The sequence below is a fragment of the Dama dama genome, chromosome 20, assembly GCF_033118175.1.
Source record: "Dama dama isolate Ldn47 chromosome 20, ASM3311817v1, whole genome shotgun sequence".
Classification (NCBI taxonomy): Eukaryota; Metazoa; Chordata; class Mammalia; order Artiodactyla; family Cervidae; genus Dama; species Dama dama.
Genome location: NC_083700.1, coordinates 61,980,523 through 62,052,611, shown reverse-complemented (window position 1 = coordinate 62,052,611; position 72,089 = coordinate 61,980,523).

The following is a 72,089-nucleotide window of genomic DNA, read 5'->3' as shown; positions in this document are numbered from 1 at the left end:
TTGTGGCTTTGCTCAGATTACACTTTTGGTCTTCAGCACCTCCAAAATTTGTACTTAAAATGGATGGAGATTATTCTGTTTTTTCCTACCTATTTCTTAGTATCATTGGTGCAATTCTAACCCAATAACCACCAGTATATATTATTTGTAAGTCTTGTGTTTTGTTGAGAGGTCAAGCTTCAGGAGGCAGATCGTAGCAAAAAAAAGGGGGTCACAGAGGGAAAAGAAGGAGGGAAAAAATTGAAAAAAAGGTCAGGGTTGAAAGTTAGGGAAACTTGGAACCCTCTATCCTGTCTAATTTAATCCTTTTACACATCTTTCCCCAAATTCTGAATTGCTTTGCCATTAAGTAAATGATCACTTGGGGTCTAAGAAAACTTGTCAGAAGTCAGAGAAAGGCTATGCAATTTATAAATTCTGTGAATCTCCATGATTGAATTTTACTTGTACCTTTCAATTGTACTATGTAACCTAGACATCTGTAATGTCTTTTATCACAATAATCATTTGCATAACTAAAGTTTTGATGCTCAGACACTAATACAGAAAATGCCCATTTATATAATACAGAAAAGGCCCAGTTCTGGATCTTTGTGGAGAGAAGTTACTATATGATAAAGCTAGGAGCTCAATTACTGAAAAACATGTCATCACCAAAAGCATTATAGAAACAATCTTTCCTTTTCCACTTCTGGAAAATTTCAGTAGTTTGAGTAGATTAGAATTCACATATGGTTTCAATAAATCTAAATGATAGAACATTATGAACTGGATTCATTAATGACTTTGGAATGAACTACTTACAGACTAAAAGTTAGCAAGCAACTTGGTGGTGTTCAACCTTAATCTCCAGGGCTCAAAGGACAATTTTATCTGTATCATAACACAAATATTCTTCTACCACTATCTCTATTTTGGTCCAGCTGTCTTTGAAATAGGGCTTCCCAGGTGGCGCTAATGGTGAAGAACACGCCTGCCAATGTAGGAGACAAAAGAGACACAGGTTCAATCGCTGGATCAGGAAGAACCCCTGGAGGAGAGTATAGCAACCCACTCCAGTATTCTTGCCTGGAGAATCCCATGGAGATAGGAGCCTGACAGGCTACAGTCCATAGCGCTGCACAGAGTTAGACACGACTTAGCACACACACTCTTTGAAGTAATGAAGAGTCCTTGGCATTAATCCCTATTTTTCTGCTATATGGACTTACATACTGACCCTATTCCATCCAGAATAAGTTTTCTCTTGTTTTCTCTCAAAATGTTACTTTTGAATTCAGTATTGACACCTCAATTTTTAGAACCAAATATGCCAAAAACATTTGGAAACTTTATTAGTGTTTACCCAATTAAATATGTCTTAACTTGATCTCCTTATTATAAAATGTAATGTTTTTCTGAATATTACATTAATTGTGCTGAAGCGTGTTAACTGGTTAACTGTAAAATGATCTCAACTCTGTTCTTGCTTAGAATAACTAGACTTTGAACCAGAACCTCTCTGGAATTCTTGCTGTTTCGGAAAATATATGAAAAAGATAGTAATTTAGCACCATGTGCCTTATAATTAGCTTAATCGTTGTCAGCATGTAGCTATAAACCAAATACCAATTAGTTCTATTTGTATATCCATAGGCTTTTCTGATTGTCTTTGAGTTAAAGTTTCTTATTTGTGCAACTTACAGCCCCCCCAGTGTGTAAGGGAAAATGTTTTTTATACGTTTTTAAATGTGCAAATTAACTGCATATTTAGTTTCACTATGCAAATGAGCTGAGCTGATAAGTTATTAGCAAAAGACAGGTTTTGTAATGCTTAAAATTCAACAAATGTAGGAAAGCAATCTGTGATATGCTTCAACAGTCCACGAATGGTGGTTAGGTCTTATTAGAGATTCAGTTACTGTTTAACAATCATTTAATCCCTACAGCTTTCTGTATTTAACAAAGCCTATTTTTCAAACTGAAGGAAGCATGTATATCAAAATGAGCCATGTTCACATATTAAGACAGACATGGAGAAAAAACAGTACATATATGCCGAGAGAAATACAACATTTTGAAAAAAGATTTAAACATGTATTGAGAAAGGCATCCACAAATAGAATAAGTCATATACAAACAGAGACCCAAAAGTATTCAGAAAAATATATTCAGAAAAAAGAAACATACTCGGATCCAAACACAATGGACCTGAAAGCCCAGCAGAAGTGTAATAAGTATTCACCCAAGTCTGTTTTCTCATGTTCTGGGAAAACAGACAATATTTTCCAGACTTGGTTGCAGAGGTGGTCATGTGACAATTCTATACTCTGAAAATCAAAAAGATGATTAATTTCACTACCATGATTTTCTCATAATGATATGTGCTTTCTTCTCTGACTAAATGGAGTAGACATAAATTCTATGGTGACCATGTAGTTCTCTGTTAAAGTTGGCAGAGATGCTGTAATCCAGGCCCTGACATGAAACTGAGTCCCTCCTCAATATCCATTATCTATCACTTTGTCAACCATCTTGGACTATTAATGGAAAGATTTAAGCATCTTAGAATTTTACATGAAAATATATTTATTTCTATGGTATTTGAGCCATTATACATATCAATCTGTTATTTTGGCCTAGCATGCTTGAACTAATACAATGAAAGGTACGAACATGAAGAACAGCTTTCCAGCTTCATGTCGACTTTGTATTTGCCTTCAAGGATTGTCCTTGTGCTTATGTGCTTAGTCACTCAGTTGTGTCCATCTTTTTGAGACTCCGTGGACTGTAGCCTGTCAGACTTCTCTGTCCATGGAGATTCTCCAGGCTAGAATACTGAATTGAGATGCCATGCCCCCCTCCAGGGGATCTTCTCAACCGAGGGATCGAACCCAGGTCTCCCACATTGCAGGCCGATTCTTTACATCTGAGCCACCAGGGAAGCCCTCAAGGATTGAGCTTGTTTAATTGAAGAAAATGCTCTGATGGGCTTGACTTCAGTTACCATGAAGTCTTTGCAATGTAGGCCGAGCATCAGGACTTAATGAAAGGGATGGGGGAGTATAGTATAAACAGCAAAGGTCTAGTAATTAAAATGTATTATTCATATTCATGATACTTTTACTTCTAGCTGGTGACATAAACAAGTGACTTTTCCTTACTAGAACTCCTCTTTCCACATCTGTAAGATATGATCACTTAGATTAAATGGTCACTCAAGTTTCATCATACTATAATTACCATTCTGTGATTCTCTAATTCAAAAGGGCTCAAAGAATTAGAGATTCTTCTCCATAAAACAGGGAATAAAAGTAGGTGAAAAATTATACCACATGCCTTGTTTTCTTTCTATTTTTCTGTGATTTTGAGACTTGAGCTCTAGCCCTGATATAATCCTGAGCTAGTAACTATCTAATGTCTCATTTATTACAGCTCAAAAATAATAGAGTAATACAGACAGTTCCGAAAATTATTTCAAAATCTATCTCATCATGGTACTGCTAGATAGAAAGTGTTCATTTCCAGTTATAATTTGTTTATTGGAAGCTTTGTTAAACACACCATGCTTCTGTGAGCAAAATAATTATTTTGACACTATCTGGATTTTGAAACAGGATCTGTGTGATAATGAGCAAGTTGTTTAACTTCTCAGAACGTTATTGTCCTCAAGTGTAAATGGGAGTTAGCATGGGCTTCCTGCTGTTGTTACAAGGATTAAATGAGATTAGAAAATTGAAAGTTGCTCGTTTAGCCCTTGTCATGCAGAAACCTTTCTACATGTTATTTTTGTTATTCAGTCTAACTCTTTTCAACCCCATGGACTGCAGGATGTCAGGCTCCTCTGTCTTCCACTGTCTCGCAGAGTTTGCTCAAATTCATATCCATTGAGTTGGTGATGGCATCTAATCACCTCATCCTCTGCTGCATCCTTTCTCTCCTAGTTTTTGCATGGTAGAAAATGTGCACCTGACTAATTCTGGCCCAAACACTTTCAGGCCACTGTGAAATGTGCAGGGTAGCTTATGACTTAAATATTCTGCCAGAGCATGCAGATTGTGCAAGAAAACAAATGGAGATATGAAAAAATTAAAATTAATAGTAATTAAAATTAACAATAATCATTGGAAAATAGTTTCTTGGACTTGCATCATCTCACTTTTTTTTTTTCATGTTAAGTAACTGTTTGCATTCACTTGATCTTAGTCAAAAGACCAAGAAGCAATATGGTGTGCTTTCAAAGCAGTAAAGGTAATTCATATTTCCTGATCATATACTAAATGCCAGATGTGCATTTTCTTTGTTATAGATTTATTCCTCATGATCAAACTTTCAAGATAGGTGCCCCCTTTATTACCTAGATGAAAAAAAAATGGGATCAAAGAGATTAAGTTGTTTGCTTGAATCATCTGTTGAACTCAATATAGAAAGGAAACACAAAGCCCAATTTCTTTTTCAGTTCAGTTCAGTCGCTCAGTTGTGTCCAACTCTTTTCAACCCCATGGACTGCAGCATGCCAGGCTTCCCTATCCATCACCAACTCCCGGAGCTTACCCAAACTCATGTCCATTAAGTCGGTGATGCCATCCAACCATCTCATCCTCTGTCATCCTGTTTCCTCCCACCTTCAACCTTTCCCAACATCAGGGGCTTTTCCAGTGAGTCAGTTCTTCACATCAGGTGGCCAAAGTATTGGAGTTTCATCTTCAGCATCAGTCCTTCCAGTGAATATTCAGGCCTGATTTCCTTTAGAATGGACTGGTTGGATCTCCTTGCAATCCAAGGGACTCTTAAGAGTCTTCTCTAACACCACAATTCAAAAGCATCAATTCTTTGGCACCCAGCTTTCTTTCTAGTCCAACTCTCACATCCATACATGACTACTGGAAAAACCATAGCCTTGAATAGATGGACCTTTGCTGGCAAAGTGATATCTCTGCTTTTTATATGCTGTCTAGGTTGTTCATAACTTTCCTTCCAAGGAGTAAGCGTCTTTTAATTTCATGGCTGCAATCACCATCTGCAGTGATTTTGGAGCCCCCCCAAAATAAAGACTGTCACTGTTTCCATTGTTTCCCCATCTATTTGCCATTAAGTGATGGGACTGGATGCCATGATCTTAGTTAAAAAAAAGAAAATCTTTTTATTATATCTTTTTAACTTTCAACAATAAAGTCTACACTTCCTCCCCAGTATTCTGCTTTAATTTGTCAGCTCTTACTACACTCATCATTCCTATCAAGGGAGTTCATGTATTAGAATTCAGAAAAGCACATAATAGGATGTAGATGTGGGGGAAGTATAGCTACTTCTAGGTTTACCAATCCTCTTTAAATGGTGTTTTGCTTTGTGAAGGGCACATTTGTCCTAAAATACTTAAACATATGTATTTATTGACAGAAAGTGAGGAGGCAGTGAGTGTATTCTGATATACGGTCATGTCAAATATAACTTGGTTAGAAGAGAGATAAAAGAGAAACTTTGTTGTGACAGTCCCTTTGCATGATGTCATTTGGTTTCTGTTAGCAAAAAAAAAAAAAAAAAATCTATAAATGACATCTGTTTATTTAGTTGTGAACAAGACATGGTCAAATTTTGTATCAGGTCTCTCTGCACTGTTCCCTGAAGGAAGGCCCCTTGTAAGTGATGATGTGCTGAAAAGTCACAAAAAACTGCTAAAAATTTAACTTCTGCTGAGAAAATAGTGTACTTGTTGGATATGTGTGTGAAATGCATTAAATCCAGATGAGACTGGTATTTCTGTCTCCATTAGCAACAAACACCCAAGAGAATGAAATGTTTAACTTAAAGAAAAGATTGCTTGTGATCAGAATGGCAATTTCCTCGAGAGTGGCCAAAATGCAGACAACTATACCACCTGGATATGTTTCAAAATTTTAGTTCCCACCATCCTCCCAAACATTTTATGTGCACAAGTCTATGACTTCCAAAAACAATTTACTGTTACATCTGGGGAGAAATTTCTTCATTCTTAAAAAACAGTATTATTTCAAGAATTGTTATTTATGAAACTTGCAAAAATTGTCATCAACCATCCCTACAAATTAACCTTTAGCTTTTTTTGTTTATCATAGGTAATTTTTGAAATACTCTTGTATCTCTGGCTCACCTCAGCAGTTTGTATACATGTGCTATTGGTGTAACAATGGACTCCATACTGGAGGAAAAATTCCTCCAGTCCATTGAATATGACTCCACTAGAAGACTCAGTGGAAGGACTCTCAACTCAATAAAATTCGTGGGTAAGTATAATTGAAATGACTGGTTGAATCTACACTGATATTGAATCATTGAGCTTTTTCCAACTTAACAACTTGTAGAAAGAAAGATTGACATGAAAGTCACTCAATCGTGTCCGACTCTTTGTGACCCGATGGACTGTAGAGTCCATGGAATTCTCCAGTCCATAATACTGGAGTGGGTAGCCATTCCTTTCTCCAGGGGATCTTCCCAACCCAGGGATTGAACTCAGGTCTTCCACACTCAGGCAGATTTTTTACCAGCTGAGCCACCAGGGAAGCCCATCAGGGAAAGAAAGATTAAACAGAACAATAAACAATATTATGAGATAAATATATGCTAATTTTTTCAGTTTACTGTGGGAAGGAAAACAAAACAAACAGTGGCTTAAAGCAAAAAATGTATTCACTCATAGTTCCATCAGTCAGCAATCTGAGCTGGGCTCAACTGAAAAATTCTTCTGTTGCTGTCACCTGAGATCACTTATGTGACTGCCATGATATGGCAGCCCAGTTAGAATTGAATGGTCTAAGATCCCCTCACTCACATGTTGAGTGGGTTTTAGGGACAATAGGGCTGTTTGTTTTCTCATAGTCTAATAAACATGTCCAGGTTTTTCATGTGACAGTCTCAAGGAAGCTAAAACAGGACAAACCTCAACGTGCAAGTGTTTTAAAATTTGCTTTCCTCACATCTGTAAGTATTCCATTGTCCAAAATTCATCTCCTAAATCCTGTTTCTTAATAGGAGGTTCAAGAAGATCATATTGCAAAAGGACTTAAGTGCAGTGACAATTTGACCTCTAATCTATTCCTGTGCCCCCTGAATGCTAAATATTTTTACCCTTCCCATCTTAAGAATGACACCAAAGTGTACCACTATTCCTGCAAATATTCATTCCTTCTCATCTTCGCATTCTTTTTTTTTTTTTTCTGTCATATCTCATGGCATGTGAGATCCTAGTTCCCTGACCATGGATTGAACCCACACGTTGAAACAAGGAGTCTTAAGCACTGAACTGCCAGGGAATTTATCTCATTCCTTTGTGTTGTTTCCTCCTACGCCACCAACATTTCTTTTCATTTGCTAGAATGCTTTGTGTTTCTGTTTTCTGTTTATGGTCTCATCTCCCACTAGAGGATGTGGCAGAGATTAGTGGGAGGTTGATTCAAGAGGGAAATTAGATTATCACCTATTTGAATAATTTATATAATCTCATTTACTTGGAGAAGATAAAAAGACTCCTTCCTCTTTGTTTTTCTCCTACAACTGCTTTCCTACTATATCTTCTTCCCTTTCCACTGGATAAATCTTGGGTTGATCTCCTAGCTTTCAGGTATTGGAAGAGCAGCATTTTCAGATATCAGAGATCCAATCAGAATTGAATCAGAGTTTTGCTTTCACATCTAGCTTAAGCTTTTCAATCTCTCTGAGTTTAGATTTGAATCTCAAATTCCATATATCAGCATTGAATAAGGGGTAAAGGGTGAATTCCTTCATCCTCCAAAGATGTAAAGGAAGATAAGAAAATTGAAAGTAAGGGAAATGGAAAGATGTTTTTGATTGGTGCTGCTGTGATCTAACTTTGCTACCAACTATGTGACAGGTACTAAAATATCAGCTACTTCTCTGACAAGACACCATTGTATATTATTGTCCCTCTGGGAAAACTTAGCCCAGCAATTCTCCAATTGAGCCAACTCCTACTCAACTGACTTCTTTAGGCCAGAATAGGCCTATACTGGCCTATTCTTCTAGTATAGGAAAAATACTATACTTCCTTCTCCTATAATAATAACCCCCTTTTTTCTCGGATGAATCACCTTCATAGCTATCCTCTTAAATGTGGTTCTTTTAAGAAGGTTAGGCTTGACTCCTTTCTGAACTGACTTCTGACCCTTAGGAACCCTGACCCACCAAACCTTGGGACCCACTGTCTTCTGAAGCCAATGTCAAACAGGCCTTTTCCTTTAGCCTTTTAAAGAAAGAGTCAAGAACAGCCCCTATAGACCCCAAACTTAGACAAAGCTCAGTTCTTGCAAGATCTCCTTCACTGTGCTTTTCTCTGGTAGCAACATGAGAAGAGACCATGACTTTCTGAAGCGGGAAAAGCATCCCACTGAAGTGTCAATCTTCCTTTCTGGTAAGCAGTTTACTGTCTTCAGAGTTGTTTCTAACTTCCGCTCTGGTTTGAATTGCATAGAATCACCTCCTGTCTCTCCTCCAAAGAGAGGGGAAGGGAAATGCCTCAGCACTTCAAATGAAAAAAGTCTATTGAACAGTCTATTACTTAAACATTTATTTAGCATTTCCCACCCTCTACATACTTTAGTTCAATTTCTAACCTAGCAGACCTTCTGAAGTAACTATCCCTACTCTTCTTGTTTATCATGTGTCTGTTGTGTGCAGATTTACATATTTGTTTGTGCAGGATGGTGGTACCAAGAGATACTCTTCTCAACCTAATCAGAAAAACAGAAGACTCTTTTCAGTTTGTTGTATTTTGTGATTGGTGCTGCCAGCATTCATCTCTGCAAGACTCACTTCTGCGTTTCTGCATTAGCCAAAGTTCTGTATTTCCAAATGTTTTTTGTTATGATTTCATTTAGCTTTACTTTATCAAGGATGTTTTTCTCCTAAGACTGCAAAGTTGGGAAAACCAGACCTCGGGTAGCCCCCATGTCTTTCAATAGTCCTCTTGAGAACACGATAATGGGTTGATGTGCTGTTTTTTCACTCTTTCTGGCCTTGTTTTGCACCTTGGCTCCTGAAGGTTTCACGATCCAGCCAGCGTGGTGTCCTACTGCTGTCACGTTTCTCTGCAATACTCTCAACCTGGGGCCACGATTTGTCACATCTATCTAGACTCTTGCCAGCTGTCATCTAAAATACTCGGGGAATCCTTTTTTTAGCCTGCTCTCAAGAATTCTAGCTTTAGGTAGAAATGGATAGATCGTTGCAATCATTATTTTAGGACAAGCACATTTATAAATCTAGTTGGTCTTTGTTTTTTGTTTTTCCTTTACTTACATACTTTTTCCTTCCTAACAATGATAAGGCAAGGGATGGAGAATTCGTATTTAATATGCAAGATTTCTGCCTTTCATTCAGAGTCACTAAAAACACATGAATAAACCAATCACATTTTTAACTTAAGAACAAATATGTGTAGATGAGATCATACAGGTAGATGAGAACGGGCCCTTAATTTTCTATTTAAATGTCCAATAGGAGAGAGTATTGGCTGATCCATTATAAATTCTACCACTTAATCTTAAATTCTTCTAGTCTGGACTCTATTGAATTTAATCAAATTTATTCCTGAAAGTACCCAGGTAAGACCAAAGGTATAGAAAATATCACCCCAAAATAGGTATATCCAATTGAATTTGCCATAGTCTCAACTGTTCCAGGTGGCATTTTTTTTTCCTTAGAGAAAATATACTTCAAAAAAAAAAAAAAAAGTAAGTGGAAACAACTATTTTACTCAAAATTTAGGTAAAATCTCAAGCTTTATCTAAGTCTGAAACAATTTTGAATATAAGACTGATTGCATTAATAGGGGAAGTAGTATTTTTGAAGTGGCTTTCTGACTATGGGTCCCTTAGGTAGAGGTGGACCCTCATTCGAGTCGTATACTTCTAAGGCCCAGGCATGGGCTCTAACAATGTGTTTACATAGTTATATATGTTTTTAGAAAATGACAAAAGTTCAATTTAACCACAATTTCTTATATTTGCTCTTCTCTTACACGCCAATATTCTCTTAGTCAAATTTCACCTCTTGTCTGGTGGCTAGGGTGTAGCTTAGGCATAACTAAGTTGAGATAGAGGCATGAATCTGTTTAGTTTGGGTTTGGTGGTTTGCAGTCTATACTGTATATAGTTCAGGGATTGCTAGTTACCCATCCAGGTGCAGGAATGGCTTCAGGACACCAGTCTTGCCCCTCTGGGATTGTGACTGATATGCAAGATCAGAGGTTGGATAGCTGTATAAAGTATCATGGCATCTGATATTAGCAGGAAGTAGATAACAATCAATGAATTCACTTCAAAAATTATTTAACATTAGTTACTAAATAAGAAACTTTGAAATGCTCTGATAACTTACAGTTCTTCTATAAGAGGATCTTGAGGAATATTTTTCCAAATTTTATAAATAATTCTAACAGTGTATTTAAAATTACCAGTAATAAGGTGTGAAGCTGAACTAAGCTTTTCTAAAACCATCAATAATGAAGCATTTCAATCAACAAAAGACTGAATTATCTGAGAAAAGATTGAATTATTATACTATTATACTATACTATTATACTATATTGTTATACTATTATACTATTTCTAAAGATAATATAAAATGTTGTCATGTGAAGAGGTAATCAAAGAATAGCACCAAATATCAGGAAAAAGGACTTCCCTGGTGGCTCAGTCAGTAAAAGAATCCACCTGCAATGTGGAAGACCTGAGTTTGATCCCTGGGTTGGAAAGAACCCCTGCAGGAGGGCATGACCACCCATTCCAGTGTTCTTGCCTGGAGAATCCCCATGGACAGAGGAGCCCGGTGGGCTACAATCCTTGGTGTCACAAAGAGTCAGACATGACTAGTGACTAAGCACAGCACAACATCAGGAAAAATATTTACATAAAATATAAAACAGAAATGTCTCCGGTAGTTTATGAATAAAAAATATTTGTTCCTCTGGATGTTGTGATATTTGTAGTTAACTTTTTTAAAATGTATAGCTTTTCATGGTTTATTCGCATTTTCAATTTTATACATAAATTTTATTGTAATTGTATTTTTTAAAAGAAGGTCCCATGGATTACATAAGCTTCGGGTCTCACAAAACTTGGATTTATCCCTGTCCCTAGGGTACGTAGATAGATAGACTGATGGATAGATAGTCTTAAAAAAGTAAACAGCTGTCTAGTTCACATCAGTTTCTAGGAAGTAATATTAATGAAGGCAGACAATACCCAAACCATACAGGGTTTTATGGGTTAAAATCAATATTTCAGTGCAACCAGCTTGCACTTAGGCACTAACTAGGAGCCAGTGCAAACACACAGATGACTCACATAAATAAAGCAAATGTCCTAATGGAGGACATGTGAAAATTAAGACAACAACATCCCACTTAAGAAAGGTATCTGAAGAAGCCAATCCCCTTTGTAGGGATGGCACGTTCTCAGGAAAACCTTGGGACACATTAACAGGATGGCCTCCCCACCCTTTCCCGTAATCAGCTCTCTGGTGTTCTTAGTAAGGGGAGATGGATTTAGGAGCTATTTGGATTTGGAGAGGATTGTTCTGAAGATAGATTTACAATTAGATTAAAAAAAAATGTTTCAAGCATACTATTACACTATTTGGACACTCAATAAAGACATCCCATTTATTAAAATAAAAATTTAGGTTTTTGTTTATTTACTTTTTAATTAAAGGCCTTTCATCATTTCTGGGTTACCACTGGCTACAGTGTTTGGAATGAATTGTCTTCATTGTCTCCACTTTTCAGAAGTTAACAGCCTGTTCTGAAACAATATGCTTTGAGGTTAGATCCAATTTATAAAGATGTCCCTGAGAAGCTTTTCCTTAATATTCTAGAACAAAAGAATTTCAGTTGCTGATAAGTCTTGGGCAATATTTTTATATTTTTGAGTAAAAATTATACTTTTCTTCTTTTTAAATAAACACACACCTGAAGTGGAATTCCCTCAGTTCATGAATACACATTGCAAAATTTCAAAAACTCTGAAGATAACCAAATCTATATTTGCATGCCAACACTACCCCTTCTCAGATGAAAGACCATGGGGCAAGTGGTTTCAGCTCTCTAAGCCTCACTAAATTCATCTTTAAAATGAAACTTATACGGAGTCTAAGTCCTTGTCCTAAGTCCTTAATCCTAAGTGAGGGATAAATATGACCACAGGTGAAAATATATTAACACAAGCCATTATAAAATAATTAAAAGCTTTGTAAAGCTCCTTTTCTACTTTTTATTTTCAGAGTTAATTGAAGTTAATGTGTTGCTAAAATGCTAATTCGAAACTTTGGGGAAAAATTCTTAAAGGAACTAAGAAGAATGTCTAACACAGTGTTGAAAATATAGCAAATAAAAATAAAGTACAGTATCTGCTAACTCAGAGGAGTTAGTCTGTGTGTGGATCAGATAGGAGGTGTTTCTGTTTTTGCTTTTTTAAGAAAAAAGATGAGAACAAAGCAAGATTATTTTCCTGAGATACTGTGTCTCCTCTATTATAGATAGCTTTTAGTGAGTTGAGCAAGAAAATCAACAATACATTAAATACACTTTGTTTCTGTTAGGGAGCTTTTTAAGGCTGTAGTTCAGATATTCCAATAAAGAAATCCAAGACTGTAACCTATTCTCAAGGACCTGAAAACAAATATTCTGACTTAAATCACTTATACATACCATATTTCTATTTTTTCTTTTTTTCTAGTAGGACAGGGAGGGGATAAGGCTCAAAATTTTGCTGGTGGTGAAGGAAATTACAATTGACTAACCAGGGCTTGCTTTAATTGTTCTTTTTGACTACTGTTAATAATTATATGTTCATCTTTCTATTAAAAGAAACAAAAAAAAAAGAGTTATTAGTATCCAATTTGCAATTTTTATTTTAAAATTTAATTATTTCTTTCATGAATCTGAACCCCTTTAAGAAAAAAAAAAACTAGAATTCTTAATTGATAATAAGCCAAATGTCCTAAATTTGTCCAAATCCTATGTTGCTGAATGATAATGGCAACATCTACATAAGAGCAATTATTTCCATTGTTTGTGTGCTCCAGTGCTATAGTAAATATTTTATTATATTATCTTCTTTATTTCTTAAATTAGCCTTATGAGGTATTATTTTTAACATTTTAAAGATGAGGAAACTGAAACTAACATAAAGTAAATCACTTGTCATAGGGAGCTACCCAGAAATTGATCAAATTAGAACTTACATTTGAAGTGAAGAACCTATAGCATGTCAATTTTTCAAAGATTATCCAGAAGAAACCATGCTCTGACTCACTGTTTAGCATAATAACAATAATATTGATAGTTCATATTTGTAAACTTTTCCCATGCCCAGTGAAAGTCTCAGTTGCTCAGTCGTGTCTGACTCTGCATTCCCATGGACTGTAGCCCACCAGGTTCCTCTGTCCATGGAATTCTCTAGGCAAGAATACTGGAGTGGGTTGCCATTCCTTTCCCCGGGGGATCTTCCCAACCCCTCGATCGAACCCTGGTCTCCTTCATTGCAGGTAGATTCTTTACTGTCTGAGCCACCAGGGGAACCCTTGAGCCCTATGCCCAGGATTCTATCAAATCCTTTATATGTATGGTTTATAAAATCAGTACAAAAACCCTATGGTTTCAGTGCTTTTATTATCTACATAGCTTCATGAAATCTCAGAGAGGTTGAAAAATGTGCTGAAAAGTCACTAAGTTTCACCCATCAAACCCTAAATTTATGTATCACTTTACAACACGCCTTCCTCATGTAGTATATAGATTGAATGATGCCAATGCTTGCTCATAAACAGTTTTATATCTAGAACCTTGGGTTAAGTTATTTAAATGCAAGTGATAGGTGATTCACCTATTATTCACTTATTATTGCCTAATCCATGGCCTAGCTAAGGTCACCATGGATCATCAAGAGAGGAAACTAATGAAGAAACACAAAAGGCTGTTGGTAAGGAAAAAATCTTACCCTAAAAGAACAATTCAACTAAGGCAAAGCAATAAAGCTGTGATTTAAGCTTTGTAACAAAATAGAGAAAGAACAAGCTTAAAGTAGTAAAACAACCAAAAAACTTGCAAATGACTAACATGCAGAGAGCAAGATCTGTTTTAGGTGTGTTAATAAACATACTGTTTCTTCAGAAGAGGTCAATACACTTTAAAAAACAAAATATCTCAAGACTTTCTGTTGCTTGCAATTTTTCAAATGGCCACACTTTTCTTATCACTTGGCACTGTTATAACTTCCAACATGATTACAAATTTGAAGATAAAGCAAGTTTTCCCAAAATTGCATAAATTTTACTTAGATCCACCTATGTACTTAACGTGATACTCTCTACTAAGTTGTTGGTACTCTCTTCCAAGAGTTGTTGATACTCTCTACTAAGTGCAATAGAGATCTTTACAGATGCAAAATAAATGAGCTCCAGAAAGGCAGTTTTTAATGTAATATTCATGCATTAAACAAATCTACATTAAGGCAAAAGCTATTTTTGCCCTTCAAAAATGCTATATAAAGGAAAGGAAGGAGGGGGATTTTAGCTACCACAGTAGTAAGCATTGTGGTTCATCTAGGGTATATTTTGTGGGCCCTTGTACAGTGTCATAACAATTTTTTTTTTCCATGAGAACCCAAAATGTCTTCTTACATCAGTGAGAAACACTTTCTCCATATTCCCAAATGAGAAACATAGGAAGGACTTGCAAATCCTACGTTCCAGAGGAACATCACGATAGAGCCCTTAAGTTATTGGACTAAACACATCACTTTCCTTCCTGTTTCCTGGCTCCTGATCTCTCTTCCTGACTCTTGTCCATAGTTCCCTTTACTCTCCCCTCCACATGAACTAAGGGAAGAAGAGCTGAAGCAAAAATTCTGAACGGTTTCCTCTTCTCATCCCCGACCCATATTCCTGGTTCAAGTTTTCCTTTTTAAACTCTTTTTTGAAAAGGTGACCTCCTTCTTCTCTTAGTGTATTGACTGGGAGGGCTAGATCCGGTCCTAGAAAACTGATTCCTACCAGAGGACTGTAGATGGAGGATCAGGAGCTAACAGAGGGGCTGTTTTCCACCCCGAGGTCTTCATAGTTAAATAATCATTGTTTTGGGGACATGACTTTATTTCTTAACCTCCAAATATCTATTCAACAAGCATCTATTACGCACCAATACCTGTCATATCCTGTGTTCGCTTCTAGGAATATAAGATGAGTTGGATGTGGGCCCTGCTCATATGTGTCTTTCCATTTAAATAATTATGAGTGAATAATCCAGGAACACATGGTTATAGTGATTATGTTTTCAAAGATGTTCACAACAGTGTTTCCCATCATATATGTCCCTTGCAATGAGATTTTGCCTCTCTTCTAATTTATCCTTTCTTTGAATTCAGAATTGCCCTGTGAACTATTTTGAGCAACAATATGTAATGAAAGTAATACTGCATAGTGTTAAAGGCCAGGACTTACATGACTTTTTGGAACACTCTTTCTCAGAAACCAGTCATCATTCTGTGGAGAAGCCCAAAACTCAAGTGCAGAGGCCTAAGTGGAGAGAATTGAAGCTTTCATATAATAGTGCCAACTGAACTCTCACTCAGAAGGTTGCCCCAAATGTTGGCCATATGGATGAAAGCATTTTTGGATCTTCCAGTCAGTCTGGCATCCTGTAAAACACCATATGAATCAAAATAACTGTGCAGACAATACATAAAATTATGAAAACCATACATTATTGTGGCTTAAGCCAGTAAGTTTTGGGGTGGATTGTCATGCATCAATAAATAACTTAAAACAATAGGTATGTAACTTAGATTTTTTTCTCTAACTGATCTCTTACTCCTTAATACATAAATAAATGAATGTGTGTATATGAATAACATACTGTAATTGAGTAAATATGAATTTCATTTTAGTTCACAAAGAGGCAATGCTACATACACAATCAGTTCATTGTACATCAAGATGGAGAAAGATTATTTCACTTTCTATTTAAGAATTTGGGAAACATTGCTATAAACCAGGCATACTTCTTGGTACTGAAGAAGAAACTAGGGCCCCCACCCTTAATAATTCTCAGTCTAGTGAAAAAGATGGACAATTGCACTTAAAAAATAAATGATGTGGTACATTGAAGAATGTAGCTGACCCTTTTGATACCCCATCTTCACATCTCTTGAGTCCACTTCTAAATTCAGTTCCATTTATGCAGAAATTTCCATGTGAACTCAGACTCACACTGCCTTGGCAGGGATCTCACTCAAGCTCCTATGTTCCATCTTTCTGCTTTTTACCTTGGGAACTTCTCCACCACAATGGAAGCCTCTGCTCAAACATTTAGGGGAGTTTAAGCTCCAGGGGGCAACTCTCAACCAATGAGGGAAGGCAGGCAGTGAATAATGGAAACCAGCCTCATCCTTCAAATGGACAATTCTGGGAAACATTCCGCTTGCTTCTCAGAGGTTCCAAGAGAATTAAGCTCCTGGTGCTTTCTGAGGCACTCTCAATAATGAACACTTACATAAATTTTTCTTTCCTTCAGGTCCCAGTCTCTTTCTGTCCTTCTCTCTTCTCAAATAAACTGCCTGCATCAAGATTCATTTCAGCCTCCCTTTTGACTGAACTCAAGACAAAACAATGAACAGTGCTCTGGGAGCACAGAGGAGGCCTACTTGAGACTGGAATAAGATAAGCAAGTTGTCTTTAGACTAAACTTATGTCCCACAGAACACACGTTGATTGAGTGAGTGAGTGACGGAAGAAGGTATCATCTTTCTGATCTGAACAATAGGCATCTGATGACTTTAAATCTACAGTACCCAAATTCAAATTCCCATTGGCTACTTGGAAAGGTAAAAGAAGAAAAATCAGAGAGAGTAGAATGGTTAAGAATCAGATGAATAAATGCAGTTACCAGATGTTCATTTTACATTTAAAATTAATGTGGTGAAAAAGTATATAGTTTGTCACGAGAGCTCATGGAATGGAAAATATTAATAATAAGAATGTCTTACAAATGATGTACTCCCCAAACAGCTGAGTATACAAGATAAATTCAATTTCAAAGCCCTTGTGCTATTAACATACTACTCAAGCTTTTCTCACCAGGCTTATGGATACTCCAGGACCTTCTGTGCATCATCTCACATGGTAAAGATTCATTAACTTCTCTTTCCTATTTTGTTATTGTTTGACCTCTGAATTAATCTGTCTCTGTAGAACTTCCATCACCATTGTTTCCTCCAGACCAAACTAAAGAAGAGTAAATTCAATTTGTGTGAGAAATGTTGCACAAATTCTCACTACTTCCAGCAAAAGTAGCAAGGAACAAACCGTTTCATTTGATTAGTAGTTCTCATGTTTTAACAAAATGTTTCATGGAGCTTTGCTTTATTGGTGCAGGAGGAATGATCCAGGAGCTAATTATTAATTTCAAATTTAAGTAAAGCTAAATTAAACCAGTATGATCAGGTTAGAGTACAATAGCTCAGAATAGAAATGAACTTTTCTTGAAAAAAGCCATTTGCTTTCCCTTGTGTCACTTACAGCATGCCTAAAGTGAAGGCATAAAAGTTCATCTTCTCATTGCCCTTTGAATTAGATTTATTCATATAGCAAAGTGTGAAGAATCAGGTTTGTGAATGTGTGAAGTGAATCAGAAACATACACGGGCCACGTGTATCTTTAAATACTCCATTGGGTTGGCGGGATTTCCACTTGTGAGCAGTTTGATTTTACAATGATACTCAACATAAGTAATATTTACAGATAAATTTACAGAGTCATGCTAATTGTTTTATTACATAAAAACCAAATTTGTGAATTGTGCCACATATTTGATGTTTAATCTCTGTATATTTGAAAATATACTTCTACTATAAATTATGTAGTAAACTGAATTATGATGTTTTCATTAGAACTTCTACAAGTCATTTGCAACATACATAACAATCTGTTTTTTAAATGTTATTTTTCTTAACATGTTTTGCCTGTTTTCTGTTTCAAGCCAAATAGTAAAGCATTAAAAAAAAAAAAAAAAAACTGTATGTACTTTTCACTTTGTATAGCTCAGCTCTTTATTAAATTTTATTTATCATACTTTTTTTTTCAAACCTGCCTTATGAAGCATAATAAAGCCTTGAATCTGTAACTCTGCTTTTCAGTGGTTTCAGATTGCCACTCAGCTCCAGGGTAAATAACTAAAATTGCTGTAATGAAGACCATTCCCCAAAGATACCTTTAATTGTTTGCCTCACTCTTGTTTTCACCTACTCTGAATTTCTAAATCTTAGGTCAGGGAGATTCCACCTTATTTAGCGGTCTAAGAATAACAATTCTCACCTTTATCACAACCCACCCAAAATTCAGTACTAAACAGAACTGAAAGTCAGCGGTTTTACTCTGCTTCATTTACTGCCATGTCCCCAGGGGCCAAATTAATTCTGGCACATAGTAGGAACTCAAAGATGTTTTTGAACAAATAAATAATATTGGACTGTTAACTAAAAGAAGTTTTTATTAATAGTTGACAAGTATTTGATAAACAGGATCAGATTTTTTCATTTTAATTTTGAGTTGTTCAACCTCTAGCCAACAGAGACCCCATCATTTGTTACACCATTTTGAAGCTTTACAAACCCCAAAGCTCAGCTGGTAGACCAAGCTTGGCAGAGCTCATCATTGTGATACCTTCATGTCTCTCTCACCACAGCCCTCACAGTAACCAGGATGAACCTGGTGGTCAGCTGTCTGGGGCAGTTTTGAAACATTGTCAATACTGCTGAGCATATTTCATTTTATCTCTGCACCCTCTCACCTCACACATCCCCCTCCAACCTCTACCCCCACATCTATGCCAGCTCTGAGTCTGATCATTTTCATGGAGTCTGATGTGTTGTATATACCAAATGCTTAGCTACATGAACTACAATAGCACATATACGCACTGATGTTAACTTGGAGTGTCTCCTCATCAAAGAGTAAGTGTTAGTGGTAAGTCAGCATAACAAAGGAAGAACCTCTATCCTGACCTGCAAGTGAGGAGCATTCTCTGCATATAATAATGATACTGAAAATATTTTTAAAACTCTCTGAGTGGGAAGAATACCTAAGGGTAGGCTAGATTGTAGAATCAAGTAAATGAAACATATATGCTTGCATGCTAGGTTGCTACAGTCACATCCAACTCTTTGTGACACTATGGATTGTATCCTGCCAGACTCCTCTGTCCATGGGATTCTCCAGGCAAGAATACTGGAGTGGGTTTCCATGCCCTCCTCCAGGGGATCTTCCCAACCCAGGGATCGAACCCACATCTCTTACATCTTCTGCATTGGCAGGTGGGTTCTTTACCACTCGCATCACCTGGGAAGTCCAAAAGAAACATATATAGTAATGCAATGTAAGAGAAACATGTTTCTTACTCAAAATTAGTTCTGTTGGTCAAGCTGCTCTGAACCATGTTCTTGTATATATGATTTTCAAGGTTGCTTTGGGAAGGTTTCTATCTCAATCATTTGGAAGAAGCAATGAATGATTTTGAGAGATATATTCTTATTGGTCATACTTGGAAACTGCGGCTAGATTCTGATCACATTCAATTTGTAAGAACTCAGTTGCTGTCCCTAACAACAAAGAAGGCAGAGGATACGGTCCAGCTGAAAGCTCATTAAGAAGATACAGATTGTGGCAGCTATGAACATTCACAGTTCTGGTCTCCCACAGTAGAGTGTATAATTGACTGTGGTCCCCAGTTGCTGCCCCTCTGGAGCCACGACTGCATAATGAGGATTATGCCAAGTCTATTACTACAAGTCTTCAAGGCATACCTTTTAGTGTACCTTCTTTCTTATATAAAGTCCTATTTGTGAAACCTTTTATAAAGATATACAGGCAGAGTCATTGGTAGTGGTTTCAAGTATAGACTTTGGAGCCAAAAGATTTGGGTGACCTTGGCCAGATTTCTTAACCTCTCTGTGCCTGTTAAAATGGAATGAGTAGTGTGTGTGTTGCACAGTGAATGTGAGGATTAAGAGTTACGAATATAAAATACTTCAAAGAGCATGTGGTACTTACCTACTATAAAACTATTAGCTAATATGATTCTGCCACTATGCTTTCAGAGTCTATGTGATTCTAGGTGTTTCAAAATGATCTTTATAGCTGTCAGGTTGAGGTTCTAGACGTTTTACCCCAGCTTTCAGGAAAGAAGATTCAACTTTATCCATTTCATTTATTGACTTCTTTAGGGGACACAGGTCTAGATCAAGGTTTCAAGGTTTGCCTCAGCTGCAAAGAGCTACTTTGGTCAAAGATATATCCCTCCTAGAGTATACCTGATGGTTATTCAAGGCAGAAGTATAAAGATCTAGCCACGTCAGCCACTGCTGAACAATTTTGATAGATCTTATCTGCTGTAGCTCCTACTGGGTTTAGGGAAGGTTTGGTCTGGGCTACAACAAAGAGTTTCCTCTTTTGCCAAGTCTGGCTTCTTCCCTCTCCCTTTCACAGGTGTCCTTAGCCCTTCATAAGCCCCTCATAAATACACTAAATACAGGACATACAAAACATCCTCTCACCACTTAGTGTCTGCTTCTGGAGAATCCAACCTTATAAGAACTGATGCTTGTGATTCTTAAAACCAAACAACCCACAGGATAAACCACTAGTCTAGTCTACTAGTGACCTCTTATAATGATCTTTAAGCTTGATGAGTTTAAGATTTTTCTGCAAGAAGATGGTAAGCTTCTCAAGGACAGAAACTTGATTATGTAGATAGAGAGGCTTACTTACTTAACACGTTTGTTGGTTGACTGATTAGCTTAGAGCTTCATGGACATGTTTTATGTTAACATTCAGTTCAGTTCAGTTCAGTTCAGTTCAGTCGCTCAGTCGTGTCCGACTCTTTGCGACCCCATGAATCGCAGCACGCCAGGCCTCCCTGTCCATCACCAACTCCCGGAGTTTACTCAAACTCATGCCCATCGAGCCGGTGATGCCATCCAGCCATTTCATCCTCTGTCATCCTTCTCCTGCCCCCAATCCCTCCCAGCATCAGGGTCTTTTCCAATGAGTCAACTCTTTGCATGAGGTGGCCAAAGTACTGGAGTTTCAGCTTCAGCATCAGTCCTTCCAATGAATACCCAGGACTGATCACCTTTAGGATGGACTGGTTGGATCTCCTTGCAGTCCAAGGGACTCTCAAGAGTCTTCTCCAACACCACAGTTCAAAAGCATCAATTTCTCAGCGCTCAGCTTTCTTCACATTCCAACTCTCACATCCATACATGAACACTGGAAAAATCATAGCCTTGACCAGATGGACCTTTGTTGGCAAAGTAATGTCTCTGCTTTTTAATATGCTGTCTAGATTGGTCATAACTTTCTTTCCAAGGAGTAAGCATCTTTTAATTTCATGGCTGCAGTCATCATCCGCAGTGATTTTGGAGCCCCCCAAAATAAAGTCTGTTACTGTTTCCACTATTATCTATTTCCCATGAAGTGATGGGACCAGATGCCATGATCTTAGTTTTCTGAATGTTAAGCTTTAAGCCAACTTTTTCACTCTCCTCTTTCACTTTCATCAAGAGGCTTTTCAGTTCCTCTTCACTCTCTGCCATAAGGGTGGTGTCATCTGCATATCTGAGGTTATTGATATTTCTCCCAGCAATCTTGATTCCAGCTTGTGCTTCTTCCAGCCCAGCATTTCTCATGATGTACTCTGCATATAAGTTAAATAAACAGAGTGACAACTTACAGCTTTGACATACATCTTTTCCTATTTGGAACCAGTCTGTTGTTCCACGTCCAGTTCTAACTGTTGCTTCCTGAGCTGCATACAGGTTTCTCAAGAGGTGGTCAGGTGGTCTGGTATTCCCATCTCCTTCAGAATTTTCCACAGTTTATTGTGATCCACACAGTCAAAGGCTTTGACATAGTCAATAAAGCAGAAATAGATGTTTTTCTGGAACTCTTGCTTTTTCGATGATCCAGCGAGTATTGGCAATTTGATCTCTGGTTCCTCTGCCTTTTCTGAAACCAGCTTGAACATCTGGAAGTTCTCGGTTCACGTGTTGCTGAAGCCTCGCTTGGAGAATTTTGAGCATTACTTTACTAGCGTGTGAGATGAGTGCAATTGTGCGGTAGTTTGAGCATTCTTTGGGATTGCCTTTCTTAGGGATTGGAATGAAAACTGACCTTTTCCAGTCCTGTGGCCACTGCTGAGTTTTCTAAATGTGCTGGCATATTGAGTGCAGCACTGTAACAGCATCATCTTTCAGGATTTGAAATAGCTCAACTGGAATTCCATCACATCCACTAGCTTTGTTCATAGTGATGTTTTCTAAGGCCCAATTGACTTCACATTCCAGGATGTCTGGCTCTAAGTGAGTGATCACACCATTGTGATTATCTGGCTCATGAAGATCTTTTTTGTCCAGTTCTTCTGTGTATTCTTGCCACCTCTTCTCAATATCTTCTGCTTCTGTTAGGTCCGTACCATTTTTGTCCTTTATCGAACCCATCTTTGCCTGAAATGTTCCCTTGATATCTCTAATTTTCTTGAAGAGATCTCTAGTCTTTCCCATTCTGTTGTTTTCCTCTATTTCTTTGCATTGATCGCTGAGGAAGGCTTTCTTATCTCTCCTTGCTATTCTTTGGAACTCTGCATTGAAATGGGAATATCTTTCCTTTTCTCTGTTGCTTTTCATTTCTCTTCATTTCACAGCTATTTGTAAGGCCTTCTCAGACAATCATTTTGCCTTTTTGCATTTCTTTTCCATGGGGATGGTCTTGATCCCTGTCTCCTGTACAATGTCACGAACCTCCATCTACAGTTCATCAGGCTCTCTGTCTATCAGATCTAGTCCCTTAAATCTATTTATCACTTCCACTGTATAGTCATAAGGGATTTGATTTAGGTCATACCTGAATGGTCTGGTGATTTTCCCTACTTTCTTCAGCTTAAGTCTGAATTTGCCAATAAGGAGTTCATGATCTGAGCCACAGTCAGCTCCTGGTCTTGTTTTTGCTGACTGCATAGAGCTGCAAAAGAATATAATCAATCTTTGGCTGCAAAGAATATAATCAATCTGATTTTGGTGTTGACCATCTGGTGATGTCCACGTGTAGTCTTCTCTTGTGTTGTTGGAAGAGGGTGTTTGCTATGACCAGTACGTTCTCTTGGTAAAACTCTATTAGCCTTTGCCCTGCTTCATTCCGTACTCTAAGGCCAAGTTTGCCTGTTACTCCAGGTGTTTCTTGACTTCCTACTTTTGCATTAGTGGTACACAAAAAAGTTAGCACATAGATTTATTTCTGACTGCTTAATATAGGTACCCCAAATAGAAAACTTAATATAGAATTTATCCTAATTGTAAGAAGGAGAGAAATAGGAAAAGAGTTTCCAAGTTTAAAAAAAAAAAAAAAAATGAACTGTCACATGTCTGTTAACCAAAGCTTTTAGCAGTTATTTACTACTTTGCCCAAATTCTTTGGCCTTTTCTGTCATAGCCAGAAAGATCATAATCTACTTACCATGGCCTCATACATCAGTGTTTGTCTCAGCCTTTGAGCACTCAGGCCCAACCTGGCAATGCCCCCAGGAGCCCCTGGAGCCTGCCGTAACAGGATCAGCTTCCGGAGACTCTGATGACTCTAGCAGTTGAATCTTCTTAATAGTGAACTGAAACCTGCCTCAGTAAAACTTTCAACGGGCTTCATTCTTTTTTACCCTTTGGAAACAAATCCATAGGCCCGAATTCTTAAAGATTCCACTCCTTCAAATATTTTAAGACAGCTCTTAAAATCCTCTTATGCATGTTTTCTTTACCAAGCTAAGAATTCTTTGTTCCTTTAAGAGACAGATTCTCAGATGCTTTCTTTCCCTGGATGCATCCAGTTACTTAAAGTCTATCAGAAAATTGTGTCAGCCAAACTTAATATCATACAGCACAGTTCACAGGAATTCTTGGTTTCCTTGTTTTGGACATTTTGTTGCTATTACTGCTGTCTACATTTGCAGTAATTTTTTTGCTCCTTGTTACCTTTTGAGGTCTATTGTAGTGGCATTTCTGTCAGATCTTTATAATTTGACTTCTCTCCAGCTTAATTAGGCATTTACAATATACAGTACTCCTCCCTGCCCCCCCATCCTCCTGCCCCAGCAAGGATAGAATTACCTCATTAATATCACGGAAAATGTTTCCCATCTGGCCTTTTTTTTAAAAAAAAAAAAACAAAAAACATTATAAGTAGGAATCTTACTCAGATGTTGAGTGACATTGTTCCACTTACTGAATACTGGCTCTGTGTATATACTTTATAGGGTCTCTGGGATCACTGCATATAAAATGCCATCTATGAAACAGAATTCTTACTTTTTCTATTAAAATTTTATTTTTGTACAGGTAAATTAATTCAGGTTAAGGGAAATTACCCCCAAAACCTTCTGAAAATTCACAGCAATGTTGCTATTGTTATTGTTTGCGGATTTTGTTGTTTAGTCTAGATTTTATATTTTGTTTATATTGGGCTGAGTCTATACACCATTCTAATCTTAGGGTCTAGCTTCTTCATAGTTACCTCAGAAATGCTGTCCTGTGGGACATCTAGAACAAGAAAATGTATAAATTTTTTTAAAGAAATCTAAATTTTATGCAAATTCACAGTCTGGTATCAGGTAAAGCTGAGAACTAATTTTGCCAACTACTGACACATATAATACGCAATATAGTGGCTTATTTCCTACAAAAATTTGATTATCATTTCCATTATTTATAAGAACTGCTATTTCCAGAGGTTCAACATACAATATAACAGTGAAAGTTAGTACATATTCGCAGGTTGTTTCATATCAGCCTTGAACTGAAGTTTCATGAAGTTTTGTTTCTCACCAAAGCAAGCTGTATGTCACTTAGGAATTCATGAAAGGAAAATAAATCTCATAAGTGACATTTTTCCAGAGCAAATTTTCTTGGGGTCCAGAATTTTTTTTAAATGAAGACCATTGTTTCAGGCTTTAAAATTCGGAAGTCTCCCTTCTAGAGCACAACTCAAAATTCCTTGAAGGAAGTGACTGTGTCATGCTCATCTTTGTAGCTTCAGTCCCTAGCATGATGTTGATAATGAGTAGGCCCTAAAGAGATGCTTGTGGACTGAGTGAATAATGAATGAATGCATAATAACCAGTGCCAACTGTGAAAGTGAGCATCTTGTGACAATCATAGGCATTATATCAAGAGGGAGAACAGAAGCAAGTGGGAAGAGATGATCATGGGAGCTACAGAGGAGGAGACGTAATTGGAACATTGTTTGGGAGACCAGAAGAGGAGAAGATGTAGCAGGGGGTGGGAAATCACCAAGGGCCACAGTATATAGCAGGACTGGGAGGCAATCAGCAACAAGAGCAGAAAGCGAGCCAGTGAGCTGCTGGGAAGTCTCTACCAGGGAAGGGATGTGCACCATGTGCGGAAACAATGTGGGAAGACAGCTCTCAGTATACAGACAGAGCATATGTAGATTGTTAATTGGGGGATTTGAAAATTATATTTGATATATAAAATTAATAAAGATGATGAAAAATTAAAACTAAGAACAAGGAAATGGATGCAAAGAAGTCCTTAACTACATGTGTTTAATGATCATAACAATTTATTATAAAATGCTTAGAGCTACAGTCATGCTCATGGGATGAATGATTTTCACAAAATAAAAACAGCTGTGGGAAAATCACAAACTGTAACAGTATCAATAAAAGCAATAAGATGAAAAGATGTACCTTGAAGTGTTATTCAAGTAGACGATGCATATACAATTAGCTTTTATGCTATATATGATTCAATTAAAATGCAGTTATTAAAAAGTTGAACATATAAACAGTATCAGCCAACATAACACATGAAGTTTTTTAATGCATTGGAATATCTTGATCAATATATACTTAAAAAAAGGTTGTATTGTACTTTCTGCTTTACAACTTGCTATAGAACAAGAATAGAAAATGCCACATAGATGGGGTGGAAGACTCCAGGTTTCACATGAGAACATCTGCACTATGCCTAATAGAAATGGAGCAGTGTTGATTAGGAGTAAAAGCCAATGTTAACACTGGCCATAAACACAAGGCAAATTTCATAGCAAAATCTAAAACAGATAAACGTCTATTGCGTATTGTTACCCATATTTCTAGAAAATATTTCTTCAATTTCTTTTTTGGAATTTAAAATTTCTCTTAAAAAAGAATTAGCCAGGATGTACATGATGGATGCATTTCACTTTTCTTTGAGAGTATGTGTGTAAATTTTTCAAGTTCTATATGTTTTATCACAAGTGAATATACTTTTTAAAATGTTTATCTAATTTATAAAAAAATCATGTGTTTTATTATTTGTGAAGGAGAACACTAACCTAAGTTATTATAATAATATGATTATAGTGATAATATGATTATACTGTATTTTGCATTTTCACAGAATTGTTTTTTAGTTAAAATTTTTCTCACATTTTATTTCTTTTCCTCTGTGCAATTCCATGAGATAAGAAGATTATATGAAATAATCACCATTTCAGAGATAAAGAAACTGAGAAATAACAAAGCTAAGTGTTTTGACTAATGTCATACTATTACTTGATTTTCTAGGGCTCTAAGACTTTTTTTTCCAAATTGTCTTTCTTTGAATCCCACCCAGAATTTCCTGCCTTCCATTTCTACTTGTCCTTGTCACAAAGGGCTGAACAGAGTCTGTCTGAGCAGAAGGCAGACAAATCAGTGTAAAACAGACAAATAATAACTACCCCTTCTTAGGTTCATGTCTCTAAATCCCAAGCAGGATACTTTTCTCATTTTAAAAAAAAGATGAAGTATTAGTATATTTAGCCATAATGATCACGTTGACTGTACCAATAATAATCATCTTGTAACAGAAATTAAGCAATCATCTTTTACGGAAGAAATAAGAATAAAATGGTGGGATTGTAATGGAACAACTTAATTGTTAAAGCACTTGACTGTTGTCTTCCTGATGAGAATGTTTTTAATGCATTTTATAGATTTTAGAAATATAGGTGGTGGCATGTCCTTGTAGAAAAAGACCACATATCATTCCAGTAATCCTTATCATCTATCACCATAAACACTCTCTTTTTCTGAAGGATCCAGCTCATGAATTTTTCAATATCATTTTTTTTCATAATAGTTTTGATTTTTTTCTTTGACTCTCCATTATGCCATTAATACAATTCCATAGAGGCCTTTTCAAGTAGAACGAGAGCAGCACTTAATTACTGGAATTAGAAATGACAAACATCACAGATTTTATCTAGTTGATCTTCTTTAAGTACTTCTCTGTGTAAATTTGAATAATCCTGAATCTGTGACATTTAACATTTCACAAAGATGTCTGAAATGATTTTTTAAACTTACTCTTTCAATTTCTCTGAGAAAAGGGAAACATTTTTTTCTTAATATAAACTATTGAGTTGTATGATTAGAATAGGTGCCATCATGCAAACATTAGCTTTTGTCTCCACTAAAGAATATTCTTTTTTCCTTTTCTAAGGTTGGTTCCCATTCACTATTATCAATAAAATTTTCAGCTAAATAAGTTAGGGCAGTTTGGATTCTTTGGTTGAAAGTTATAGAAATTGGCTAGCATAAGCAGGAAAACTTGTTTGAAGAGTAACAGGTAGTTCCAAGAATCAATGGAAAGATAAACCAGGTTGCAAAAAAAAAAAAAAAGACAGGAAAAAGATCATCTATGAGTGTTTAAGTGTCACGAACCACTCAGGTATCTCATCAAGGGTCTCCCTTGAAATGAATGAACTTAGGCCATTTTCTCTAGTGATTCCTTCAAGAGTCAAATACCAACAACGAGAATCTCTTGGCCAAGACTGGTCACATACCATACCTCAATTAGTGCAAGTCAAGACAGCTTGATTTCCAGTCTCATTAAGACTCTATAAAATGAGGGAGAGGCAATGATTCTAAACAAAAGGAGAATGCTCTTAGCAAAGGTAGGGGGAATAGGTAATCAGGCAGAAAAACCAGCGGCAGTAACAACACATGTCCCAAATCATAAAGCATAATCCAAACTCCTTAAAAATGAACATAGTATCAGAAGCTAATTAAAATGCTAGACACATGTAACTTTCCTTTTTTCTGTGGCCAGATTTCTGGAACTCAGAATCTATTGTTACTCTATTTAACTCCTAAGCACCTGTTACTTTTTAATTTCCAGCAATGAACCACCAGCAACTGCATCTTTACCAAAATCACTATTCTTAAGGTGTCTAGTCATTTACTTTTAGCAGAATTCAATGGCCTTTCTTCTCTCTTCCATGGAATCATAGTCTCGGTAGCACCCAATTCTAATGACCACAATATAGATCACATTTTTATTATTTGACAAAAATTTTGTTAAGTTCTTATTATGCAGCTGCTATTTCCTAAAGTATAAATTATGAAGACTGTCAGACTCTTGAGGGGATCCCATTTAAACAAAATATAAAAAATTATAGCATTATGTACCATGGGATCACAGAATAAGGCACTGATTGGCACACAAAAAGAAGAATCTTACTGGACATGGAAAGACATTGTTCTGGGTAGAGAAACAATTGCATACAGAGAAATTAAAGCATGGTATATAACAGGGGAATTCACAGCATGGCAGAAAGCCATGATTCAAGTTAAGAGTATAAGAAACTAAATTTGTGTGGATAGAAAGGGGTTTTATTGAAAAGGCACTTGTATGACCTATGAAGGAATTTAAATGACTCATAGCTTATAGTCAATGAGAAACAACCTAAAAGTTTTAACACAAAGTAATAACCAAATGTGTGCTAACAGAAAACTACCATAGTGACTTGTAAACATGGGACAAGGGTAAGAATGAAGTTCAGTTCAGTTCAGTTGCTCAGTCGTGTCTGACTCTTCTCGACCCCATGGACCATAGCACACCAGGCCTCCCTGTCCATCACTAACTCCCGGAGTTCACCCAAACCCATGTCCATTGCGTCGCCGATGCGACCCAACCATCTCATCCTCTGTTGTCCCCTTCTCCTCCTGCCCTCAATCTTTCCAAGAAATCAGGGTCTTTTCCAGTGAGTTAGCACTTCGCATCAGGTGGCCAAAGTATTGGAGTTTCAGCTTCAACATCAATCCTTCCAATGAACATTCAGGACTGATCTCCTTCAGGATGGATTGGTTGGATCTCCTTGCAGTCCAAGGGGCTCAGAGTCTTCTCCAACACCATAGTTCAAAAGCATCAATTTCTCAGCGCTCAGCTTTCTTCACAGTTCAACTCTCATATCCATACAGGACCACTGGAAAAACCATAACCTTGACTAGATGGACCTTTGTTGGCAAAGTAATGTCTCTGCTTTTTAACATGCTGTCTAGGTTGGTCATAACTTTCCTTTTAAGGAGTAAACGTCTTTTAATTTCATGGCTGCAGTCACTATCTGCAGTGATTTTGGAGTCCAAAAAAATAAAGTCAGCCACTGTTTCCACTGTTTCCCCATCTATTTGCCATGAAGTGATGGGACTGGATGCCATGATCTTAATTTTTTGAATGTTGAGCTTTAAGCCAACACTTTTACTCTCCTCTTTCACTTTCATCAAGAGGCTCTTTAGTTCTTCTTCATTTTCTGCCATAAGAATGGAAGGAGGAAGGCAATTTAGCACTATTGCAATTATTCAGACCCCCTTGCCTCAAGTAATACTGGTACAGATTAAGGTAGCTATATTAATTTCCTGAAGCTGCTGTACAAATTATCACACACTTGGTGGCTTAAAACAACAGAAATGTATTATCTCACAATTTTGGGGGTGAGGCATTGAAGGTCAGCGGTATTGGTAGGGTTGTGCTCCCTGAAAAGATTCTGTAGGAGATTCTTTCCTTGCCTCTTCCAGCTTCTTGTAGCTGCTGGCTTTCCTTGGCTGTGGTCACATCACTCCAATCTCTGCTTTCATCTTCACACTGCTTCTACTCTTCCACCTTTCAAATTTCCCCTGAGTTTTTCTTATAAGGATACTTGGATCATTGGATTTACAATTTACCTGGATAATACATTGCAGTTGGATTTTTTTTACTGTCTGCACCACCAGGGAAGCCCACTGGATCACTGGATAATACAGGATGATCTCTTCATCTCAAAATCTTTAACTCAGTTATATCTTCAAAGACTTTTCTTTTTTTCTCAAATACAGCAATATTCACAGGTTCCAGGAGTTAGACTGGAAATATCTTTTGGGAGGCTAGTATTCAATTTACTATAGCAGTACAATGGAAATTAAAAAAAAAGAGAGAGAGAGAGGGAGAGAGAATGGCAGATTTGGTGGAGGATTGATAAAACCCTTTGAGTAACTGATGCTATGAAGAACAATATTGAAGGGCAATTTTAAAGCAGATTGAAATAGTGAATATGATTCTTAGATTTCCAACTTGAGGGATAAAGGAGAAACTGCTTTTTTTTTTTTTTTTTGCCTGCCTATACCTTTTATCACCTTTTCCTTAATCTCTACAGCTCTAGTTTAGAAAGGATGATTTTGTGTCCAGATGATATTACTTACTTTCTAAGACTCTCTTGGCTTCCTAGGTGGTGCTAGTGGTAAAGAACTCACCTACCAAGGCAGGAGACATAAAAGATGCAGGTTCAATACCTTAGTCAGGAAGATCCCCTGGATAAGAAAATGGCAACCCACTCCAGTATTCTTGCCTGGAGAATCCCATGGACAGAGAAGCCTGGTGGGCTACAGTCCATGGGGTTGCAAAAAGTAGGATATGACTGAAGCGATACAGCATGCAAGACTCTCTTGCTGTGGTTATTCTTATGGCCAAATTCTGTAAATAGGAGTCTTCTGGAGGCAGTTTAAGAATGCATTTGAAAGAGATTTAACTGAGCAGACATGCTCTTTTCACACATTTGCCCTTTATATTTCAACTTCCGCCTAACAGGAACAGTGATACAATCAAGTCTCTTAAGTGAAGTGCCATCTTCGAACATGAGGCTGAAAGCCAATGCTAAGGATGGTAGAACAGAAAGACGCAAAGAACCTGAGTCACTTCTGGGGATGCTACAGGAAAGTTGCTCCGGTCTTGAGACCCAGACTTCTTGTTATTTGAGATAAAAAGAATTAAACCAAAACATGCAGGAAGAGAACTTCCCTGGTGGCTCAGATGGTAAAGAATCTGCCTGCAATTTAAGATGCGTGGGTTCGGTCCTTGGGTTAGGAAGATCCCCTGGAGAAGGGAATGGCTACCCATTTCAATACTCCTGCCTGGAGAATTCCATGGACAGAGGAGCCTGGTGGGCTTCAGTCCATGTGGTTGCAAAGAATAGGACACAACTGAGCAACTAATGGTTTTATATATATGTGTGTATGTATATATATATATATGAAGAAGAGGGAGGAAAAAATAGGAAGGAGCAAGTAGAAAAAAAGAATTTGCAAAGATTTACAGGGAGTTTCAGAGAGGCAAAGATAAAGCAAGAAAAGAGTGATATTTAAAAGCAAAAAAAGAAAAAAGAAAGAAAAAGAGAGATGTTTCCAAATATTTCTCTCCTTTTCAGAGCTCTCTTCCACTACTTACAACTTAAATCAATATTTATTGAATGCTTACTGTATATATATGTTTACTGATCACAATGTACTTTTTTCTATACATTTACATTTATTAATATTTCTTGGAGAATTTTATGGCTTTAACTGGAGATTCTTAATTCTGATCTCTCCCTTTCCAATTACCCACATATCTTTCCTTTCTTTTCTTCCTATGATCAAGGACTAAAACTTTTCATAATCATTTTAGTTCTAAGAAAAAGTTTCATCACCTTAATTTGTTTTCTGATATTTAGGCTCAATTGTGTGTTTTGTCTAACTATCTGAAGTTCAAAAACTTATTAGAAATTTAAAAAACAAGTTATATAAATTTACTTTAAAATAATAGAAGAATCTCTTAATGGGAGTTCATGTTAATATTTGACCCTGTCTTTTATCACATAGGAAATAGTCAAGAAAGCAGAAAATATACTTTCTTATGACTAGATTACAATGACTTTGATGAATTAACATGCCCATGAAATTAAACTGTATGTTGAAAAAAAAAAATCAGCTGTAGATTACTCTTCCCAAAAAAACCCTAAGCCAAAGCAAAAGTCAAGACTAAATTAGAGCCCATGTGAAATATCTTTGTTTTTGAAAGGCATATATTTTAAGCAAATTTGTTCTACAATGTACTTTTGTTATAAAATGATTTCAAATAATTCTCACTAAAATTACTAACATCACTGTTGTTGAATTACTCTAAAACTAGTGGCTATGGCAGGCATTTGAATGGGTTCATGAGATATGAGTCAGGAATTCATGAAGGAATTTGTCAGACAGTTCTTATTTCAAGTCCTTTATGTGTAAACAAGTCAATTGTTGGTTGGGACTGACCTGTTGTTGGTTGGTCAGTCGTTGCAGTCATCTGAAGGCTCAACTCTGCTGGATGTCTGGATGGCTCACTCACATGGCTACGGTTAATGCTGGCTACAGTGCCCACAGGAGACACTCCAGCACAGTAGTTTCGAGGTAGCTTAACTTCTTATATGGCAACTGGCATATCCCCATGTGAGTAACCTCAAAGAACAAGCAAAATTTGCATGATCTTTCCCCAGTATTGCCCTGAAAGCCATCCTGGATCACTTCTGTAGCATTCCTGGAGTTACAAGCAAATTACTAAGGCCAGTCCAGATGCAAGTGAAAGGTCGTAGACCTCTTGATTTGATTTTTAAATGCCTGAGAGTTTATCATCATAAAAGTATGTTTTTAGCCTTTTTAATGAGTAATATTATAAATTTTTAAGACCAAGATATATGCTAAGATATTTATTATCTCCTTTTCATAATTTTGCTTATAAGAAATAGAAAGACTTAGTGTTATATATGTTTATGATGGTAAATTTCTTACATAACTATGAATAATATAGCCTGTTGGGTTTTTGTCTTCCTACTTTTTGCCCTTGAACCAAATTAAAATAAAAATTAGGGTTAAAGCCCCAATTTATTAAAGTAAAAGGCCACCTCTGGGGAGGAAGGAATTAAGAAGTAGTAAAAGTCTTGTTCTTTCAAGCTGTGAAGAGCAGTTACTTTAAGTCTTGTCTCTCTAGGAAGAAAAAAAACAAACATACCTTCTTAAAGAGGAAGAAGAAAGTGTGGTCTTGTATTTACATGGGGGTAATTAAGACTTTTTTCTCCATTCTGGGTTAGTTTCCACAGAAACTTCCTTTAAAAACAGGCAAAGAAAACAAATTTTTGAAATTTAGGAATTCATTGAAAATCTTTTGTGGATTTATTTTAATCAGTTATAATTAGTGGCTCTAGGTATTTGTAATATTTTGAAAAATTTTAAATAAAAAAGATATTAATCAATTTTTAGAAAACATTTTAAAGCAAAGTTACCATTACGTTTATCATAGTAACACAAGCAGTTGAGACCTAGCCTTTGTTTGTAAATATCCCTCCTTATAATAATTTCAGCTCATTTAAAAACTTTAAATCATCCCTTGTTCATATAATTATCACCATTGTCTTTCATGTTTGCAAAATTAACTTTTATAAAATTATTTACCATCAATTTACTCTTTTTAAGGCCCCATATTAGTTGGTGTATGAAAAGTTCAGATTTCTGTGTCTTGTTTTGTTTCAACAGCCATAGATGGAAATTAATTAAAGGTCAAAAGTTATGTCTGTAATGGTGGAAGTTGATGAAGTCACTGTTATTTGTTAATGTAGTTGGGAACAATAATTGGACTGTATTTCTAGCATAGAAATATGATGGTTCCATTTTCTAGTTTTCAAAATCATGATACCTGAAGGAACTTCTTGAGAGAGTAAAGTAACTAAGCCAAGATGAAGAGCCAGCATTCCAGGAGACACAAAAGAAAAAGCAGAAGACAGCCTTGGTCTTTGGCATCTTTGAATAACTACACCACTGCTTTCCTACTTTTGAACTCTTTCATATGTGAGATACATTCCTATTTCTTAAGGAGATTTTAGATGGATATTCTATTACTTAAAGCAAAATGTATATACATGACAGCATTTAATTTCATTGTAGTGTTTCAAGCACTCACCTGAGCAAAACAATTCTATTTGCTATGTGGTAGAAAGACTTTTGGATATTGGGTCTAATCTTGTTATCCATTTCTGAGGGATCACTCCATGGTCAATTATATTTCTCCACAGGTAAAGTGTCTTTAGAAAACAGTGATGGAGATGAATTAATCTAGTGAAGATCAGAGCCCTGTTGGGTGAAGAAGAAGCATAAAGGCCAAAAGAAGGTGGCAATATCAATGCCTTTGAAAATACTTCTCTTTTTAAAAGGCTTGAAGCTGAAATGCATACTGTCAGCCCATAATCCTATGCTATACACAGAATGATGCTTAAGATAAAGATGTTTGGAACCTGTTTCTAATTTTTTTTTTTTTTTTTTTTAATCTTCCCTTCAGGTATGACTTATTCTTGCTTTTAGAGCTGCCTTGGGTGTTGCTTTTAGCTTAATAGCACTCATTGATCTACAGAGATCTGTGGGACTAGCACACAGCACCCTGACTCATCCTTACTTTTCTATGTTTAGACTGGGCTTCAACAAATGTAAGCATTCTTTAACCTATTCGTTCTTGAAGCATCCATGGACCACACATTATGTGTCAAGCAGTAAGTTGGTGCTGGAGAGAGAAAGATGACTAAGGCATAAATTCCACACTTACATGCACATAACTGAAGTCTCTTGTCACAGAATCTATCCTTAGGGTCATGTGTAAATCCTGCATATGTACACAGTAAGCAAGACTTCTCAGAGCGAGTTTGGGAAGGTTTCACAGTAGGCAATTGAACTGGGCTTTAAAGAGGAATCACTAGACATTAAAAGATAGCTGGAGATGCCTGACAGAGGAAAGTGGGTGAAGGGCAGACACTGAAGCATTTTCATACAAGGGTGACAAACGGTCTCATGTATATAAAATCAAAATGTCTTCTACCCAAAAGAGAGAAACCTTGAAAGGTGGGTAAAATCTGACAGTATTTCAGTTCAGTTCAGTTGCTCAGTTGTGTACGACTCTTTGTGACCCCATGGACTGCAGCACACCAGGCTTCCCTGTCCATCACCAACTCCTGGAGCCTGTTCAAATTCATGTCCATCAAGCCTGTGATGCCATCCAACCACCTCATCCTCCGTCATCCCCTTCTCCTTCTGCCTTCCATCTTTCCCAGCATAAGGATCTTTTTCAATGATTCAGTTCTTTGCATCAGGTGGCCAAAGTATTAGATTTTCAGCTTTAGCATCAGTCCTTCCAATGAATATCTAGGGCTGATTTCCTTTATGATTGACTGGTCTGATTTCCTTGCAGTTCAAGAGACTCTTGAGAGTCTTCTCCAACACCAGAGTTCAAAAGTATCAATTTTTCAGTGCTAAGCTTTCTTTATAGTCCAACTCTCAAATCCATACATAACTACTGGAAAAACCATAGTTTTACTAGATGAACTTTTGTCGGTAAAATAATGTCTCTGCTTTTAAATATGCTGTCTAGGTTGGTCAGAGCTTTTCTTCCAGGGAACAAGTGTCTTTTAATTTCATAGCTGCAGTCACCATCTGCAGTGATTTTGGAGTCCCCCAAAATAAAGTCTGTCACTGTTTTCATTGTTTCCCCATCTATTTGCCATGAAGTAATGGTACTGGATGCCATGATCTTAGTTTTTTGAACATTGAATTTGAGTATTAAGAATGATAGTTCTTAAAAACATTTATTTTAAAGTTTCTCTTCCAATTTTATTGAGATATAATTTTCATACAACACTGTATAAGCTTAAGGAATATAATATAATGATTTAACAACATACATCATGAAATGATTACAACAATAAGTTTACTGAACATCCGTCATCTTATATAGGTAAAAAAAGAAAAGAAAATGAAAAAAAAGTTTCCCTTGTGATGAGACAATTTTCACATATAACATACCTATGTTATAATTAATTATGCTAATCATGTTGTATATCATATCCCTAGTACTTAACTATAACTGAAAGTTTGTGCCTTTTGACTTGTTTATTTTACATTTTATTTTGAATTGGAATGGAGAGTCACAGAAGAATTTTAAATGTTGACATGAAAAAATGAAATATATATATCAATGAAAAAATAACCCTGGCAGAAATTCGGAGGATGACTAAGAAGGAAATGCTCCTACATCCTGCTTAGTCTCCCATCCCAGGGGGGAAAAAAATTCTAAAAACATTTTTTGCAAGAGATCATCTACATTGTTTCTCTTCTTTCAGTCTTAAATTTGGCCTTCTGGTTACTAAACAAAAGTCCTTACAAATCCAGACATTCCCACCAGCAATTTGCTAGCTACTTCTTCCCTTTGAATTGCTCTCTTTGGTATTACACTCATTAAGCAAAAAAAAAAAAACAAACCACTTTTCTAAAGAAACCAAGAAGTTTGTCTTCTTTGAGTATTGTAAAGCATTTATAACAAATTGAAACTGAAAATAATAGTAATAACTGTTACCAAATATTCAAAACAGTGAATATTTTTCACATTTTGATTACAGTTAAAGCCTCATTGAGTCCATGATCATCTTGCACTTGCTAAATTATTTGAGACTACTAAAAGTTCTTGTTACCAGAACTGTAGTACTACATGCAAATTTCCTCTTCCTCTGACCTGTTAACAAATAGGCCCTTTCTCCATTCAGCACCCAGTAATAAACGAGTTTACCGGATCCCAACGCGTGTCATGGCCTTTCTTCCTATTTCATTTATTAGAGGTATTCAATGCAGAAATACTAGCTTATATGGGAAAAAACACCCCTTTCATTTCTGTTTCATTTTTTCTCATTTTGTCTTCCTTTAATCCTAGAGATTTCTGGGCTTATGACAATAGGGATAGCATAAAAAGAACAAAAAGATTCCAAAGAGTAGGATAAATTTGCCATAAATGGGCAAATTTATATGAACGAAATCCTAGTGGGGATTCCTTCAGCTGTGTGTCATCTTAGTTTTTATGGGAATTAGCATAACTTGGTGGATTATGTTCAGGTTGACTGACAGTCATTGTGCCTGTGCTTGAATATCTCTGACAGATCATCACAGCAGAGCATGATATAATGGAAAGAGCCCGTCACCTGAGAGTCAGAGGCCTTTGTTCCATCCTGGATCTGACACCAACTTTCTAAGGAAACTTAAGGAGTTATTTAACCTCCTTGTGCCTCTGGTATATCATATATAAAATAGAGTTCATGAGATAATTCAAAATTCCAGTCCCTTCATGCTCCAAAACCCAATTATTCTTTGAATACATTTCAAATTTAACACAGAGCTATAATCATTTTAATTCTAGCTTGCTTTTAAAGTTTTAGTAACTTATGATTTATGCTGATATCTGTTACTAAGCCATCTAGGTAAAGAGAGGCTTCAGCTAAAATTTGCAAAACACATCTTATTTATTCTGGAATTAACTGTTTAATGCCTAGTCTTGCTGTATCTAGAGTGGTGCCACACATCTCAGTTCAATTCTATTCTCAGAAACTTCATTAATAGAGAAAGAGATATCATAGAAAAGTAGGAACATGACATATAAAAGCACCATATGTATAATAAGCAAGAGTCTTTCATAGTTATCTCAATGTGAGTTGGGTTCTGCCACCCACACGATTCTCAACTTGCCCAGCTAGAGTCCTACATATAGGAATAAGATGGTAAATTACACTCTCCTAGGTATCTCAGCAGGCCATGGTCTTGTCTTGCATTCCACCCTATATCTGGGTGACCCAGAATGAATGCAAGGATACCAGAAGCCCCAGAATGCTCTCCATACTTCTGAATTCAAGCTGACTTGGCAGAAGGGAGATTTTGTTGCTTTTTCTCAGAAGACTAATGCTTAATTAGCTATTACTGAATATGATATACACAAAGTCAAAGGCAATAAGCACATTTAAGTCTTCACCGGATCAGCTCAGTTTTATCACACGTGTCAATCACAGTAATTAACAAACGAGTTGACATTTTGATTTTAAATGGGTGAGAATATTTTTATTCCTAAGAATGTGTAACTCTAGATTTATTTTCAAGAATAAAAGACAAACTTACCAATAATTACTATCATTATTTGCTATAGTTTCTTCTAGTCTTTTCCCCCATTCACTCATTTCTCTTATGCATATCCATATATATATATATATATATATATATATATATATATATATATGTATAAAATGTGACAAAATCAACAGAGTTTCAAAAAATTTCTTCCTGTTACTGAGGTATGATATATTTTCATATGAAATATGCAATGCAAAAATATTAAAAGACAAATAATTTAAATGCAACCAAAGTAATACCCGGGCTTCCCAGGTGGAACTAGCAGTAAAGAACCTGCTTACAAATGCAGGAGACACAGGAGAGGCGGGTTTGATCCCTGGGTAGGGAAGATCCCCTGGAGAAGGGAATAACAACCCTACTCCAGTATTCTTGCCTGGAGAATCCCATGGACAGGAAGAGGCTGTCAGATTATAGTCCATGGGGTTGCAAAGAGTCAGACACCACTGAAGTGACTTAGCACACATGCAAAGTAATGTCTATATATATATAGTAATTACAAAATGTATTTTTTTTCCTATGGCTGCCATAACAAAGCACGACAAACCAGGTAGCTGAAGAAACAAAAAATTATTATCTCAGAGTTCTGGAAGCTCTAGTCTGAAATTAAAGTGATGGCAGGTTCAAACATGTACACTTTGAAACCTGTAGGGGTGTGTGTGTGCTTAGACATGTCCAACTCTTTACAGCCCCATGGACTGCAGCCTGCCAGGCTCCTCTGTCCATAGAATTATCCAGGCAGGCATGCTGGAGTGGGTTGCCATTTGCTTCTGTCCTGAAACCTATAGAGAAGTATCCTTTCTTTGTCTTTGTAGCTTCTGGTGTTTGCTGGCAATCTTTGGTGTTTCTTGCCTTCGATATGGGTCACTCTAATCTCGACCTGTGTCGTCCCTGTGTATCCTTTCCTCCTTTGATTATAAGGACACCCGCCATATTGGTGTAAGGACTCACTCTAGTATGACCTGATCTTAACTAATTGCATCTGCCATGACTCTATTTCCAAACAGCTCCTGGTCTGATATACAGCCGCTAGAAAGCCAACAGAGCTTTTTGTGGGGACACACTTAACATGTAACATGTAATATCGAATATGCCACTGCTGTTTCTGCACATATTCACGCTATCCTCCCTATCTTGGAAGCTCTGTGCCTTTTCCTTTTATTTCTACACCTTCTTTAAGACTAAATCAAGTATAGCTTTTTCCTAGAAAAATTAGTGTAGGCCTATGAAAACTAGGAACTTTAGATATGGAGCACTTTATATGGATTATAACCAAAGCCTATGAAGATCTTTTCTTCTGAATTCCCATAGTAATTACAATTTATATTTCATGTATTGTTATTTATTTTCTAATTGTATATCTAAGATTATAAATTCTTCATTGGAAAGATCATGTGTTTTATTCATTTCTTTTAAACACATATTTGAGCAAAATATATAATAATTAAATGAATGAAAGACATTTCCCATGTGAATGTTCTGCAAAATATCAGTGAGTTCTTGCATTCTCAAGACTGTCTCCTCTAGGAATGCTCTCTGTTTTTTTTTTTTTTTTTTTCATTTTTCCTCTTCTTCCTGTATCCTTAGTCATATTCAAACATGTTTGAGAATATTCCATTTTTTAAATGTTTCACCTGACCCCATGTATTTCTCTATCACTTTGCTTTCTTCACAATCTAGTGCTAAAGAAATATTAGAGACAAATGATTGTAACTCTGATACTTTCCAAGTATAGTTTAGAATGAAAGTTATTCTGTAATATTTAAGCTTACACAAGGGTAATAGCTACAGAATTTAAGATCTCAAGTAACATACTATAACTGCTTACTTCGATTTTCCTTCATTATATTACAGATGTATTTGTTTACTTTTTAATGTCTCTCAACTAAACATATACTTCTTGAATTCAGAACTTTGTCTGTCTTCTTTATCATTATACACAGAAGCGAGCCTGATACAACGAATACTTAATAAATAAATAAATAAAACGTTCCTTTCCAGACTATAACCTGAATGAGAGAAGGGACCACATGCTTTTTACACCAATATATATCCAGTAATGGAATGTAGAAGCAAAGAAATAAATATTTTTACAGAATACATGTGTGCAACTTTAAGAATATTTAGCATATATTATGACCCAGTTTAAAATATTGATATAAATAACAAATACTATAAGAGACAAATTGAGCTATATTTCTCTCCTAGAGAGAAAAGCATATAAATTTCTTGAGGAATATAAAAACACCTCCTGAATTAAAATATCTTTATAGGGTCTTTATAGAGTTAGTCATGGAAATACATTTGCTTTTTTATTTTTCAGATGTCTATAATTTTTATTCTATAAATTAGGAAAAATATGGTATCATTTAAGGCCTTTTTTTAACATTATTTTAAAGTTTGTTTATGTTGGCCATTTTTTATTGTCTTTATTAAATTTTTTATAAATTGCTTATTTTGTTTATGTTCTGGTTTTTTGCTCATAAGACATGTGGGATCTTAGCTCCCAGTTCAGTTCGGTTCAGTCACTCAGTCTTGTCCGACTCTTTGCGACCCCATGAATCACAAGATGCCAGGCCTCCCTGTCCATCACCAACTCCCGGAGTTTACTCAAACTCATGCCCATCGAGTCGGTGATGCCATCCAGCCATTTCATCCTCTGTCATCCTTCTCCTGCCCCCAATCCCTCCCAGCATCAGGGTCTTTTCCAATGAGTCAACTCTTCGCATGAGGTGGCCAAAGTATTGGAATTTCAGCTTCAGCATCAGTCCTTCCAATGAACCCCCAGGACTGATCTCCTTTAGGATGGACTGGTTGGATCTCCTTGCAGTCCAAGGGACTCTCAAGAGTCTTCTCCAACACCACAGTTCAAAAGCATCAATTTTTCGGTGCTCAGCTTTCTTCACAGTCCAACTCTCACATCTGTACATGACCACTGGAAAAACCATAGCCTTGACCAGATGGACCTTTGTTGGCAAAGTAATGTCTCTGTTTTTTAATATGCCATCTAGATTGGTCATAACTTTCCTTCCAAGGAGTAAGCGTCTTTTAATTTCATGATTGCAGTCACCATCTGCAGTGATTTTGGAGCCCCCCAAAATAAAGTCTGAAACTGTTTCCACTGTTTCCCCATCTAGTTGCCACAAAGTGATGGGACCAGTTGCCATGATCTTAGTTTTCTGAATGTTGAGCTTTAAGCCAACTTTTTCACTCTCCTCTTTCACTTTCATCGAGAGGCTTTTTAGTTCCTCTTCACTTTCTGCCATAAGGGTGGTGTCATCTGCATATCTGAAGTTATTGATATTTCTCCCAGCAATCTTGATTCCAGCTTGTGCTTCTTCCAGCCCAGCGTTTCTCATGATGTACTCTGCATATAAGTTAGATAAGCAGGGTGACAATCAATATACAGCCTTGACGTACTCTTTTTCCTATTTGGAACCAGTCTGTTGTTCCATGTCCAGTTCTAACTGTTGCTTCCTGACCTACACATACGTTTCTCAAGAGGCAGGACAGATGGTCTGGTGTTCCAATCTCTTTCAGAATTTTCCACCTTTTATTGTGATCCACACAGTCAAAGACTTTGGCATAGCCAAAGCTATGGTCCAGCTCCCAGACCTGGGATTAAGCATGCATCCCCTGTGTTAGAAGACAAAATCTTTACCACTGGACTGCCAGAGAAATCCCAGTTACAGACTTCTAAACTATGGTACTGTTTATTATCACTGTACAAATAAAGGCCTCAGTTATTTACTCAATAAAGTATTAACAGAGTTAAAATTTTTCATGCTTTTAAAACAAGGGGACCTGTACTTTTAGAGCTCATATTGTAAGATGTCAAATATTACCACTGATGGTCAAATCTCAGGTGCAGTAAACTTATCTGCATATTCTACAGGCTCCTTATCTTCTTTTGTGCCCTGAGGTATTGGTCACAGCTGGGATGTTATCCTTGAGGAATTCAATCTAGAATGATAAATGAGAAGAAGTAGGGCATAATAAACACCCCAGAAAAACCAAGTCACCAGCACTGCTGTTATAACAAAATAACTACAGGCTTCCTAATTACTTTACAATTTCAGGGACACCTGATAATTATAATTAAAAAATCAAAGGCTAAATATTCCATAAATATTAACAAGGAAACATGAAAAACAGAAGTCAGCAAGAAATACAAGTTACAGTGTTTGCCAAGAGTTCAATGAAATCTCTCTGTCTGGGCTGCTTAATATTATGTACAAATCATAAATACATAGCAAGTATATTACCTAGTAAAAAAGGCAATATCTTTGTCAACATATATTTTAATTTATGTTATCAGAGAAACACTATATTTTAGGATGAATAATTATCAGATAAAAAGACTTTCTAAATTTACATTTGTATGCCACCCAATGTGGTTTCCTGTAAAACATATTCTTTGGAAAATCTATGTCTCTGGGAGCCTAGATTATGATAAAGGAAGGAAGAGGAAGGAGGGACATGAACCATCATATTAATTTTTGCATATTAATGCTCCTATATAATGCTCTTGTGAAAAATTTATGATTCCTGACAATATTGCTCTATTTATATCATCAATGTTTTATCCTTCCCGGACCCTATAACCATATGTGGCCACTAGTATGTTTTGGCTACTCATTGAGATCATTTGTCTACCTGCAGAACTAACCAAATTTCTATTCTAGGATATTTGAATTACAGTTGTCTTGATTTAAAGTGAGGTGATAGAAGGTCATGCAAAGAACACAGGATCAGGAAGCAGACATATTTGCCTTATATCCTGATTTTACATGACCTTGAGCAAATGAAGAAACCTCTCTAGGCCAATATTTTTTTATATCCATGGCATTCACATTTGCTATTCTGCTGCTCTAACTTCTTTCTTAGATCTTTTCAACATTCAGTATTTTCTTTAGACATCCCACTTCAAGATACCTTTCCAGTAACCTGTATATTTTGTACAAATCCTCTTATCCTCTCCACCACCATCTCCACTGACTTTCTGTCCCAGTTTTGTGTTTATCACTATTTGAAAGTACACTATTTGTTCAGTGACTCATTGTTTATCTTCCTTCCACTATAATGTAAATCAGTGGTTTTCAATTTGGGTACAGGTTGAGCTTTCCTGGTGGGTCAGATGGTAAAGAATCTGCCTGCAGTGTAGGAGACTTGGGTTTAATCCCTGAGTTGCGAAGATCCCCTGGAGAAGGGAATGGCTACCCACTCCAGTATTCTTCCCTGGAGAATTCCAAGGACAGAGAAGTCTGTTGGGATAGAGTTCATGGCGTCACAAAGAATCAGACACAACTGAGCAACTAACACTTTCACTTTTCAATTTTCTTTGGTCTCCTGGGAGACATTTGGCAGTATTTGAAGATATTATTCGGTTGTCTTAACTTGCAGGGGCATTACTGTCATCTTGTGGGTACAGGTAGGGATGCTGTTCCATAGAAATGCCCAAGATAGCTTCTATAACAAAGAATTACTGGGTCAAAAAAATGTCAATATTGCCAAGGTTGAGAAACCCTTACATAAATTCGTAAGAACAGTGACTGTTTAATTCCCTATTAAATCCTCAAGAGCTAGAACACTGCCTGACATAAAGCAACATCTTAAAAATACCTATTGAATGAACCTAATCAGAGGGCTATTGAGAAGAGTCAGCAAGATAGGCACATAAACCTCTTAGTATGGCTGTGAAATGTGAATTTGCTCCCTCTACTGTATTCTCATCCTGCATTCTCTGTGGAGATACCTTTTTTATTATTATATTTGATTTACAACATTATATTAGTTTGAGTTGTACAGCCAAGTGATTTAGATTTTCAGATTTTTTTCCATACTATGTTATTCGGTTCAGTTCAGTTCAGTTGCTCAGACATGTCCAACTCTTTGCAACCCCATGGACTGTAGCACACCAGGCTTCCCTCTCCATCATCAACTCCCGGAGCTCACTCAAACTTATGTCCATTGAGTTAGTTATGCCATCCAACCATTTAATCCTGTCCTGCCTTTTTCTTCCTGCCTTCAATCTTTCCCAGCATCAGGGTCTTTTCCAATGAGTCAGTGCTTCGCATCACGTGGCCAAAGTATTGGAGTTTCAGCTTCAACATCAGTCCTTCCAAGGAATATTCAGGACTGATTTCCTTTAGGATTGACTGGTTGGATCTCCTTGCAGTCCAAGGAACTCTCAAGAGTCTTCTCCAACACCACAGTTCAAAAGCATCAAGTCTTCAGCACTCAGCTTTCTTTACAGTCCAACTCTCACATCCATACATGACTACTGGAAAACCATTGCTTTGATTAGATGGACCTTTGTCAGCAAAGTAATGTCTCTGCTTTTTAATATGCTGCCTAGGTTGGTCAGAGCTTTTCTTCCAAGGAGCAAGCATCTTTTAATTTCATGGCTGCAATCACCATCTGCAGTGATTTTGGAGCCCAAGAAAATAAAGTCTATCACTCTTTCCATTGTTTCCCCATCTATTCGCCATGAAGTGATGGTAACCTGATGCATATGATCTTAGTTTTTGAATGTTGAATTTTAAGCCAGCTGTTTCACTCTCCTCTTTCACTTTCATCAAGAGGCTCTTTAGCTCCTCTTCACTTTCTGCCTTAAGGGTGGTATCATCTGCTTATCTGACGTTGTTGATATTTTTCCTGGCAATCTTGATTCCAGCTTGTGCTTCATCCAGCCCAGCATTTCACATGAGGTACTCGCATATTTGTTAAATAAGCAGGGTGACAATATACAGCCTTGACGTATTCCTTTCAGGATTTGGAACCAGTCTGCTGTTCCATGTCCAGTTCTAACTGTTGCTTCTTGACCTGCATACAGATTTCTCCGGAGATAAGTGAGGTGGTCTAGTATTTCCATCTCTTTAAGAATTTTCCAGTTTGTTGTGATCCACGCAGTCAAAGGCTTTGGCATGTTCATTAAAGCAGAAGTAGATGTTTTTCTGGAATTCTCTTGCTTTTTCTATGATCCAACAGATATTTCCCTGTGCTATACAGTAGATCTTTGTTGTTGTTTATTATTTTATATATAGTAGTGTATATCTGTTAATCCCAACCTCCTAATTTATTCCTCCCCTTTTCCCCTTTGGTAGCTATAAGTTTGCTTTTTATGCCTGTGAGTCTATTTCTGTTTCATAAATAAGTTCATTCATATTATTTTTAAGAATCTACATATAAGTGATATCATATGATATTCCTCTTCCTCTGTATGACACTTCACTTAGTATGGCAGTCTCGCTCCATCCACGTTGCTGCAAATGGGAGATCTCCACTACATGTGTTAAACATTGTAACCTACCTGGGGCCCTCATCCACAACCTGCTGAAACTTCCAATAATGTCTCACACTCTGAAAACTATATGCTTATATGGATAGTATGATATAGAGACCTACTTTTTGACCCTATTTTTACTAGTATGACTATAATAACAAATATATTACTCCTGCCTCAAGCATTGTGTAAATCATAGATAATTTGCACCCTCCTTGATAATTGTAAGATTTTCACTCAAAATTCCATGGCTAAATTATTCTTGTAATATTTTTTTCCAAGGGCAACAGAAAAATACACCATGGCAGAGAAAAACATGATGTCTGTGTTTATGGGTCCTGTTTCCGCAATCCGTCCTCTTTCAATAAATAATCAGCTGTCAATTTGTTTAATCAAATTAGGTATTTATCTTTCCTGACATTTGTATTGGTCAAGTAGATTAATACTGGATATGGCATTGGCATAATAAATCACCAAATTATTGCAACTTAAACTAGCATCTGCTGCCATCAGAAATTTCCTGGGAAAAATATAAAATGCCAGCAATTCATTTCAGTATATCTAATGTAAAAGTTTAGATACCAATAGTCCACCAAGTTAAAATATACACATCTATATCCACTTATAATTAAATAACAAACCATAAGAACAAACTTAAGGTACATCATATTTAACATCTAAGAAACATCATATTTCTGTGCAATACAATCAATTCAGAATTCTGTGTTAAATATGTAGCATATAGTATATGTTCTATGTTAAAATATATAGCATATGTTAAATATATAGCATACTGTGTGTTAAAATATGTTAAATATGTAGCATATTGTGCATGTTCTTTTTGTTCCTAAATTCATCTCAGAAAATAAAACACATTGCATAACATTTTAAATGTGAATATTTTTTATATTTGGTATTTTGCATATAACGTATACAAATGTAGTATCACATTTCCTTGTTTCCTTTAATCAAGTAATTTACACATAGTGATTCATGGTGGAATAGTTATTAAAGATATTGCCAGAAAATAACAATTCTAAATAATTTTAACTAAAATATTAGAAGTGATATAGAAAGTTGTCATATCCCACAAAGATTTTATCTTACTAAGCCATTTATTTACTGCAATGCGTTTGTCATTTCAATGACATTTTTGATTGACCATCAGAATCCCTTGTTGTTCCTATTTAGTTGCTAAATATATTGATCAACACTTTTGTGATCCCATGGACTCTAACCCACCAGGATCCTCTGTCCATGGGATTTCCCGGCAAGAATACTGCAGTGGGTTTTAATTTCCTTCTTCAGGGGATCATCCCAACACAGGGATCAAACCTGTGTCTCCTGCATTGAGGGTGGATTCTCTACCACATGAGGGAAGTCCATCAGAATCCTTGGCTCATTACATATATATCTTCAGATGTTTTTTGCCAATAGATTAGATTTTAGAATTAACGAGAATCCTTGGGAGTTAATGGATATCTGAAGGATTTAGGCATTAATGCTTGTTTTGATTTAAAATTAAAATAAAAGCTAGGTATGACTTTCCTGCATGTCTTAAAAACTTTTCTAAAAATAAGCTCAAGAGAGGAGTTTCAAAAATTTACAGAAATATTTTTTGGCATATATGGTTTCCTAAAGTGACCACTCGTAAATGCAAACAGTACTTAGAAAAGCAAGTTTGGGTACTTTTGCTTGAAAAAGACTCTTAAAAAGTATCCATTAAGTAACTATTATAAACAAAATTTTTAAAAACTGTGGTAGAGTATGGTGTGTAGGTAGAGTTCAAAACAATAAATAAAGCACTTCAAAGTATCTTATTAGAGAATAGGAAGCAATATTCACAAATGATAAGAAAAGGGTAAATATTAGATAGCACAGGCAATTTGAACTCTATATGACATATGTAGCATTTTTTATTAATACTCTGGTAGCAGGAAATTATACTCCAGACTTCCTATTTTGTAAATAATTCTGCTTCATAAAGAATAATTTTAATGATTTATATGAAATACTTTAGCCTTATACAAATGATTTTGCTGAAGAAATATAAATGTAGTTAAAATCATGTCACAAATGGCAAAGATTGTACTAATACTACTAGTTGTATATTTTTTGGTGATAAAATTTTGGAATTTTAGTCCTACCAAATCCATATGAACACTCTAACCTATTTTATTAAATATATCAATGACAGAGCATACCTATATATTTTATTATTCATGTCAGGAAAGTATGTTATTACCATGGTAAGTTTTGTTCATGCAAAAAATAAACTGTAGAATTTACTTGTGGTTTACTCAAAACTAATGTTTTTGCTTCTGGGCACAACATTAGCAATATTTTATACTTATAATGAGTTTTAAGTAAACAAGGACCACTGTGACAAACTCTAAATGAAAATCAATGTAGTCACATGGCATTTAAACTGAACAGACAGATTATGGTTTTAAGAGTATTACATGTCTAAGAACACTGGGGACCAGAAAGAAGAAAGCAGATTAGAGAGAAAAACAGTGGTAAGATAAAGCTTTTTGAACCAACTTGAAATATAAAAATCTAACAATAGACGTTTCTTTATTTTATAAAGCATATCAAGGAAACTTTTAAATAAGCACTAGTGACTCTTTGGTTCTAGGTGGTCATCATACCCTCTTGCCACATCCCATCCTAGATGAGCTAATGAGCTGGAGACCCATGAGACCACATGGTAAATTGAGCGATAGCTGCTTAACTCAGTAGAAAAGAGTCCTTTTATTATGTGATATCACCAGGCTTTTATGGTGAGCTTTACGAGATCTCACACGATGATTTACAATTACTCTGTGCCACCAGTGTGGCACTATCTTGCATTGTTTTGGCTATTAAAGCAACTGCCTCCTGAGCCAATTTGTGAAGAGACAATTCACAAAGCGGCAGTGCTTTGTGTTGTAAAAATAGATGCTTGAGATAATTGGGCAAGGTGGTGTCATGTCACTTGTGTGCAGTTCATTAATTAACTGCTTGAAATGGCTATAAAATAATAGCCATGTCATCAGGATGAAAGTACAAGAGTGCAAAGGAAATAAAACTTGGTAAGTAAGAAGACAGAAGTAGCTGTTATGAAGAAAACTCAAATATTTTCTTCTCTTTTAGTACCCAGTCTTATGTCCCTATAGTTACAAACCTGCACTTCGGCTTTGCTTATTATTACTTGTTAGTGTTTATTGGGTACTAGATGATTCACGCAATTTATGTTCCCCTCCAAATCGGTGATGCTGATGGATAGTTCACTAAAAGAGCTCAGGGATCATTGCCACTGAAAGAGCAATATCCAGTGATTTTCCTCCCACAGTTCAGAAAAAATGTCCATATTAAAGCCATTCCAAAATGTGTCACTAATGGGATTTTTAATTTCAGCAACAACTGGATCTTTAGTTGCTTTAGTCACAAGTCAGGAAATAAACCCATTTGGAGGAACTAGTCTTTGATGATATAGTGTGGCATCTATTAAATTATATTGGTAAGCATCTTATTATTCTTTCATAACCAGACTGGTTAATTGGCAGCTGCATTAAAGGACTGGACAGAGCTATAAGTCAAAATGTGGTCAGTGAAAAGTATTAAAATGTAACTGTGTGCATACCACACCAATAACTATTCTTATCTGCCTCCCAGTTACCAGCTTCACAACAACCTTAAACCTAAAGCTATGAGATACACTTAACAACTGGAAAAGCAAGTTTGGGGATCCTAGCCTCTGGCTAAAAGAATATGCAATGCCATTATATACTACACAAAGCCTACAAAAATATAGGATTGAGTATTTAAGTTTTTTTCCCTATTAGGACTTCCATTCTACAGCAACAATGAAAAAACTGGGTCACCTCACAATGGTAATTATCTCAGAATTATGGTACACTTGAGTCAATTTGATCTCCTTTTAGCTGAACATCGAGCTAAGGAGAGCAGTGATAAAAGAAGCAACCTATCATCCTTATCACAGAGTGTAAGGAGAAGGGTGCCTACAGAATGGCCTCCAAGGTCTGTCAGTGATTGTTCAAGAGCTTAGGCTGATGAAATATTTCCTGTCAGGGCTTATTCCTCACCTGACATTTCTCATATTTGATCTGTTAATGGTTATTGCCCACTATGCTAGTTTAAAGGTCAGATTCATAAAAAGGTTCTATCACTACCAATTGAACCCTTCTTTAGGAATCTCTATCAAATATGTGTTGTAAGCCATGATAAGTGCCTGATCCTTACCAGGAGCTCACAAGTGTGATGGTTCACCCCAAAAAGATAATTTGTTTTCCTACCCTTTGAGGAAGATAATAGTAACATCCTTTCTAGAAATGCCAAGAGTAAGAAAAAAAAAAAAAGAAAACCATGGATGATTTTTTCATGTGTATTTCCACATCTCTTTATTAGAAAAGAAATATTGCAAATCATATTAGCAAGGAATTATAACTTTGATAGAACTTTGGTAGATATTTACCATAGTGTTTTGATCTGAAATCAGGTATTTGCTAAAAATAAAAATTTAAAACAAAATAAGTGCAAGAGGAAACTTTATTATCTCCATAATACAAGAACAGGTAGAACAACCAAACAGCAGAAAAGACATGGGTATGGATACAACTGGAGTCAAGGAATTGAATCACCCCAAGATACTCTCATACAGGATCTCTAAATGTCTGCCTCATTTTTCTTACTGCAAACCAACTTCTTAATCCAAGTAGTGTCATTTATTTTCATAGTGGAAAAGAAATCACTCTCATTTTTAGTTTGAAAAGTTAGAAAGACTCTGATTAGTTCAACTTGGGTCTGTCATCTCTTAACCAAGGAGTTTGGAATGAGAAAAATGTATGAATATGGCTGATCCCCTTGAACAAAATGCTTAGATTGGAGGGTGGGGGTGATAGTAGCTCCCAAAAGGAGTTAGAGTGAGTGGGGGGAAAGGAGAAGAAGAATCTGTTTCCAGAACAGAAGGAGCTGCTGGTCAAATAATGGTGTTAAAAATTTCACTAGATGCCTTACTTGAAAGACAAAACACTATTCCAAAACCTAAGTGTACTGCACATGCTTAATCGTTCAGTGGTATCCGACTCTTTCCGACCCCATGGATTGTAGCCCACCAGGTTCCTCTTGTCCATGGGGATTCTCCAGACAAGCATACTGGAGTGGGATCTTCCTCACCCAGGGATCCAACCAGGGTCTCCCATATTGCAGGTATATTCTTTACTATCTGAGCCACTAGGGAAGCGCATATATATATATCACTAAAAATGTCCTTGACTTTGTAGAGCTTATATTTTAGGGGAGATATTCAGACAGTAAACAAGTATAAAATTATGTATAATCTTAGCAGTATGGTAAAAGATATAGCATGATAAGGGGGTGAGGACGGGCAAGGATGAGGGAGTTGGTTACTGTTTTATGTGAAGTGGTCAGAGAAGTTTCCTCTAAAGACATCTTTGAATTGATTCCTGAAGTGAATGTATGAGTCACGCACAAATCTTGGAGGAGACAAATATTCTTCAATATATAGTTGCTGTAAAAAGGTGGAATTTGAGACTGATGTGAAGAATAATGAAAAAATCACTGACTTAAGAGCCAGTTTACTCTTAAGAATTTGTGAAAACTTAGAAAGGTATTTTAATCTAGGTTTCAGTTTCCCCATCAGTAAAATACATTTTCTGGGTATTTTGCCAAATACTAAAATTCTTAATTTAACAAAATTATTTCCAAGTATATAGCTTAGATAGATGAGCACTAACAGTTTATAGGTCAGTAAAACTATCTGAATTTTTTCTCAGATTACATCAATAGCTTCATAACTTATGTCCCTCTGTCTCTCCCCGCCCTGAAAATGTTCTAGAATTAAGACTGGTGTCAGGATTTGTCACTCTTTCAGTCAAAGCCTCCAATTCCTCTCCATTTTACCCCAGGGAGGAAATACTAAACTTCTTAGAAACCTTCATGAACCAGGACACAATACTTCTCTGTTATTCACAGTCTGAACTGTGTCCCACTCAAAACATGTTGAGACCCTTGCTCCAGTATCCTCAGGATGTGACTGCATCTGGAGATAGGACATTTAAAGAGTTAATGACATGATCCTCTACATAGAAAACCCTAAAGACTCTACCAGAAAATTATTAGAGCTAATCAATGAATATAGTAAAGTTGCAGGATATAAAATTAACAGACAGAAATCCCTTGCATTCCTATACACTAACAATGAAAAAACAAAAAGAGAAATTAAGGAAACAATACCATTCACCATTGCAACAAAAAGAATAAAATACTTAGGAGTACATCTACCTAAAGAAACAAAAGACCTATACATAGAAAACTATAAAACACTGATGAAAGAAATCAAAGAGGACACAAACAGATGGAGAAACATACTGTGTTCATGGATTGGAAGAATCAATATTGTCAAAATGGCTATTCTACCCAAAGCAATCTATAGATTCAATGCAATCCCTATTAAGCTACCAACGGTATTTTTCACAGAACTAGAACAAATAATTTCACAATTTGTATGGAAATACAAAAAACCTCGAATAGCCAAAGTAATCTTGAGAAAGAAGAATGGAACTGGAGGAAGCAACCTGCCTGACTTCAGACTCTACTACAAAGCCACAGTCATCAAGACAGTATGGTACTGGCACAAAGACAGAAATATAGATCAATGGAACAGAATAGAAAGCCCAGAGATAAATCCACGAACCTATGGACACCTTATCTTTGACAAAGGAGGCAAGGATATACAATGGAAAAAAGACAACCTCTTTAACAAGTGGTGCTGGGAAAACTGGTCAACCATTTGTAAAAGAATGAAGCTAGAACACTTTCTAACACCATACACAAAAATAAACTCAAAATGGATTAAAGATCTAAATGTAAGACCAGAAACTATAAAACTCCTAGAGGAGAACATAGGCAAAACACTCTCCGACATGAATCACAGCAGGATCCTCTATGACCCACCACCCAGAATATTGGAAATAAAAGCAAAAATAAACAAATGGGACCTAATGAAACTTAAAAGCTTTTGCACTACAAAGGAAACTATAAGTAAGGTGAAAAGACAGCCCTCAGATTGGAAGAAAATAATAGCAAATGAAGAAACAGACAAAGGATTAATCTCAAAAATATACAAGCAACTCCTGCAGCTCAATTCCAGAAAAATAAATGACCCAATCAAAAAATGGGCCAAAGAACTAAACAGACATTTCTCCAAAGAAGACATACAGATGGCTAACAAACACATGAAAAGATGCTCCACATCACTCGTTATCAGAGAAATGCAAATCAAAACCACAATGAGGTACCATTACATGCCAGTCAGGATGGCTGCTATCCAAAAGTCTACAAGCAATAAATGCTGGAGAGGGTGTGGAGAAAAGGGAACCCTCTTACACTGTTGGTGGGAATGCAAACTAGTACAGCCACTATGGAAAACAGTGTGGAGATTTCTTAAAAAACTGGAAATAGAACTGCCATAGGACCCAGCAATACCACTTCTGGGCATACACACTGAGGAAACCAGATCTGAAAGAGACACATGTACCCCAGTGTTCATTGCAGCACTGTTTATAATAGCCAGGACATGGAAGCAACCTAGATGCCCATCAGCAGATGAATGGATAAGGAAGCTGTGGTACATATACACCATGGAATATTACTCAGCCATTAAAAAGAATTCATTTGAATCAGTTCTAATGAGATGGATGAAACTGGAGCCCATTATACAGAGTGAAGTAAGCCAGAAAGATAAAGATCATTACAGCATACTAACACATATATATGGAATTTAGAAAGATGGTAATGATAACCCTATACACAAAACAGAAAAAGAGACACAGATGTACAGAACAGACTTTTGGACTCTGTGGGAGAAGGTGAAGGTGGGATGTTTCAAGAGAACAGCATGTATATTATCTATGGTGAAACAGGTCACCAGCCCAGGTGGGATGCATGAGACAAGTGCTCGGGCCTGGTGCACTGGGAAGACCCAGAGGAATCGGGTGGAGAGGGAGGTGGGAGGGGGGATTGGGATGGGGAACACATGTAACTCCATGGCTGATTCATGTCAATGTATGACAAAACCCACTGCAATGTTGTCAAGTAATTAGCCTCCAACTAATAAAAATAAATGAAAATAAAAAATAAAAAAAAATTAAAAAAAAGAAAAGCACAATAAAAAAATAATAAAAAAAAAAAAGAGGTAATTAAGTTTAAAGGAGATTGTTAGGGTGGGCCCTACTCCAATATGACTCCTGTTCTTAAAAGAAAAGGAGATTAGGACACAGATAATTAGATTGATGATGACAAGAGAACACAGGGAGAAGGAGAGAGGACTCAGAAAAATCTAAACCAGTCTACCACACCTTGATCTGGGATTTCTAGGATCCAAAATATGAGAAAATAAATGTGTACTCTTAAAGCCACCCAGTTTGTGATACTTTATTATGGCAGCCTTAGAAAACTAAATTCCTCTCTAACTTGAACATTATTGCCCAATTCAGACTGAAGAAAGTGGGGAAAACCACTAGACCATTCAGGTATGACCTAAATCAAATCCATTATGATTATACAGTGGAAGTGAGAAATAGATTTAAGGGACTAGATCTGATAGACAGAGAGCCTGATGAACTTTGGATAGAGGTTCATGACATTGTACAGGAGACAGGGATCAAGACCATCCCCAAGAAAAAGTAATGCATAAAAGCAAAATGGCTGTCTGAGGAGGCCTTACAAATAGCCGTGAAAGGAAGAGAAGCAAAAAGCAAAGGAGAAATGGAAAGATATACCCATTTGAATGCAGAGTTCCAAAGAATAGCCAGGAGAGATAAGAAGGCCTTCCTCAGCAATCAATGCAAAGAAATAGAGGGAAACAATAGAATGGTAAAGACTAGAGATCTCTTCAAGAAATTTAGAGATACCAAGGGAACATTTGATGCAAAGATGGGCTCAATAAAGGACAGAAATGATATGGACCTAACATAAGCAGAATATATTAAGAGGTGGCAAGAATACACGGAAGAACTGGACAAAAAATATCTTCATGACCCAGGTAATCATGATGGTGTGATCACTCACCTAGAGCCAGACATCCTGGAACATGAAGTCAAGTGGGGCTTAGGAAGCATCACTGCAAACAAAGCTAGTGAAGGTGATGGAATTCCAGTGGAGCAATTTCAAATCCTGAAAGATGATGCTGTGAAAGTGCTGCACTCAATATGTCAGCAAATTCGGAAAACTTAGCAGTGGCCACAGGACTGGAAAAGGTCAGTTTTCATTCCAAACCCAAAGAAAGGCAATGCCAAAGAATGCTCAAACTACCACATGATTGCACACATTTCACACGCTAGAAAAGTAATGCTCAAAATTCTCCAAGCTGGGCTTCAGCAATATGTGAACCATGAACTTCCAGATGTTCAAGCTGGTTTTAGAAAAGGCAGAGGAATCAGAGATCAAATTGTCAACATCCACTGGGTCATCGATTAAGCAACAGAGTTCCAGAAAAACATCTATTTCTGCTTTATTGACTACGCCAAAGCCTTTGACTCTGTGGATCACAACAAACTGGAAAATTCTGAAAGAGATGGGAATACCAGACCATCTGACCTGCCTCTTGAGAAACCTATATGCAAGTCAGGAAGCAACAGTTAGAACAGGATGTGGAACAACAAACTGGTTCCAAATAGGAAAAGGTGTATGTCAAGGTTGTATATTGTTACCCTGCTTATTTAACTTATATGCAGAGTACATCATGAGAAACGCTGGGCTGGAAGAAGCACAAGCTGGAATCAAGTTTGCCAGAAGAAATATCAATATATGCAGATGACACCACCCTTATGTCAGAAAGTGAAGAAGAACTAAAGTGCCTCTTGATGAAAGTGAAAGAAGAGAGTGAAAAAGCTGGCTTAAAACTCAACATTCGGAAAACTAAAGATCATGGCATCCAGTTCCACCACTTCATGGTAAATAGATGGAGAAACAATGGAAAGAGTGACAGACTTTATTTTTGGGGGGATCCCAAATCACTATAGATGGTGACTGCATCCATAAAATTAAAAGACTGTTGTTCCTTGGAAGAAAAGCTCTGACCAACTTAGATAGCATATTAAAAATCATTATATAAAAAAACTCAGATATTGGTGAACAATTCTTTCCCAAACATGTAACCATTCTCTGCTATAAGAAGAATTGAAATGGAACCTCCACACTGGTGGTACAGGCATATAACCTTTGCCAACAAAGGTCCATCTAGTCAAAGCTATGGTTTTTCCAGTAATCATGTATGGATGTGAGAGTTGGATTATAAACAAAGCTGAGTACCAAAGAGTTGATGCTTTTGAACTGTGGTGTTGGAGAATACTGTTGAGAGTTCCTTGGACTGCAAGGAAATCAAACCACTCAGTCCTAAAGGAAATCAGTCCTGAATATTCCTTGGAAGGACTGATGGTGAAGCTGAAACTCCAATACTTTGGCCACCTGATGCAAAAAACTGACGCACTGGGTAAGACCCTGATGCTGGGAAAGGTTGAAGGCAGTAGGAGAAGGGGATGAGAGAGTATGAGATGGTTAGATGGCATCAGTTACTCAATGGGCATGAGTTTGAGCAAACTCTGGGAGATAGTGAAGGACAGGGAAGCCTGGCATGCTGCAGTTCATGGGGTCACAAAGAGTAGGACATGACTGAGCAACTGAACTGAAGAATCAAATATATGTAATTCCCCCTAACTAGTATAATCTATAGTAATTATTTCTATACAGTAAACATTGACTTACTTGTAATAAATATCATGTTTTGTTCATTGAAAATTAACATCTAAAATATTCTATTTACATATTTTTTGTTAATTTATAGATGCAATTTACTATGACCTTGCATGCAGTTTTCATTAGTTAAAGTATACTAATTAAGATAACAAATATCCCCTAATTTTTATTAACCCAAGACTAGCAAAACTTTTGTTTTTAAGCTTTTAATGGCTCACTTCTTTTTTTTTTTCTTTTTCTTTTATTTTTTTTCCTCTTTATTTTATTTTTTTTCCATTTATTTTTATTAGTTGGAGGCTAATTACTTTACAATATTGTAGTGTTTTTGTCATACATTGACTTGAATTAGCCATGGACTTACATGTATTCCCCATCCCGATCCCCCCTCCCACCTCCCTGTCTACCCGATCCCTCTGGGTCTTCCCAGTGCACCAGGCCCGAGCACTTGTCTCATGCATCCAGCCTGGGCTGGTGATCTGTTTTACCCTAGATAATATACATGTTTCGATGCTGTTCTCTTGAAACATCCCACCCTCGCCTTCTCCCACAGAGTAATGGCTCACTTCTTAGTGAACAGTGAACGCCGGTTGGAGGTCTAGAAGTGGGTCTGCTCCACACAGCTATTCAGGGCTCTATTATTTTCTATCTACTAGATCAGCCATTCATTAAATCCTGAAGACAAAGAAAGAAGATCTCGCGTAGAGAATTTGTAGAAGATTTTAAAGACCAGAACTGGAAGTACCCAAAAGTAGTCATTTTGGCCCCACCTATAAGAAACTTTATTCAGCAAAGTGCCAAGGAAGAAGAGGTGGACTCAGATATTGGTGAACAATTCTTTCCCAAACATGTAACCATTCTCTGCTATAAGAAGAATTGAAATGGAACCTCCACACTGGTGGTACAGGCATATAACAAAGAGAATCTTTGATTTTTAGCATGGCCTGAATTAGTAGAGATCAAAAACAGAAAACTAAGAAGACTTCCTATTATTTTAACTTTGTTTCATTTGGCCTTATTTTTTAATGTAAATCACCAGAATATTAAATACATTTATTCATATATACATTTAAAATAGAAAGAATTGTATATTATTTTATATGTGACCACCACTGTTTTTACCTGAACATTTCCCCATGAGTGCATATAATTTAGAGTTCATTATAATACTACTTCCAAAAGTACTTGAAAGCACAAAAGAAAATATGAAACACAAATCTTAAAAGCTACCCCTAAACTGTTATCTTTGGGTTAATGAAGGAAAACTAAGTTTGTTCATTGAAAGTCAAACTTTTCCAGGCTTAAAGCAAATATAGCCGTGTACCAGGAAGTTAAAGGATTTTTTAAATTAAAACCTGATTTCTGAGCTTCAGTATCTCACAACCTATTTAAGTTGATAAATGCATGATATTTTTAAGTTTTTGATAGAAAGAACTTGGGTTTTGGAGCCATTATTGAGTACCAGCTATGAAACTCAATGATTATGTGAGTGTTGGCAAATCACTTCACTTTATTTATTTTATTTTTTTTTTGGATTACAATTGTAAATTTTATTTTTTTCCCAATTATTTTTATTAGTTGGAGGCTAATTACTTTACAATACTGTAGTGTTTTTTTGCCACACACTGGCAAAATCACTTCACTTTAAAATTTAGTTTCTTTGTCTGTAAAACAGAGAACAATAGTTCTTACTTTTGCAGGGCTATTCTAGTTGAGAAAACTAGTTCAGTTCATGCCCCATAGTAGCCACTGAATACACTATAGCTATTACTATTATCATTATAACTTAAGGTAATGAATTTTAAGGGCCACAATAAGTTATTCATATTAACTGCATTTAAAAATCAAGAAATAGGGAAAATAAAACATAAGCTTAAACAAAGGGGAAGGAAGTCCAGGTGGGGCTTGAACTGAATTTTAAATTATGGATAGTCTTTTGATAGAAAAGTGGAGCAGTAAGAATACAGTAGATTTTAAATCAGAAGTAAATATGAGCTGTTTAGAGAATAAGTGAAGCAACTTGTCTAAAGAAACAATACCCAAATCAATGAAGTTAGATTACATGCTTACACCACACATAAAAATAAACTCAAAATGGCTTAAAGACTGAAATATAAGACACAATACTATAATATTCCTAGAAGAAAACATAGGTAAAACATTCTATGACATAAATCATAGCAATTATTTCCTTTTTCAATGTTTGCATGTTTGCCTAGGTCAGTCTTCCAAGACAATACAAACAAAAGCAAAAAAAAAAAAAAAAAAAACCTAATCAAACTTAGAAGCTTTTGCACAGCAAAGGAAATCATAAACAAACCAAAAAGACAACCTGCAGTTTGGAAAGAAATATTTTCAAATGAAGTGAACAACAGTGATTAACTTTCAAATATGCAAACAGCTCATACAACGAAATATCAAAAACAACAAAAAAACAGCCCAATCAAAAAATGGGAAGAAGACCTAAATACATATTTTCCAAAGAAGACATACAGATGACCATTTGTTGTTGTTCAGTCGCTCAGTCATGTCTGACTCTCTGCGACCCCATGGACTACAGCACATCAGGCTTCCCTGTCCTTCACTATCTCCCAGAGTTTGCTCAGACTCATGTCCATTGAGTCAGTGGTGCCATCCGACCATCTCATCCTCTGTTGCCCCCTTCTCCTCCTGCCCTCAATCTTTCCCAGCATCGGGGTCTTTTCCAATGAGTCAGCTCTTCACATCAGGTGGCCAAAGCATTCACACTTCAACCTCATTGTCAGTACTTCCAATGAAAATTCAGGATTGATTTCCTTTAGGATTGACTGGTTTGATCTCCTTGCTGTCTAGGGACTCTCAAGACTCTTCTCCAGCACCACAGTTCAAAAGCATCAGTTCTTCAAGGCTCACCTTCTTTATGGTCCAACTCTCACATCCGTACATGACTACTGGAAAAGCCACAGATTTGACTAGATGGCCCTTTGTTAGCAAAGTAATGGCTCTGCTTTTTAATACCCTGTCTAGGTTTGTCATAGCTTTTTTTTCAAGGAGCAAATATCTTTTAACTTCATGGCTGTAGTCACCATCTGCAGTGATTTTGGAACCCAAAAAAAGTAGCAAATGGAAACTGTACCTGTTTCCATTGTTTCCCCACCTATTTCCCATAAGTGATGGGACCAGATGCCATGACCTTCAGTCTTTGAATGTTCAGTTTTAAGCCAGCTTTTTCATTTTCCTCTTTCACCTTCATCAAGGGTCTCTCTAGTTCCTCTTCCCTTTCTGCCATTAGGGTAGTTTCTTCTGCATATATGAGGTTATCGATATTTCTCCCGGCAATCTTGATTCCAGCTTGAGTTCATTCAGTCTGGCATTTCGCATGATGTACTCCACATAGAAGTTAAATAAGCAGGGTGACAATATACAGGCTTGATGTACACTTTCCCAATTTGGAACCAGTCTGTTGTTCCATATCCAGCTCTAACTGTTGCTTCTTGACCTACATACAGGTTTTGCAGAAGGCAGGTCAGGTGGTCTGGTATTCCCATCTCTTTAAGAATTTTCCCTAGTTTGTTGTGATACAAACAGCCAAAGACGACAGCGTAGTCAATGAAGCCTCTGGAATCCCCTTACTTTTCGTATGACCCAATGGATGTTGGCAATTTGATCTCTTGTTCCTCTGCTGTTTCTAAATCCAGCTTGTACATCTGGAAATTCTCAGTTCATCTACTATTGAAGCCTAACTTCAAAGATTTTGAGCATTACTAGCATGGGAAAAGAGTGCAATTGTGCAGTACTTTGAACATTGTTTCTCATTGCCCTTCTTTGGGATTGGAATGAAAACTGACCTTTTCCAGTCCTGTGGCCACTGCTGAGTTTTCCAAATTTGCTGGCTTATTGAGTGTAGCACTTTAATGGCATCATCTGGTGTCATCTTTCAGGGTTTGAAATAGCTCAGCTGGAATTCCATCCCATCTGTTAGCATTGTTCATAGAAATGCTTTGTAAGGCCCACTTGACTTCATACACCAAGATGTCTGTCTCTAGGTGAGTGATCACACCATCAAGGTTATTTGGGTCCTTGAGATCTTTTTTTTTAGTTGTTCTGTGTATTCTTGCCAGCTCTTCTCAATCTCTTCTGCTTCTTTTAGGTCCATACCATTTTTGTCCTTTATTGTGCCTATTTTTGCATGAAATGTTCCCTTGGTGTCTCTAATTTTCTTGGAGAGATCTCTAGTCTTTCCCATTCTATTGTTTTCCTCTATTTCTTTGCATTATTCACTTATAGTGACATGAAAATATGCTCCTCATCACTAATTATTAAAGAAATGCAAATTAAATCTATAATGAATTACTGTCTCACAGGGGTCACAATAACTATCATTAAAATGTCTACTAATAAGCTGGAGGGGTAGGGGGACAAAGCACCATCCCACACTGTGGCAGGACTGTGAATTGATACAGACACTATGGAAAACTGTATGGAAATCACTCAAAGAACTAAAAATAGAGTTGCCATATGATTCAGCAAACCTAAAGAAAGTCATTGAAAAGACTTCTGAATATTCATTGGAAAGACTATTGCTGAAGCTGAAGCTCCAACACTTTGGATACTTGATGCTGAGAACTGACTCATTGGAAAAGACTCTGATACTGGGAAAGACTGAAGGCAAAAGGAAAAGGGTGTGGCAGAGGATGAGATGGGTAGATAGCATCACCTATTCAATGGACATGAATTTGAGCAAACTCCAGGAGACAGTGGAAGACAAAGGAGACCGTCCTGCTACTGTCTATGAAGTTGCAAAGAGTTGGACATGACTTGGTGACTAAGCAATGACAATGATTCATCAGTCCCACTCCTGGGCATATATCCAGACAAACCTATAATTCAAAAAGACATGCAACCCTATGTTCATGGCAGCACTATTTACAATAGCCAAGATGTGGGAACAATGTAAATGTCCATCCACAGATGAAATGATAAAGAAAATATGTTATATATACACAATGAAATATTACTCAGCCATAAAAATAATGAAATAATGCCATTTGCAGCAACATGGATAGACCTAGAATTTATCATACTAAATGACATATCAAAAAGAGAAATACAAATTCCATATAATATCACTTACATGTGGAATCTAAAATACAACACAAATAAGCATATCTACAAAACAGAAACAGACTCACAGACATAGAGAATATACACGTAGTTGCAATGGGGGTTGGAGGAGGAAAGACTGGAAGTTTGAGTTTAGCAGATGCAGACGATTTTATATATAGGGTGGATAAACAACAAGGTCCTACTCTGTAGCACAGGGAACTATACTTAATATCCTGTGATAAACCAAAATGAAAAAGAATATATATGTATACCTGAATCACTTTGCTGTACAGCAGCAATTTATACACCACTGTAAATCGACTATACTTCAACAAAATTTAAAAAGAAAATAAACATTGAAATGTATATGTACATAGTTTATGTACCTAACAAATGTATATGTACATAGTTTATTATCTTGCCTTTAAATACTCTTAGAGATGCATATCAGGATTGTCAATGTCTGAATTTACAAAATGTTTAGTTCAATAAAAATATTCAATAAGTATATTGAATTTATACCTGCTGGGACTTTGGCTTGTGGAATGCTTGGGGTGAGTCCCTTCTGCCATCCTGGGCTTCCAGACAACCCGAGGGTGAGTCCACACTAGCGGAAGCTGGGTTTCTTCAGGATCTACTGGGGTTTCAGCTTTGGGACATCCAGTGTGACATCCAGTTCACACAGACAGGAGCCCAGGACAGTTTCCTCAGGACCTGCTGGGAGGAGAGCTGTTGAGGGAGAATGTCATCCAGAGGACCCAACACATGGTGGCTACTAATCGACTCTTCCCACAGTGCTTCTTCATAAATGTGACCTTCTACAAGGTCAATGAGCATCACAACTTCCCTTGAACATGTTCTGGGGTGTCAGTGAAACATGTCCCTTGAAACTGGCTTCTTGAACTTCTGCTGTGTATTGGATTCTTTATTGATGACCACAATTAGGACATTTCTTGAGGGCAGCAGGTATCTTCCTAGATTTTTCATGGAGAGATTAGATACCATCCTGCAAGAGCAGAATCATCATCCCAACACATGAAAAAAGAATAGAGACCGGCCTGCACCCATATTATCCTCCTCTGCCTGCCTGGCCAATCATGGCAACAAAAGGTGTCCCTCCTCTTGTCACAAGCAAATCCCAGGAAAAGGACTCAGATGTAAAAGAAACCAGAATATTGTCTTGAACTACAGGTACTTTGGGGCTTTCCAGGTAGCTCAGATGGTAAAGAATTTGCCTGCAGTGCAGGACACCTGGGTTTTATCCTTGGGTTGGGAAGATGCCCTAGAGAAGGAGAGGGCAACCCATTCCAGTATTCTTGCCTGAAGAATTCCACAAACAGAGAAACCTGGCAGGCTAGAGTCCATAGGGTAACAAAGAGTTGGACATGACTGAGTGACCAACACATAACAATAATAAAAGTCAAAAGGTATGCCAAGCCATTTATAGATGATTGTCATATGAATATTTGAATAATAGTTTAATTTTCAGATGCATCATTCATATTAACTTTTATATTTTGAACAATATTTAAAATTAAATGCCTAGCATTTAATACATCCTAGTAGGATGTATTAAATTTATATTTAAAAATATCAAACATAGGTAATGTTTTAGAGTTCTATTGCTTTTTAAATTAAAGTGGGTAGAGATGATTGATTGCAGTGGTGTGAATTCTTATGCTTCTGATTTTTTGATTCTAAATCAGAGAGAAAACAAACAGGAAAATGGACAGATTGAATATGGCATAACTTTCCCTATCATGAAGAGCCTTGTGATAAATTGACTTTAAAGAGATGAGAAGTACTTGCGAATAACATTTTGTTTTCTAAAAAATCTTACTTCAGAAAGTATCTTGCTTGAAACAAAATAAACATAAGAAGGTCTACAAATTTGTTCTTGTACCTTGCTCAAGTAGCCATACAACCATGGGTGGAGAAACAAACTAGAAAGTTGCTTAGTTTAAAAAAAAAAACAAAACATATTTTTAGCAGTGAGTATAAAACAGTATTTCAGATCCAGATAACATGTAATTTCAACTCAGCATCCATTTCTTATCTCCTTTGGGCTACCCCGGTGCCATTCAAAGCCTGGAACTAACATACACACACACACACACTCACACACACGCACACACCACACATACATACACACACAGAGTGAGAGAACTTAAAGTCATTTTCTAGGACATGTGAGATAATTTTAACAACTCAAGGGTATTCAAAGTTTGATGGTTATAACAAACAAATCAGCCTGACAGACCACTTTATTTTTTTTTTTTTAATTTTTTTTCTCCACTACAGCACTACTTCATCACATCTAATATGTCCTGTGAACCAAAATTTCAGTTCCTGCTTGATCACAAATGTTTGAAAGGGTCATTTTCAGACCAGTTATTGCACTACAGAAACCTTACGTAAATTTGTTGTATATAAGTTGATAAATATAATGTGAGATATTTTATTTATAACCACATTTTCATATAGGAATTAGTGGTTCAAAAGCAGTGATTATTGAATTTACCCTAAACTCATATTCCATGAGTATATTTACTATTAGAAATAAAATCTAAAAAATGTACACCAAAAATGGGTATTTATAGTAATGCTAGTAATTCATAATTTGCTTCCCTTGTGGCTCAGCTGGTAAAGAATCCGCCGGCAATGTGGGAGACCTGGGTTCAATTCCTGGGTTGGGAAGATCCCCTGGAGAAGAGAAAGGCTACCCACTCTAGTATTCTGGCCTGGAGAATTCCATGGACTGTATAGTCTATGGGGTTGCAAAGGGTGGGACATGACTGAGTGACTTTCACTTTCACTTTGGGTTTCCTTGGTGGCTCAGAGGATAAAGTGTCTGCCTGCAATGCAGGAGACATGGGTTCAACCCCCAGGTCCCCTGAAGGAGGAAATGGCAACCCACTCCAGTACTCTTGCCTGGTAGGCTACAGTCTGTGGGATTGCAAAGAACTGCACACGACTGAGCAACTTCACTTCTCATAGTAATGCACCAAATATTTAGGATATGACAACTGTAGTCTTGATTTAAGTGGAAAGTTAAATTTGAATTTTCCTTTCCCTCTTCATTATTATTATTGATTACCATAGACTGTTTTTTTAATTAGTTATGTCTAAATGAATATACATTATCAAGCATTACATGCTGGACCATCATTTCTTCACCTACTCTAAAATATGATGTTATTTGCATATCAAATGAAAAGGGAAAGAAGGATATCTAATCCAAAATTCCTTGTTTGGTGAAAGAAGGAGAAAAGTAGGAACAGAAGGAAAAAAATTTAGAAGGAAAAGAGAAAGAAATAAGGGAGGGAGAAAATGAGGAAGGAAGGGTAAGAGAACAGCAAAATAATCTAATTTTGTTCGTGTAGGAAAATGATCATATCATTCTCTGAAACAACCTGCCTTATTTATAAGAAGCACTAAAGTGGTGACTCTTGGGTTTTAAACTTTTAGAAAAATAATAATTAAATGTTAATCACTTCTTGTCAAATTAATGAAAATGCTAGATCATTAAACTTTACTGAAAATACTCTTAGATTCTGGCCTAATAACATGCTTTACCTGAATTGTCCTATATAATTATGGCTGGAGAAAAAGGGGTATGTGAGCAGAGTGGAGCAAGAAGTTACAACAATTTCAATTCCAAGTAATGAACATAGATCTTTTTTTTTTAGTCCAGTGCTAGCCGTTTTCCCCTTTACTATGAAGATGCTTAATTCTATCATACTAATGCCCCATCCTCCGTTTTTACCTCCACATACTCCTCCTCCACATACACATCCAATCTTCTGCCAATGAACAACTAAAACTGCCCCGTGCCACCCCTATTTCCATTGCTTTAGCTCAGACTTTCCATTCCTGCTGGAATTCTTGCTATAACCTGCTGATTGTGCTCAATACAACTCAGTCCTCCAACCTATCTTCCGTACGATTTCCTCAGTCTTCAAAATCTTCATGACATTTATTCATCTAATGGCAATCCCTACACTGTCTTTAATGTAAAATTCATGTCAGTTGCCACAAAATTCATGGACTATCATAAATCTTTCATTGATACAACAAATATTATTATATTTTCTATAAGCAAGAAACTTGGCTAAATTCTGTGATTATGAAGATGAAAAACAGTTATTTCCTTCTTGAATTACACAGTCAAAAGAGAAAATAGGAATATAAATAAGCAAATTGATTGATATAACTTCTTCAGCAAACTTCAGTAGCAATGAAAAGAAAACAGCACTTAATACCTCTTTGAGCAACTGTTAGCACAAATGAAACTTTTCTCTCATTCAAAGTGACCATTACGTATTCATGCATTTATTCAATAAGTATTTATTGAGTTCTTTCTGCCAGGTATTAAGAAAGAATGGAAATATGTAAATACTTCTTTGGTGAATGAAAAAAGTAGTGAAAAATTATAGGTTGACTACTAATACTTTCACATTTCCTTGATGAATCCTACAGAAAGTGTTTATTTATTTATTTATTTTTAATTTTTTTATTAGTTGGAGGCTAATTACTTCACAACATTTCAGTGAGTTTTGTCATACATTGATATGAATCAGCCATGGATTTACACGTCTTCCCCATCCCAATCCCCGCTCCCACCTCCCTCTCCACCCGATTCCTCTCGAAACATCCCACCCTCGCCTTCTCCCACAGAGTTCAAAAGTCTGTTCTGTATTTCTGTGTCTCTTTTTCTGTTTTGCATATAGGGTTATCGTTACCATCTTTCTAAATTCCATATATATGTGTTAGTATGCTGTAATGTTCTTTATCTTTCTGGCTTACTTCACTCTGTATAAGGGGCTCCAGCTTCATCCATCTCATTAGGACTGGTTCAAGTGAATTCTTTTTAATGGCTGAGTAATATTCCATGGTGTATATGTACCACAGCTTCCTTATCCATTCATCTGCTGATGGGCATCTAGGTTGCTTCCATGTCCTGGCTATTATAAACAGTGCTGCGATGAACATTGGGGTGCACGTGTCTCTTTCAGATCTGGTTTCCTCAGTGTGTATGCCCAGAAGTGGGATTGCTGGGTCGAAAGTGTTTATTTTTTAATGAAGTTTAATTTACAATGTTATGTTTCACTTAACTATGTAGCAAAGTGATTCAGTTATACATATACATACATACACATATATATACACATGCATATATATATATATATACACACATACATACATATATATATACACATACATACACACACACACACACACACACATATATATATATAAATATATAGGTTTCCCTGGTGGTTCAGATGGTAAAGAATGAGGTAGACCTGGGTTCGATCCCTGGGTTGGGAAGGACCCCTGGAGGAAGGCATGGCAACCCACTCCAGTATTCTTGCCTAGAGAATCCCCATGGACAGAGGAGCCTAGCAAGCTCCAGTCCATGGGGTTGCAAAGGGTCAGACATGACTGAGTGACTAAGAACATATATATATTCTTTTTCAGAATGTTCTCATTATTATAAGATATTGAGTATAATTCCCCGTGCTATACAGTGAGTTCTTGTTGTTTATCTATTTTGTATATAGTAGTATATATATATTAATCCCAAATTCCTAATTTATCTCTCCCTCCCCACCTTCCTGCTATCCCCTTTGGTAACCGTAAGTTTGCTTTCTATGTCTGTGTATATTTATGCTTTATAAATAAGTTCATTCATACCATATTTTTAGATTCCACATATAAGTGACATCACATGACATTGTTTGTCTCAACTACTTTGCTTAGTATCATAATCTCTAGCTTCATCCATATTGCTGTAAATGGCATAATTTCATTCTTTTTATGCCCAAGTAATATTCCATTATATATATGCACCACATCTTCTTTATCTATTCACCTGCCAATGTACATTTAGGTTGTATCCACTCCTTGGCTATTGTAAATAGTGTTATTATGAACATTGTGGTGCATGTACCTTTTCAAATTACAGCTTTCTCTGGATTTATGCTCAGGTGTAGAGTTACAGGATCATATGGTACTCTACTTTTAGTTTCTTAAGGAGCCTCTGTGTAATTAGCAATATTTAACATCTTTTCATGTGCTTATTGGTCATCTGCATGTCTTCTTTGAAGAAATGCTTGTTTAGTTCATCTGCTCATCTTTTTGATAGCTTTATTATTATGATGATTAAGCTATGTGAATTATTTGTATATTTTGAAATTAAGCCCTTGTTGGCAGCATTGTTTGCAAATATATTATCTCCCACTGTAGGTTTTCTTTTGTTTCATTTATGGTTTACTTTGCTGTGCTAAAGCTTTTAAGTCTAATTATGCCCCATTTATTTATTTTCATTTTTATTTCCATTACTCTAGGAGATGAATTAAAAAAATACTGCTACTATGGTTTCCTCTAGGCATTTTATAATATCCATACTTACATTCATGTCTTTACTCCATTTTGAGTTTATTTCTTATATGGTATAAGCAAATGTTCTAATCTCATTCTTTTACATGTACATTCTTTTACATTTTTCTAAAAACTATTTGTTGAGATAACTTTCTTTTCTCTATTATGTATTCTTGCCTCATTTGCCTTAGATTAATTGACTAAAAGAACATGGGTTTATTTCTGGGATTTCTGTTCTATTCCATTGATCTATATGTCTGTTTTTGTGTCAGTGTCATACTGTTTTGATTATTGCAGCTGTATAGTATAGTCTTAAATCAGAGTGTGTGATTCTTCCATCTTTGTTCTTCTTTCACAAGATTATTTTGGCTATTCAGTGTCTTTTATGTTTTCCATACGAATTTTAAAAAATCTAGTTCTGTGAAAATGTTATTGGTAATTCGAGAGGGATTACACTGAATCTGTAGATTGCATGGTACATACATTTTAAACAATATTCATTCTTTCAGTACAAGAATATGGTTTATCTTTCCATTTGTTTGTGTTGTCTTAAATTTCTTTCACCAGCATTTCATAGTTTTTGGAGTACAAGCCTTTTCTCTCCTTAGGCAGATTTATTCCCATTTCTTTTATTCTTTTTGATGTGATGGTAAATGGGATTGTTCCCTTAATTTCTCTATAGACATTTTACAGAAAAGTTGTGTTGGACAACATGATATATCAGGCAGAGTCCTCTTCAAGACAGATGAATGTTTTCCCCCAACTGTATATAGTGCTTTGAGCAGACAGCCAAAACTGTGGGCATTTTTTTATTGCCTTGTCTAAAGAGACTTGCCTACAGAAGATGATGCCCCCTTTCCTAGGCAGCCTATATTCAGTGATTAATCAATATGAGGAGATAAAGGCTCAGTTCCCTACACAACTACCTTAACTTCAAGCTCATCATGGGGTCAGCTGTGACGTTTTTTGAGTCACACTGCTGCCCAGCTTGCTCACTGCCTAATCCTACATCCTTAGTTTACTTTCCATAGCTGGGGATTCCAAGAACATATCCTAAAAAACCTCCTGCACATTAATATTTAATTCAGAATATGATTCCCAGGGAAACCTACCTGTTACATAGGCACATCACTTTCCCCCGTAATTACCAGTTGTAAACTTACCATTCAGCAATTCAATATATACTTTAAATATGGCAACGAATTCACAAAACTCCGAACTGGCTCAGAAGAATATGATTCCTGAAGGGCTAGAAGAAGCAATTATAAAAGTGTAATATAAAAAAAAAAGTGTAATAGTTAACAAAGTTGTCTTTATACATTCTACCCTAAATTTAACTTCATAGATGAGGATAACATAGCTAATGTTCATTGCAGTATACCAAAAGCAGTAAATGAGATTTTAACAGATAAAACCCTAAACTTATAATTATTTAATAATATTTTACTTTGTACTCAGTTATTGGCAATTGAGTAGTATTATAAAGCACAAATCTCTGCAAATATAACATTTTAAACATACAAAATTTTAATTGAATTCTAAAACATGTGCAAACCATTAATATATTTTTTGTTTATCTAAATTATGGAGGCTGCAGTAGATTCTTACTGATTGAAAATTTTTAAATGCAGAGATAAATAAATACAGCTATATTCATTGGCTGTGTTTAATAATATGCATGCAGAAACATGAAGTAATACCCACATACTGTGAAGGATCTTGCCTTTTTGAAAATAATACACTGTATTAAAATTATAGTGGGTAATAAAACAGTACAAATTTAAAATATATATATGTCACCAAAAAGCCCTACAAAATTATGATATGTTTATACTGCATTTTTTGTAATGTTACTACTGCTTACCCTGTACTTTATATGCATAAAATTATAATAATTTTTAGAATTTAGATTCACAGTTTAAACCATTACCTCTAAGGACATTCATAAATTTAATTACTGTTTCTACATGCTTACTTAAATAAATCCATGCATTGTGTTTATTGTGACAGACATAAAAGCAAATTTCTAATTTCTCTGGACTGTTTCTTTCCTTTTGGTCAGAGTATTATCAAAATTTTAAGATGTTAAAATTCGCTTCCTCTTGAGCACCTAAAATTTTTATCCTTGTAACTTTAGGATACTTTTAACATGTAAATTTTATTATATTTTAAGAGAGAAAAAAATTACCCTAAGGCAGTCAACCTATTAGTATTCTGCCTTAACTAAATGGATTATGGACTTTGAAACTAAACCTGAACATGTCTTAAAAAGGTGCCCAAGCTTAACTATCTTGTCCTATAAATATGGAAGGCACTTTGACAATAATTGGATCTCCCTAATGCCCATATGGATTCCAATATTGCAGAAAGGAAATGGATTGTAAATGTTGGCAACTAAGGCTAGCTATACTTCCATATGTATGCTTTACCAAGCACAGGATTTGGAATTCGAACTGTTGTTACAAACCATTTTTTTGCTAATTAGAAACGTCTTCATTTTTCACCTTCACACATAAAGTTGCAAGAAGCCCAATGTTCGCCTTGCTTATCTCAAATTCCCATTTGGCAGGCAATGTGAAAACTAACTCCCAGAGAGCTGTCATATGCCTGGAGTCTCCAAGTTGGCACAGCTACTAGCTTTGACCTCAGGGAATTTTCATGTGTGAGCCTTCCTGTGGTTTACCTCTGAGAGTTCTCTCTAAATTGAAAGAGAGCAAGAGGGATGGGTAAAACAACAGCTCAACAAGCTAGGTTTATTTTAAGTGGTACACAAAAACAATTCTATTGCAGGACCAAGTGTTCCAACACAGTCTCAGATAATTACACTTACAAAGTAATTCAGGAAGAAAAAGGCCAATTAGCTTAACAATTAAAAGGTGTGCTAACAGCACAGCACACATTCATCTGAATTAACACCCACAAATATTTCTACAGACATCACATCAGTCAAAGTGGAAGAAATATAGATCTTGGTGACTATGCCCTAATTACCATCACGTACCTTCCACTGGCATAGGATCAGATTGTTCCCTGTTTATATTATAGCCACCACAGGCAATCTTACTTGCTTCTTTGTAAACAAACCAAGATGACTGGACCAAACAGAAAGGAAATCTAACATTAAGGATTTAACTAGTAAAAAACATTAATTATGTATTTCTAGATGCCAGCCGGATCTCAATATTTGAACTGTGTAATATGTTCTTTTCACTAATTCTTCTGGAGTATTTTCAGTTATTGCTGAATTGGTAGTATTATAGTTTCTGTTTTCACTGCAGAGTGGTAGAGAGCCAGAATCTGGTGAGTAAGCTCCCTGCATCAGGTTCCAGCTCGGTCATCTACTAACTCACTATGGAAAACTGAATTAAATAACCATTTGTGTGTGCCATTTGCCTATTGGCCTTCAGTTCTATTTCCTGCTCTGCTCTTATTCTGCTTTTCTACAGCAGGAAACTACATTTCCCCAGGCTCCCTGGCTTTCTCTTTTCTGGGGAAGTGCAGTCCGAGGGAGGAATTCTGGAAGACTAGAGGACAGATTGAGCCAATGTGTTGGCTCAGCTGGTAAAGAATCCACCAGCAATGCAGGAGACCACCTGCAATGCAGGAGACCTGGGTTTAATCCCTGGGTCAGGAAGATCCCCTGGAGAAGGAAATGCAACTCAGTCCAGTATTCTTGCCTGGGAAATCACATGGACCAGAGGAGCCTGGCAGTTTACAATCCATGGGATGGCAAAGAGTAGGACACACCTGAGCAACTAAACCAACACCAAAGGACAAACTGAGACGAAAGAGCTGGATATTTCTCTGCTTCCTGTGGTGTCTCTGGCAAGTTTAATCTTCAAGGTCCTACTTGGACAGACAATCACTCACTGGGCACCCATAGAATGGACCTACTATGCTTCTGCAAAGCATCCCCAGATCCAGACAAAGGTATTATCTCTCTGCATCCCTCTAGAGTTGGAGGTAGCTTCTTCTCCCATTATTTACATAATAAATTTCCTTTATTAAATCTCCTCTTTCTGAAATACATTAAGAGATTCCTATTTCCCTAACTGGACCCTGAGAGTTACACCTACATGTCACTACTTTAATAGAGGTCCCCATCTATTAGCTCAGCTGGTAAAGAATTCTCCTGCAATGTGGGAGACCTAGGTTTGATCCTTGGGTTGGAAAGATCCACTGGAGAAGGGAAAGGCTACCCACTCCAGTATTCTGGCCTGGAGAATTCCATGGATTGTACAGTCCATGGGGTCACAAAGAGTCGGACATGACTGGGCGACTTACTTTCACTTCACTCCAATAATAATAAGGATCCTACAGAGTAATTTTGCGAATTATCAATGCAGTTGTTCTCAAGCTTCAGGGTGCCCCAGAATCATTTGAACAGCTTGTTATGGGGCTGATATCAAGGTCTCA